General features: G+C 45.3%; 3 protein-coding genes across 8 annotated transcripts; 1 reads left to right on the forward strand and 2 right to left on the reverse strand.

Moving 5' to 3' along the window:
• The first annotated feature begins 9,895 nt into the window (after nucleotides 1-9,895).
• Nucleotides 9,896-41,390, forward strand: MTAP (methylthioadenosine phosphorylase). Of its 6 annotated transcripts, none has more exons than XM_082336065.1 (9): nucleotides 9,896-9,928; nucleotides 14,672-14,758; nucleotides 20,952-21,010; nucleotides 23,430-23,597; nucleotides 30,525-30,627; nucleotides 34,198-34,437; nucleotides 35,572-35,694; nucleotides 36,323-36,701; nucleotides 41,093-41,390. In XM_082336065.1, the coding sequence occupies exons 1-8, from the start codon at nucleotides 9,908-9,910 to the stop codon at nucleotides 36,467-36,469; spliced, it is 948 nt and encodes a 315-aa protein (XP_082192191.1). In that variant the 5' UTR covers nucleotides 9,896-9,907; the 3' UTR covers nucleotides 36,470-36,701; nucleotides 41,093-41,390. The 6 variants fall into 6 exon arrangements, with proteins under 6 accessions (XP_082192191.1, XP_082192192.1, XP_082192196.1 ...); XM_082336068.1 differs by lacking the exon at nucleotides 9,896-9,928 and adding an exon at nucleotides 13,918-14,081; XM_082336066.1 differs by lacking the exon at nucleotides 36,323-36,701.
• Nucleotides 41,391-52,947: 11,557 nt separating this feature from the next.
• On the reverse strand, nucleotides 52,948-55,939 carry LOC309602561 (cyclin-dependent kinase 4 inhibitor B-like; the record flags this gene model as incomplete). Its single annotated transcript, XM_082336222.1, has 2 exons — nucleotides 52,948-53,256; nucleotides 55,796-55,939. The coding sequence occupies 2 exons, from the start codon at nucleotides 55,937-55,939 to the stop codon at nucleotides 52,948-52,950; spliced, it is 453 nt and encodes a 150-aa protein (XP_082192348.1).
• Nucleotides 55,940-66,409: 10,470 nt separating this feature from the next.
• LOC309602562 (cyclin-dependent kinase 4 inhibitor B-like) lies at nucleotides 66,410-68,319 on the reverse strand (the record flags this gene model as incomplete). The annotated part of the gene is made up of 2 exons (XM_082336223.1): nucleotides 66,410-66,673; nucleotides 68,179-68,319. The coding sequence occupies 2 exons, from the start codon at nucleotides 68,317-68,319 to the stop codon at nucleotides 66,410-66,412; spliced, it is 405 nt and encodes a 134-aa protein (XP_082192349.1).
• Nucleotides 68,320-71,177: the final 2,858 nt, after the last annotated feature.

Here is a 71,177-nt window from a genome sequence, read left to right on the forward strand (position 1 = left end):
GCTCTGTTTCCATTGTCCTTGTCATCTTCTGTTGTGGTCCAGGACATCAGAGCACATACAATTCAGAGCATCAACTCATGGGAAGAATACTTTGTTTGCTTTCTTTTCAGTTCCCTATTGACTTAGAGAGAGAAATAAATAGCAATTTCCCCTAACAAGAATATCAGCTGAAAAATAGATTAGATGATAGGTTAGATGAGGCCAAAGTAGCTAGACATATTAGCTGTGTATTCCAGTTTGTTGCTTGGTTTTTTTCGTTCCATAGCCATTATCTTCTGTGTCTTATATAAAAAGCTATTCTCATGAGGCTAACTTCATTCAAAAGTATATGACACAGCTGTTCATGATACCGAAGATACAGGAGCACTTACTGCTGGCTTTCAGATGGGTTTAAAGTTATTTTGTTCCCACTGAGTCAGTAGCTCTTTGCCAAGAGCCTATGAAATCCCCCACTTCCCTCCTGCCATTTTTTAAACTAGCACGTTGTTCACAACAATAGTAAGCAGCACATTCAGACCATCAGTATGTACACCCACACAGGATAGCACTGTGTCCTGCCTGCTCACATATCAATTTATATTTATTTTGTTATTCTGCCAGTCTTTCTTATTCTCCCAGTCAACCTTCCTTTCCATAATTCAAATGAGTCATGAGATAATGCAATATCTGTTGTGGTGTAAGCCGTTTTCCTACATACTTGTTGAAAATCGTTTCCTTAGAGCCCACCAAAGGCAGTGACTTTAAGTAATTTCTAAACAGGGCATTGAGAATTACTTCTTTAGATGTCTCTTCATTTAGCAGCTGAAGTACCCTAGCCTCATAATGCATCCTCCAGCAATATTTTTGTCTTTTAGCTCCTACCTAAATCCATAAAATGTGGTATATCCTGTTTCAGGACTGCCAAGAAATGCTATTCAACCATGGGTATCTCAGACTGTACAGCTCTTAATTTTGCACAAATCCCAATCACAGGCCCACTGCGAACATCCCTACAGGGGCCCACAGTATGTCTATGCAGTGCATTGTTTCCTCTAGCCCTCTGCTTTTTCTTCATGGCAGGACTATCAACACACAAAGCTTCTTTACGGCTGCAGGGTTTTACACTGCTAACAGCTTTTGACAGATTGCTAAAGCTTGTTAAACTCAAATGATTTTGATAATGCATTATAGTAACAAGGCAAATCAGTTACCCCAGCATAACCCTTCCCCTTTCTTCATCCAAAGATTCATATTAATTGCTTAGAAAAAGAAGATGATCTTGTTAAATAAATCCACTCTTGTTAAATCAGAAAACAGGAAAAAAGACATTTTTAGGAGCACAATGGTGATTCCACAGGGCTCACAAATCTATTAAACAGTTCATTCTATCCATGTGTTTTTTTAAGCTCCTAAAACTATTCTCATTTCATTTAATTCAGGCTGATTAACTCTAGAGACAGCCATCGTCTTCTGCTGCTTTCCTTCTGCTTTCCACAGTTGTTTGAGAATTCTCTGAAGTCATTAAAATTTAAATCTGTTCTTATGCAGTGTCCCAGGGAAAGTCGGGGAGGCTTTGGCAAAGTCCTTTTCTTAATCAGGGAGGGGTGCAGATGGATGCAACTTGTCATTGCTTGAGGAAGCTCGGTGGCTGTAACTTAGTCTGGCTCAGTGGAAGAAGTATGGGATTGGGAGTCAGGAGACCCGGCTTCTGTTTCTGTATTTTCATTTTCTAAGTAGCTTCAGTTGCTTCTGTTTCTGTCTCGTGTCCTCTCTGCCTGTTTGGATCTGTGTAGACAGTAAACTCTTTGAAGTAGAGACCATCTCAATACACGTTGTGCAGTTGCAAAGCACTGCCCTCAGAATTAATAGCAGTTTTCCTTGTCTACACTAAAGATTTTTCCTTGCAAACGTACACCAGTGGCTACAGCAAGGCATAATTTCAGAAGAGAGACCCCCTGTACGATAATACTCCGTTCAAACATGTTCTACTTATTACAGCAGCTAAAAGACAGCAGCAAAGGATGTTAATCCCAAGAACGGTGATTTTTACCTTATAGCTATCACTCAAATTTTGCTCAAAGGCAAATATTGGAAATTAGATAGACTTTTCTTGATTTCTTCAAAATTTCAGTTTCTGAAAACTCCTTCCATAACACGAGCATCTGATGGAGATCCCCTGTCACAGTCAAGGAGTTGTTTTCCTTGTGCCTCAGTCCAGGTGAGAGTCAGATGCCTGGGCAGTGACATCTCAGGATGCACCTCTGTGTTTGCTCGAGACCCAGAGAATTTTCCTGGAAAAGGTTTTTTGGGAAATTCTTTCCCTTCTCTTTGCAGATTTGACCATGGCAGAACTACTCGCTGTGATTGCACTGCCTTCTTGCTCAGGTTTGCCGAAAGACTCAACCTGTAGCAGAGACAACACGGAAGTTACTTCTCAAGCTCTGGGTGATGTCTCTCTTGACATTTGGGATACTTTGATCTCATTACAAGGTGTGCAGCTCTCCCCACGAACTGATCACCTAGATAGAGAGCTGAGCACCAGATGAGGTCTTCAGTATTTCAACTCCCTGACTTCTTTATTTACCAAGCCTTTAGCCTATCATCTGTAAGTAGTTTTCCCATCTCATTTGGGTGTTCTTAGGAGTAATACTTTTAAAATATTGCATGTTTCTCAACTACAATAAGATTAATGCCATACACATAATGGATACCAGCAGACATGAACTCTTTGTTCAAAGCACTGTCCCTTTACTAAGCTGGAAAGTAATATGTCCTTTGATTTAGGGGTTTTATTTTACTCCTCTTACTACATTGTATTAGTCACCCTGTAATGGGACCAATTGAAATATTAGGTATAAACTTTTAAATACCTCTTTAGCTTCACTCCAAATATTTTACAATAGTAATTGAATTAAACTCTTTTTTAAGTTGTCACCTTCTTAGCTCAAGCCTCTTTTATTATTTTGCAAGGTGGCAATATAAAGAAGACATATGAAACTCCTCTTTTTCAGGTAACATGCATGGACCTAATTTTTAATTGCTGTTTAAAAGCTGGATGATGAGCTAGAAGATGACATATACATCAGGGCTTAACCAGTGTTGCCACACAGGCTACATTAGCAAAGGAGCTGCTCATACAAGGAAAAGGAGCTATTCCGCTGTTAAGAGTTAAATCACATTGCTGAGGGACATAAGCTGTACCTGCAATGGACTCACATGAAAGAGTGATGTGGGTTTTACTTGGCACAGCATAGCCAGACGTTGGCTAGAAGCACCAGCAAATCTCAGAACGAAGCGTTAAATGCCTACGTACCTATTCACCTCCACAGAGGACCTGCCAGACCAGGGGTCTAACCATAGAGAAACAGGACTGCGAGGCCACTTAATGGGAGCAGGCAGAGGCACGAACCATGTGAAGATCTGGCCGCACTCCCGCCACTCACCATCCACAGCAAGGCTGTGTGGGATGGGCATGTAATAACTGAAGGATGCATTAGGCCAGCGGTGAGTACCTGCACGCCCGCGGCCGGGAGGAAGGGGGAGGCAGCCTGCGTCAGACGCCTCTGAGTCACCATACCTCCCGGGCCAGTCCCCTGGGGTGCAGTTTACAATCACCAGGACCTAACTTTTAGTCATCAAAGTCATGCAGAAGCGATGCCTGAGCAGAGCCAAGGACCCGAAGTCAAGACGCAGTCAAAGTGGAGTTCTGGGTAAACAAAATCCAGCTGGGTTAGAACAACTACACCTCAACATAAACCAGTGGAAAATTTATGCCAGTCTTTTTCATTCTTCCCCTTTTAATATTTGTGTGATGGATGTAGATCTAAGCTGATGCGTATGTTAAAAAAATGCTGAAAGTAGAAGTATTTGGTGGATGAGCAGTTCCAGCAGAGCCACATGGGGAGGCAGCTCATACTATAGCTACCTAGATTAATTTTATAAGCACTTAGAGCACTTTATAGCACACAGGTGATATGGATGCACTCATGTACTTCATGCACAAAAACTAATTTACTGGTATGGGGGCGATATCAGGGAGAAGCACACACCTCTAATTCTAGCAGACCTGTGCAGCTATTAATTGAAATAATGCTCATCTTCTGTAATCATTTCCTAAATGATCTGGGGTTCCCTTTTCTGTGTGGCATCGTTGAAGATAATGGGGACTTTGAGGCCATACGCTACAATTGGGAAGAAAAGTATGACTGCTTAATTGCAGCGTGGATTTTATTTTCTGAAGTAACTTGTGTCAGTAATGTCAAATGTCAAGGTTCTGGACCTGACTATCTTATCTTGTAGTAGATTTTATATACCTGATCTCATACACTGTGCATTTCTTCACATGGAAGCTTTCCAAAATACTACATTAGTAAATTACCTGTAAGCTGAAAAGTTCTCCTCCTTTCACCTGCAACTGGCAGAGTTGCTCTGTCTGTGGACTGTGCAACCTTCACCTCATTAAGGTTATTTAGTGCTCAAGGAGCACATGACAGCTTTGAAGATGATGAGGTCAGCTTCTTGATGGCTCCTCCTTGAGAAAAAATCATGCTAGGGAAGGGATTTTCTGGTGCTTCTGTGTTGCTAAAACGGTCCCTTGAAGATACTTCCACTTGTTGCAAATTAGGGAAAAGCCAACTGTTCATTTTGCAAACGGATGGACAAATGTGAAGTGTTACAGTCCCATAGCAGAGTGAATGTAAAGACAGGCATCTTCAGCTATTGATAAAAGTTGCTTGAACTTCCTCAGTTAGCCTTTTGCTGGCATGCTTTTGAGAGGTGACAGACCTTTCTGCTCCACAAGAGAGATGTAGAAACAATAAACCCTAGGTATTGGATCGTAATAAAGAGCTGAAAACTTAGGTTTTCCAATATTCCTGAACATGATGCTTGGATACTTCCATACAGTAGCCTCGAAGTTTATTTATGCTTAAAAATTATTTGTCCTGACACCAAACACAGACATTAATTTTTCTTTGAAGTCAGTTGAAATCTTAAATTATTACTTTGGGGACAGGGTCCCAACAAATCTTTCCTAGTATACAAGAGAAAACATAAAATTTACATGGAATGTGCAAGAGAAAGGTAGTTTCATAGTAAGAGCCTATGGTAAATATGGGCTTCCTCTTTGGGTCAAGTCTTGGCTGATATGGAAGGACACAGAGGGTGTTCTTTTAACATGTGTGCAATACTGAAACAAAATTTTGTGAATTTGTAGGACAGAAACAACAAAGCATACAAGCAGTACAGCATAATGGGAACTCTTGACACGGAGATATGCATGAATGAATGCAGAAGGTAAACTTGACTTGACTGAGCCTTTATTTTCCCCTCTCTTCAATGCAAATGTTTTTTTCTTTGAAGTAACATTAGCAAAAGCAATTCAAAGCTCAGCTATGTGTACACAGCACTGTTATTTCTTTACAGCAACTTTTGTTGTAATAAAAAAGTAGTAAGACCTTTTACCTTGATACAGTGCTTTTCATCTTCAAAGCATTTTCACAAATACACTCTACCTAATCTGAACACCCCTTTAATGTAGTTAAGGTTGATTATCATCATGATTATGACTTTACAGGAGGGACAGAGTTTAAATTACTTAAATGCACAAAAGTATTTGATGTCAGAAGAGGAATTAAAACTCAAGGGTCACTATGTCCCAATTATCTGCCCACAACATTAGATCCTCTCCTCCCCACCTTGGTTTGCACTGTGAAGAATTATCTTCTTATACATAGACCGTTTTCTATATTTAACTAAATAATATACTATTTGTGTAATTAAAGTGCTTCTTACACAAAGAAGGATGTTTCAGTTCATTTGGCCAAGATTTCACAACCCTGCCCAGCATACAGCCAAAACTGTTACATAGTTGTGGGGACCTTAAATTGTCAGACCTTCCCACCAGTACTTCTAAGGAGGACAGTGTTTTCAGGTATTGACTACATGTGGACTTTCACCATGATTCTCTCCCGGCATGAAAAATGACACTTTACATTTAAGTTTGAAGGGCCTTAATCTGGTGCATAAATTACCTATTTTCATCTAAAGGTCTTTTGCATTTTGGGGGCAGTGTAAGGTATAAGTGAGACTTCATTCTTACGCATTATTTTAAGTTAAGACAAGGAAACACTGCCCATGAGACAGAACCACCTGAAATACTGAGAAATCAAAGCAAAGAGACTCCATTGTCATTGTGCATTTATTTTTGAAAAAGTGACATGAAACTCCACTAAATGACTCATTTTCATTCAGATAAATGGATTTACATTCCATCATTTAGAATATAAAGTACAAAGTGCACCCTCGGGGAAAATACAAAGCTATCATTTTATGTCAGGGTTTTCTGTAATGTCATGAACGGAATTGTGAACTGAAATTGCAACCTCTCTAGTAATCCTGTAACAGATGTCTTTTTAATAGCGTATGTTCATCCTGAACATCCATGTTCACGATGTTTTCCTGAATATTATGGTGGTGTTTTCAGTGCAGTGGTGTTTGATTACCTGCTTCCAATTTCAAATGGCTGCTGTAAAAGCTGACTACTCAGGATGATAAATGGTGCGTTAAGAATTTCTGGATTACAGTTTACTGATGAGCAGTCACGGAACTGGATTCCATCTCTCAGTCCTGTAACAGGCTTTTAATTTTAAGCTATTCAAAACCGAGTTACCAAAAGCATATTGTCTATAGAAATGAAAGCATCTAAAAACATGTATTTCGCCAAGCACTATTTCTTACCTGTTATTGAACAGTTAAATCATTTTGAAGGCTTAAATGCATGTATGGCTCAACCTAGGTTATAAGCCAGTGTAAGTAATGGGGATTCACCAGCTGTTGATATATAGCGAGCTCACTTGAAGAAGTGCAAAATTTTATGTTGATACAGGTTTTCCTTATTAGTTAACTGCTAAATTGAAATTAGCATGGTATTAAATTTGAAAAGGTACTTAGCTTGTCTGCAAGAACACAGTTTTTCAGCTCCTTTTTCTGATTCTGCCTATAAGCTGTCCACCCACTGTCTGGAACGTGCCAAAACAGTGGCTCAGACTAGACATCTTCAAAAACCCCATCTAATGAAGCTTCTTTTGAGCTTCCAGCTCAACATTTCTTTAAGTATGTCATTAACAATTCACCATGAGCAGGCTCTTCTGCTTGCTGTTCTGTGTTCAGATTTACCCTGGCTATATATAGAGCTCTATATAGGGTAATACTCCTACAAAATACATATAGTACAGAGAGTCCATAAGCATGGAGCTGGAAAGCTGGTACCTCTCTGGACAGCTACAGTATCAAAGTCCCCTGGGAACAGCCTGTGCAGAAACAGCTAGCACAAGTTGTACACAGGAGTAAGAAAGGACTCTTTTAACTTAGGTTCCCTGAGAGTTCAAACAGTGAATATTTTCACATTATTTAAATAAAGTGAGCTCTCAGATTCAAAAAGAGGAAAAAAAAAAAAAAAAACAAACAAACCAGAAAAGCAAACGGATTGCACATAGCTGTAGTTAAAGATGAATACTGCAACACAACTGACAGCTTTTCATAAGCAATTCGATGGAGGAAAATTGTAGTAGAATTAAACAGAAGGAATTGCCAAAAATTATTCACTAAAAGATTCTGTGCACTGAAAGCAGAACATATACCTTCAACAGAAAGGGCAACCTAGAATGAGAAAAACAGGGTGAATTTCATTCTTAGTATGGTATTATGGCTATACTGCAGCGCAGACAAAGTTAACATGTAACTTCACCTGTGTCCTTCTTTCTCCCTTTATTAAACTATGATTTTCCCAAGTCCATTTCTCATCAGTATAGTCTCACATTTTGAACTGCAGTAAGAAGTCTTCAGCCTCTGTGACAAACATCCCAGCTATGTATGAAGATCTCTAACATACACTGAAGACAAGACAATGAAGTGTTTAAAGCTGCACAGAGAGCAAATTCCAGCTGAAACCCAAGTTCAGCACTAGCTGCTACTGCCTTAAGTTATCAGGAATATACTTTTTCTGGCATACAACGAACTGCCTCACAGATCACAGCAGATTTCTCAGCTGCAATAAAATGTAGGACCTATGTTCAGTGATGAATCTGAGCCTGCATTTACTAGCAGATATGTGACATTTTTTAACAGACAGGTAGCAGTAAGTGGCACGCGAGAATGGCATGTCTGGATGGCTGAGGTCTCTCCGATAGATAAAGTTGCTTTAAAGAAAATCTATGACACTTTTAAAAATAAGTATTTCCAATTAACAAGATACTGGCTATTTTTGAAAGCTCTGCATTTGATATTTATATCTATTGATAGTAATAAAATACAAAAATATATCAAAACTATTGATGTTTCTCAAAATGTAAGATCATGTTATGGTAAAACAAATGTTCTGCTTAAATGTGTGCACTTGTGGCAACAAGAAAAATACCACAAATAGGAAAATGGTAATTATTAATATATAATGATACAGCACTTATCTTTTCATATCAGTTAAAGCTATATTTAGCTTGGTGAGCTAAATATATGTACTTTCTATAGATGTGTATTTCAGAAAGAAAATACAACTCCTTTTTTTTGCCAAAACATGCCCCAGTTTGTTCTCAGAATTGTTTTTCGATGTTGAAAAGACCACCCTTAATTAAAACCATATGAAACCTCTAAATGAATTGTTTTTTAACTGAAAACAAAACTCTTCCACTTAGTTACAAATACCATAAACTAGGAATTTTCACCTAGGTTAGAGCTGGAATTTTGGTCTCGTTTGTCATTTCTGGCAATCCAGGACAAATCAGAACTTCTCGCTTCACGTCACTGTTTTATAGGATGCTCCAGGGATTTTGTGGCACTGTTTAGTTCCACCATCTGTTGACAAATTGAGGAATTTGGGGGGGAAGTCAAATAAATCACAGTGTCTCCAGGAATATCGTATGTGGTCCGGCTGAAATATGAACCATCTGAAGGTTAATTTTCAGAGAGACTGACCCAATGCTTAGCATTTTTAGCACATCCTTATGCATTTAAGTAGGTAAATTATTTCTATTATACAACAACATTTGTGGAATACTGTTTTCTGGAACTGCAGCGTAACTTAGAAAAGTATTTACATACCACCACCTGCAGCACTACTCTCTTTACAAGCAGTCAGTGAAGACTCCCGGAGAGTCGCATGTAAACATGCAGATGAGAAGTATCAAAAAGAAAGCAGGCCGGGTACCCTGGCTGCAACTTCGAGAGGTATGTAGCAGCATTCCCATTGACTTTATAAAAGTATTTCCAGGATGAAAGCTTTTAAAAAAGTATTAAAGCCTTCACTGAGGACACGTTTCAAGGACGTAACAACATTTCGGGGCTTACAGACCAGATGATAGCGATGTTTCACAAGCACAGCGGAGACGTTCTGATGAGGCCACTGGTGAAGTGTAGGAACGGCATTATTAATAGAAATACTCGGAAATAATGGGATGGCAATATCCACTTCTGGAAAGGAGGCATCCTGGGGAAAAAGGGGAAAAAACAAAGCAGTTATGTCGTATACCGTGACACAAAATCACGAGAAACCCCATCTTACTCCGAGGAGCTGGTCCGCATCGGCTGTTCCCCATCGTTTCCTGAGGAATTCCAGCCGTGCGACTAGCTAGCACCGAGCTCACACCCGCAGACCGCTCCCTCGGGCCCGGGGCACCGGAGGCCTCGGGCGCCCCCGGCCTCTCCCACTCGGGCCGCAGGCACCAACCTGCCGCGCCGCGGGGCGCGGGGCCTCCCCCGCCTCTCCTCGGGCCGGGGGTGCCCGCCCGGCGCCCGGCCCCCGGCGGCCTCCCCTCAGCGCGGGCGGCCGCTGCCCCCTAGCGAGCGGCGAGGGCGGGCGGCCCGGTGGGCGGGGCCGGGCCACACGCCGCGCGCGCTCCCCCCCGCCCCCCCCCCCCCCGCCCTTCTCGCTAACATGGCCGCCGCGGCCGTGAAGGTAAGCGCGGATCCACGCCGCCACGGGTTGGCAAGGAGGAAGGCGGCGCCCACCGCCCGTCCCCGCCCGTCGCCTCCCCCTTTCCCGGGCTGGCGTGATGAGTGGGAGTGGGAGTGGGAGCGGGAGCGGGCGGGCCAGGCCGCTGTCCTCCTGGCGCTGCCGAGCACATGGCCCTCCTCCTCTGGCTCCCTGCCTGCCCGCCCGCCCGGAACGTGGCGGCCCTCGGCTGTGCCAGGCGGGAGGGGGACCGCGTGTCCGTCCGTCCGTCCGTCCCCGCCACCGCCGCCCAGGCCGCTGCCTCCCCCGCCTGGGGTCTCTCCGCCGGGGGCCGCCAGCCCCCTCACGGCGCTGCCCCAGGCGGCGGCCCTGCCCGCGTCTGCCGGCCGTGCCCCGGCGGGGGCCCCGGCCCTCCCCGCTGGCTCTCCCGCGGCCGTCCCGGAAGAGGCGATTTTTTTGTTTGTTTTGGGTTTTTTTCAAAGAAAGCGGGAGGCCTCCGGTGCTGAGGGTTTCTGACCCGGCTGCGGTGTGTCGGGGTTTGCCATATGGCAGGGGGAAGCCGCGGCAGAAGCGAGCCAGGACAGGACGTTCGCCTCCGGCTTGTCCGGCCCCTGAGTTTCAAAAATGGCTCCCAAGGGTGGCGGCGCGCGTCAGGGGTGAGCAGGCCAGTTAGGCTGAAACTCTGGGTTTCTGTTTTGACCAAAACATGAGTTAGTTTTCTGAGGTGAAGTAGCTCTCCCAGTTGTTTTGGTGTGTAGAAATTGGTTATAAGCTGCCTTTATTTTACAGAGACAGGTTTATTCTCTTAACTGTAAATTGTATACAGCTTGCTGTTCATCTTTTAAGTGAAAAGTCTTTTTAATGCCATTCTCTTCTCATTATCCCCAAGACAGACGAGAGGAACGCAGATATGTATTTGTTGGTTGTTAGTTGTCACAAAGACTCATAGCTGATCGTGCCAACGCTTAACATGTGCTAGTGCTTAAGACCCTCAGATGGACAAGTGTAGGCTGTTACTGCACTGATACTTCTGTGTCTTGTGCTTGAACCTCTTCGAGGAATTTCACCCAGCAGCAGGTTAAGAAAGGCATATGCTTAAGTGTGATCATTATTTGGACTCAGAGAAATGCTTTTGATTGTGTAGTTTCTTAGGTTTCACTTTTGTTGCTCTTCATCCCAATGTTTGAGATGGACTATACCATAGTAAAATACTTCACATTTCATTCCATTGCAATGCCATTTTATTTTAGATTTAAATCTAGATAATCTTAGTTGCAGCCTCCATTCATTTTTATGGGTTATCTGCTTCATGTCCCTTTGTACGATGCAAAGTCTGGAATTGAGGATACGGTTGCATCTTTCCATTCTTGAGGCTCACTCCTAGAGGTGACTGTCTCTGCCTTTTGAGGAAAGGTGAGACTTTTCTCCCTGAGTCAACTCCTCTGAGCCATTCTTTGCCTTCAGTGCCTGGGCTGCTAGGTGAAAATAGACCTCAACTCCCTTGGCAGGGTGTCTGCCTACTGGGCCTAGAGCAGCTGCATTCCTGTTGATAGTTCACTAGAAGGTCTGTAAAGCAGAATTTAATACAGAATCACATTTTGGGGTCTCTAGCCCCCAGACACAGCTAATTTTCCTGCAGATTATGTAAAGTGGAGGAAAAATAATTCTCTTGCAGGAGGTAAAATTAATTTTAGGATTGGAGCTGCCAGCTCCAAGTTGGCATTACATGGTTGGAGAAGCAGCTGCTTCAACAAATCTCTGCTGGCTTAACTTTCCTTCCACTGTAGTAGCTCTCCTGTGAATTACAGTAAGCCCAGCATTTCTCTAGCCAGTGTTGCCTAGGGTGGCTTGAAAGATGACCAAACTGCTGCTGAGATGTTCTGCAGGGAGGAAGAAGGCAAAAGCAAATTCAAGGTAGTCCACCTCTTCTTCTTGCTGTGGGTTCTCAACCCTGGGAGCTGTGAATGTTTTGCCAGCTTGTTGCACTGCTGCCATTTCTGACAGCATGGCCGTTGGTATAAAAGCCTGCTCTGGGACTGAACTGTGCAGCAAATCTGAAAGCAACCTCACCAGGCCTATGCTGCCGTGAATAGACCAAGTTCTGTGCTGCCACAGATCAGGTGCAGTGCTTTCTGGTACAGGCATGGTCTGTTACAGTGCTGGATCTGTGTGTTCATGAGGACCTTAAACCATCACAGTTCCAAAATAACTTTTATATCATGTAGCTGTAGCTAGCTGTCTCCAGCATTGCACTGTTTTCCTCAACAACTTTGACTTTGCCAGACAAAAATTCAGGCAGATAAGCATTCCCATTTGAATATTCTCAATCTTAGGTTATAGGGCACTAATAAAACAAGCATTATAGCAAACTGAAACTAGTTAAGTTACTGAAGGAAGCATTTTTTTTTTTCTAGATTTAAGAAAAGAAAAAAGTCACCATTTTGATCCTGGCTTCTGCTAATGTAGTAATCTTTCATGTTTACTGAACGCATGCATGAACAATGCTAAAGGTGGTCTTGTGTTGATTTTGAGTTTTATGATTGCTCCTGTTGCATACTTCTTACATGATTCTTAAGACAAAAATTGTTCATCCTAAAATTTATATAGTTTTCAGGATCTTCATGAGCAGTCTAACAATCTGAATGTTTGTGATAAATAAGGAACATGAGTAACATGGGGAACAGACCCATCAATACCACTGCAAACAGTGATCTAAGTCTTCCCTAATGCTTGAGTATATTCAGGGTTGGAGTTTGTGGGGTTTTACAGGTATTTTCCTTTGCACTACTCTTCGTGCTCCACAGGGGGGTAGCAAAAGGAAATAGGAGAGCTGTTAAAACTACTTCAGCGTATCAGCATTTACACCATCTGGCGTGAAGACCTTTCTCAGAGAAGTATTTGATGTGTCACGAAGGCCACAGCGCCTCTGCTTGTTAAAACAAAATGCTTGATGAGCCAGCTAAAATAGTGGTTTAACAAATGAGGTCTCTATGAATGTGGAAGTTAAGAAAAAGGTATAGTAAGAGACAGTTGGGTGTGTGTTTTGGAAGGGGGGTGTTGTACATTGAAGTCTGGAGGTTTTACTTGAGAAATGTAATTATTTTTAAATGTCTTTAAAAATGATAAAAAATGGTGGGAGTAATAAGTCATGCCAGAATGGTTCCAAATTTTTTTTTCCGCGATAAGCATGATGCGACTTCTTCAACTTAAAAGTGAGACAGACTTTGCAACGACTGGTTACATTGGAGAAAAAAGAAAAGCAGTAGCATTTTCTCTGTGTGTGATAAATGGTGACATTATTTTTAAAAAACATTACTAAGCTTGAGGTTGTGAAGGCCCTGACAGTACTCATTCCATCCAAAGAGCTAGAAGTGTTCTGAACTCAAGAGAAAACTTGACTTGATTGAAAATGGAATTATCCCTAGAAAGACCAAAACAAGATATTTTCCAATGATGAACTAGAAACAAGAAAATTCAGATGTGTTTTTCTTTAGCTGGAGTATGAAATCACAGGTGAGTTTAGTCTCAGTGAGAATATATGTTTCAAATTACCTTTTTTTTGTTTCCCCTTTTTTACAAAAGAACTAGAGCAGATGAGCAATGAGCAAGAACAAGAAATCGGTGATTACTGAAGTATGACAGATAGGTAGTAATTGTGAGTCACTTCATGCTTCTTCACTATAACTTGTATCAAAACACAGCACAGGACTTCTAGCCTGATTTCCTGAGGAAATACAATTTATTTTATTTAAGTGGCCCTTTGCTTTCCCCTCTCTTTTCCCTTTCCATTATGCTTTGAAACTGTTAGTCAATTTCACAAAATTTGGAAAGACTTCATAAAAAAAGTAGGAGGAGGAAGAGTCTGTTAAGTTTCTACTTAGGGAAAGGTGGTGAGTTGAATAAAACCCGACACCAGCGCATCTACACAGGAGAGAATTTGTGACCCAGCTACAGGCAAAGTTTGAATGAGAACTTACACCTTCTTAGGTACCAGACAACCTAATGTAAATGTGTGAAGAAACCCAGCAGTGCTCACAGCAGGTGAAATTGTCAGCAGATTCTTTTTATTTCACTTGTGAAGATGGTATTGAGCTGTCCCCCTTTTCAGAAGCTGTACAGAGACTATTTACAGAAACAAGGAAGTTCTTAGATCTTGGTAAGTCAACACAAAGACTTTCTAATTTTAGGGACATGGTTTAGTGGTGGACTTGGCAGTGCTAGGTTAATGGTTGGACTTGATGATCCTAAAGGTCTTTTCCAACCTAAACGATTCTATGATTCTGTAATTTTTGAATAAAGGTTTTCATTATTTTGTATGTATAATACTATATAGTAATGCCTGGTATTAGGTATGGCAGTTATGTATAGGACCGTTTTTCCCCATGTAAACAAGCCTTTGTTATAATATGCATTATACAGGTATCTCTCACTCATTAGAGGCATTCCCAAATACCACCCTTCATTGTTGTGTTGGGAATAAATGGTGAATTGGCACATCTTTGTGCATTTTCCATAGATTTTTAAATTTGGTATCTTTAAAAAGGAGAATCATAGTGTAAGAAATTGGCAAGATAAGTACAATTGTTTAAAATCAGCCATTTGAAATTTCCTGTTTGGGAAACTGTGCTGTAGTCTAGCCCCATCTCAAGCAGAAAATACATTTTGTAGCTGCCTAGTTAGTTTTTCAGACATGCTGTTAAATGGAGTGTAATCTCAAGAAGACTAATATGTACTTTTCTTTGTAAGATCGGAATTATTGGTGGAACTGGCCTAGATGATCCCGATATCTTAGAAGGAAGAACAGAAAAATATGTTGATACTCCTTATGGCAAGGTCTGTATAAATAATTATTATTATTATTATTATTATTATTATTATTATTATTATTATTATTATTACTACTACTACTACTATTATTACTACTACTACTACTACTGAGGCTTTTTGCTGTTTTTAAAGATGTTTGGATGCTTTAAGAATTTTCAGACTGTTAAATGAATGCATAAAATGAAGGCATAAATGTCAGATTGCTCCAGGAACCTTTCTGAATTGCAGAAAACTGCCCTTTGAGGTATGTGGGCCACCATTTTCCCTGTAACCACTGAATTATGCTTTACATACCAATTCTCTCCTTACAGTCATGCTTATAACCACGTAATTTGAAACTGATTTGAAAATGAAGCTCTGAGACTGTTTTGTGGCGCAGGTATTCTTGACTATCTGTCCTTCACATTGCTTCAGCCCCCTTCCTCAGCAGAGGGGAGTGGAGGCTAGGAGTGTTGCTCTATACACAGTGCCAAGTGTGTTATAAAGGTCAGTTCCTGCCCCAAAGCATTTATAGTAGGAACAGGCAAGACGAATGATGAGAGAGAGTTTTATAGGCAGGAAATCAAGGGGGAGAGAGGTTCTAGTTGACACAGGAAGTTCACAGCAGAACTGGATCTCAGATATTCTGTGATGTCATAAGTCCGGGTGCTTTATAATTGCCATCGGAATTACACCTTATGAAATCTACCAGTGTAAGCTGGTATACATACAACAAAGCATCTGGCATGTTTTTCATGGTGAGGGTGGTAGAACACTGGAATGGGTTGCCCAGAGAGGTGGTAGATGCCCCGTCCTTGGAAATATTCAAGGCTAGGCTGGATGGGGCTCTCAGCAACCTGAGCTAGTTGAAGATGTCCCTGGCCATTGTGGGGGGGGGGGGGGGGGGTGACTAGATGACCTTTAAAGGTCCCTTCCATCCCAAACCATTCTGTGATTCTATGTGGTAGCAGGAGCCATTTTACGGGTAGAAGCTTGCCAGAAAGCTCAGCGTTGTGGTGTGTGATTGAAAATCTGAATCCATGCCTCCATTCAGAGTAGCTTAAGGGGGATGTAAGCGTGTAAAGAGCAAGCGGAGTTTGTGTGCGCACCATTCAAGAAGGGGAAGGAGATAAAGATTAAGGGGGGGAGAAAGATAATGAGAAAAATACATTTTACTTTCCCATCATCCTTCAAAATCTGTTAACAAACTGCAAGAGAATGAAGGGAACTTGCCTCCTTCATTTTGTGTATTCTGCTTTCCAGACAGTAGCCAGCATTGGTCTGAAGTAGAATTCACTGGCTAAACCAAACCAGTTGCCATTGCATTCCCTGTTTTTTGAGTTACCCCTGCTGGCCTGTATCTCTTCTTTCTGCCTGTAGATCTGAACTCCTAAGAACTCGGGCCATCGGTCTGATGGTTGTTTCATGTAGATTCACTCCTGCATAGAATCACATTAACTTCAGTGTTTGAATGCAGTTTTCATCCTCATGGAGCAACTGGTGGATCAGCTTTAGTGTAAGATGTGCAGGGCTTAGACTGCAAGTTACAATGGCATAAAGTGCATTGAGTGGGTCAAGTTGATGGACTTCAGTCTGAAGCAGAAACAAACCTCATAAATTTAATTGGTATCATTAGGTGGATCAATGTTTGCTTATGTTGCTGCTGAGAGTATTTAGCGTTCAGGAAGGAGGTGTTACACAGCCTGCCTTGCTCATTTTAGAACAACAGAGATGAGAGAAGCATCTATTGCTGAATGTGAAAGGGCAATTGAGAACTTCCTTTTAAGTGTGCTTGGAAAAGTTTAGAAGTTTGTGGTTTATGTTAGTATTTTTTTCTGAAGTCAGTCTTGTTCTTGATTGTTGCTGAAATAAAACCAAATTGGGATTTTTCTGCCGTAAACATGCTTTTTCGTAGAGCTATGACATCAGTGGAGAGAGAATCTGCCTGCAATTTTAAGAACTAAGGACTTAATCTAAGTAAACTGTTCAGAACTTTGTGGTCTTTTAATTGCTGAGAAAATTAGAGATACAACATCAAGCCTATTTAGTTCAAGCAAAACTAGGAAGAATGAAAATTAATATCTGAATGCCAAAAGAAAAATGCAAGGTATAGTGAAAAAAAAGTATGCCCATTTCATTCTATCCTGTACAAATGCAAAATGTACAATTCTATTTTTCTTAAATTTTGATTTTTAACTCTTAAGTTTCTTGGCAAGGGCATAGCCAAAAGGCTTTTAACTGAAAACCTTTCTGGCGATGACATTCCTTGGCACCTTTGACATTTGACAACAGCAAAATAGACGTTTCTTTAATGGTGTTTCTTTACTTTTAGAAGCAGAATAATAGCTTACGTTTTGTTCATATAGAGTCCTTGAATCGTCTTCTGCTTTGGCCTTCTCAAATTGTAAGAATCATTCAGTAACAAAATTCACATCATTAGGGAATGTGGGGATATTCTTTTCAGGTGAAATATGGAAAAGTTTAAAGGAAACTAATATGAGAATTTTTACAGTTCTCTATATGGGCATTGGTCCTCCCATGATCTTTCAAGTTACATTAGTAATACTAGTGAAAACGCAGTACATTAGTTTTTTAAAAAATAAATATGCTTAAAGCTGTTAATACTCTAGCCGCCTTTTCTCCCTTGTCTGCTTCCACCATTTTCATTGCATCAAGAATTTGGTATTCTATGGAAAATACCCTAAAACCTTTTGGCATTCTGTCTCCAGATATGGAAAATATTGTTCTCTTGTAGGATAAGAAAATTGCTCACAATAGCATTTATCTTCATCATTGAGTTTTGAAACTACTAATAAAGCTTTGTTCAGAATATACTTTCAGTTAGATTGTTTTACTTTCTGGATGACAGAACTTGATTCTGAATCACCTTTCCCCAAATCAGCAAAATATCTTCCTGTTCTAGAAAATTATTTTAGGTGCTTCCCTCTTTTTTGGTTCTAGGTGTATCTGGCAAGCAAAGCGGGGAGGTGGGGGTGGGGGGTTCCACCCTGCAAATGAGCTTTGTATGCTTGCATCAGGAAAATCAGACCATGTGACATAACTCTTAAGCTTTTTTTCTGCCTCCCCAAAGCAATGTACATCATTTGGTTCCTAAACTAGATCACAGGTTAAATGAAGCCGTGGGGAACCTATGAGATACTTCTCCATCTCAAGTTTTCCTTAGATTTTTATTTGGCTTGTTCATTCTATTTTCTGTTCCAGCTTGCTTCTGAGGTGAGACCAAGGAAAAAATGAATTCTGCAAGCACCACATGAACAATACTTTATGCATATTTATGTTGCAGACAAAGGGGATTTATTTCAATTGTTTGTTACTGTCATAATTTAGGGTTAACTGCCCAGGGTTCCTTGCTTCCTTTTCTGTTTTGCAACACTGAGTAATATATATCTGACTTGGATTTTGTCGAAGGGGGAAGTAGTTAAATATGTATATGAGTTATTAATGTTTGAGAACTTTTTATTGGGACTTTTATTAAATCCTGCTTCAAAAATACTGTATTACAGCTTTAAATTCAGATTGTTCTATTGGAAGTTTTTGTTATTTTATCAGCATTTCAAAGCTCCTGACTACAACCGAGATAATAGTAGAGAGGTACAGCACTGGGAAGAACTTGTGGGAGAAAGAGAGTGGAACGGAAGCATACACTAGCTCTGTTACATGGTTAACACATAGTTTGAAATTTGTGTATCTTTCACTTCCTTGTAACTTTACACATGCTGATTTATCCTTATTTCCTCTCTTTTAATGACCCATGATGCAGTATCTGCAAATTCTTTTCTTAAACTGTCAGTTCATCATTTAGCAGGGCATTCTTTGTTCCAAATCTTTCTTTTCCTCTGCCTTGTTTCTAGCAGTCGTGCAAGAAGGGTTTTCAGGCAGTCACCTGGAAGATGCCCTGAATGTGTTCTGTGGAAATCTGTATAAAGATGATAACCAGTCCTGTTACACGGCCACCCTGAAGCCTTTTGAAGTGACTAGGGTGGCAGCAGATAGGGAAGGAAGCCCTGGCTGCTGCAACTAGATTTTGAAGCCTGTTGGATTTCAAAGCTGTTGCATTCTTGCTGCGTCAGCAGTGTATGCCAGAATGCAGTGAAGGTCTGTGGTGGGGATTAATATCAAATAGCAGTTAAATTGCACCTTTCTACCCCAAATCTTCTGGAAATTGATATGAACTTGAATCTATCTCTTGCAATAAACTTGAATCAGTCACTTGTAAAGCAAAGGATCCAGTCTTCAACTTACTGATCTTTGCTTTTCATTTTGGTAGGAGGCAAGGAATTTTGGCTAAAGTCCTCTTTAGTTTTTAAGAGTATTGTATCCTGCTGTAAGCTAAGTTGCATGTGTGCTCTCTAAACAAAACAAACACAAAAAACAAAACTCCAAATGCGTACTATTGTGAACTGTCGCTGTTATGGAATGTTGCAACATCAAAATGCCTTGGCAGCTAGACAGCAAGGTTTTCACCCTGTGTGAAGTTTCACTTTTTAAGCCATGTCTGGTTCAGAAGAGTATGTGTAAAGTAAGGTAAATAGATTAAGCATTTAAATGTCAATAGGTTAGTATTAAATGGGGACTTCTAAAAAGAAGGCAGAATACACTACAGTTCTAAAAATAATTATTCTGGACCATTCCCTTTATTAAAAAAAAAGTGGTAAATCTGTCTGGCAGAATTTGAATCTAGGTGATTCACTAAATTATGGTGCTTTGAAGAGATTTCACATTCAAAATGACAAAAAGAGCTGTGCAATAGGGAATAGAAAGTGTTGTTTTTATTAGAAATTAGTATCTCTAAAATGCAGCTATGTGGGACTCACCTATTACTTTATTCTAGATCTCTGCAAATTTTCATGTGTGTAGTAGAATTAACAGCTAAATGATAATTGAAATAGTGCAGCTAGCATTAAAATACAAATAAAATTATATCAGGTAGCAGGCAGCAGAACACTTATAAATGCAAATGTATGAGTCCTTCCAGACACTTGCAAACTTGTGATTAGTAAGTAAATTGTAATTTTGTTAATAGCTATTTCAGCTTTAAATCCCAGGGCATGGAAGGAGAGATTGCCAGAGTGGCTACCAGCTTATTTACAGTTTCTACTACACTGCAATAAAAAGAGTGAAATGCATGCAGTTCTGAATTGGGCAGGAGAAGTAGCACATCCAGCTGCACCACTGTTCCGTACAAGTGCAGTTTAGTATCTAATTAAACAGAGGCATTACATTTTTTAACGAAAAGATAAGCTAGAAGCATTGTGTGTTTCAGATACCTGATGCATATAGCCCGCGAGCAGAACACAGCCCCCAGAGCAGTTAATTTGTTGTGGTGGTTGATGACTTGGTAGCTGCCCCGCATGGGGGGCAGTGTGACCAAGGCAGGGCATGTGTCCCAGCTGTGCAGCTAAAACCAAAATGCTTCAGCTACCTGGCTGGTTGGTTAGTCGGGAGGAATTCTCATGATATAGCTGTGAGAGGAGAGCGCATGCTGTCTCCCGGTGCCTGGGCTGACCAAATACAGCACTGCTTCTGCTGCTAATGTACCAAAAGTTCTCTGTCATACCGCAATTCGCTTCCCAAAAGCAGGACTCCCAGCAGCAGGAAAGAGGGAGTTTATCAGGAAGCTGGAGAGGGAGTGAAGGGTGAGTTAGTGGAGTCTAGAACATGAGTGTGAGCTGGGGGCAATGGTAGAAAGGGGACAGAGAAGAGAATAGGGAGTGGTACGGAAAGGGACAGATTAAATGTGATTTCTGTTGGGAGGGGGCTTTTAGTAGGGAATAGCACCTGTTTAGCAAAAAAGCGGCCAAAGCTTACAGGAGAGAGTGAGACATGCTAACCAATTTAAAGGCAACATGTACATGCTTCTTTTTTTCATGTTTGTGTAGCACTGTTTGAAGTACTGTTTCAAAGTATTTGAAAGTATTACTCTTCCAAACCCTAAAGTAAGGAGTTGCAATATTAATGTTAGTATGAATACAGAAAAATTGTGATCATCCTTCTGGTGTCAAGTTTGATCTTCCTGTTCCAGACTGTTTTACTTATCTGTCATATCAAATTACAAGCTTATTGTGAGCTGAAGAAAATGTGAGACTGCAGTGATAACCAGTATTTCCTTTCATAACTATCCTGCTTATTTCTAAGTAGCAGTTAAGGCTTCTAATGCGATTGTCAGGCTGTAACTCATTCTTATTTGCTTGTTTTGCAGCCATCGGATGCTTTGATATTGGGAAAGATAAAAAATGTGGACTGTGTGCTGTTGGCAAGGTAAATGAGCATTTTAAGGGGTTTTATATTACATGCCTTAAAGTTTTCGCAAAAGTTTTTTCTGTTTACATTAGGTGAACTGAATTTTTACTCTGACTTCATCTTGCTCTGTGTCGTTGCCAGCAAAGTCCAGCAGAAGTCTGTGTTTTTTCCTGAACAAATTTGATGCTGCAGGGACTGAGAGTATTAAAGATACCATCTAGATTAGGAAAGAGAAATACAGTGGGGGGTGCTGCCCTAGGAAGATCGGCAGCCTGCAGGGTTGCCTGCTCTGGTGGTAGGTAGGTTGTGCGTGATAACCTCAGTAATCTGTCTGCTCCCTGTGTTTGCAAATTTCCTTTGTGAAACTGAGAAATTGTTCATTTCCAGATGAACTGTATCTCTGGTACCACTGCAGACTTTCCCAAATCGTTCCCTTTGATTAGTGAGTCCTCTGGCTGTTACCGTTATTGCTTAGGAGGCTGCATTCCATGTAGTTCTTCCTCCTGGGGCTGTTTTTATTCAGACAGCTCTTAGCATACTTGGAAGAGACTCTGGAAGCAGGATCTACAGGTGAGTGCATGGAAATTTCACACTAACGTAACTGGATATTTAGGACCAATGTGCTACTAGATTAAACATAAGAATACTAATGCTTCTCAGCATCCGAACACCATGGGCAGAGCCAGGTGCTGATCAGAGGGCCCATCAGCAGGTCCAGACAACTCAAGGTGATGAATCAAGTCCAGTAATCATCTGGGGAGTACAGGCAGGAGCAGTAGGAGAGGGGGCCAGAGATGAGGCTGGAGACAAGGCTGCAGCGCGTGTCCAAAGTCTCTCCAGAAGACAGGTCTGGTGGCAAACTACAGCATAGGTCTGAAAGCCATCCAGGAGACAGGGCTGGGGACAGGCACACCTGTGACATAGCTCAGGCCAGGAGTGAAGGCTGGGGCTGGAGCTTGGAGGCGGGAGCACCTAGGCTCACAGGCACTGGGTGTTTGGGTGGAAGTCCAGGGTGAGGCTGGCCAGGGCAATTACCAGCCAGTGGTGCACTCAGGGCCCCGATTCTTTTCATGCCAGTATTTTTCCATTAAGCTGCTGACTGCTGCCATCTTTGCAACTACACTTCTGTCTGTGGTTTTACTTTTCTTATCTTGCATGGACTTCGCTCATGTATCTTATTACACCTGGACAACATTTTTCTCATTTTCTCAAATGAAATGCTAAGCCAAGGTCTCATAGCTGTGTGGTATTGAAGTAGGCCTTGGGCTACGGATGGCTGAACAACTCTGCTGTGGTTTACATCCTCACTGGGATTTATGACCGTTGACATACGACCCCCGTGAGTTTACTTTTGGGGCTAAGGTACCTGCAACTTCACTTTGTGTTTTGGGAAAAATAACAGAGTTGCTCGTGATTGCCAGATTAAAAAAAGAAAGGCATGTATATTCTAGAAGAGGATTATGACAAAACTGCAACATGAAACAATAAATCTACATGCCTAGTAGCTTGTCAGAAATGCTAATGACAACATGGGAATCCTGCCTGACAGTGCTTGGTCATGTTGTATGCAACTCCCAGTTCCCAGTTGATCAAGTTCTTAAGACCTTTTGGTCTCTGTGAAAGAATCAATTGGGAAATTAAGTTCCTCCTTGCCTCTTACATGGCTGAAAATAATTTTCCGATGTGTTTAATCATTATGTGAGTGATATACCTCTGTAGCAATGACAGAGATAACGTGAAAGCTTGTGCTCCTAAGACTAAATATTTCCTCTCTTGGTGAAAAAACGTACTGCAACAGTGTGAAGTCACTCTTCTAATTCATGAAAGCTGTCAGATTATTTTAAGAGCAAAGAGAAAAATGCGATGATTCTACTGTTTTCTTTGGGAAGGTGACAGATGTAAAAAGTGTGTTCTTTTTGTTTTTAATTTCCTGTGATGTGCTGCTCTTTTCTGGCTGGGAAAATACAAACCACTTCTAAGCAGAAAATTTATAGGGGTGTATATACATCTTACATCAAATATATATATATATACATATACACACATCAAATTTGTTGTAGTGTATGGAAGATTTAATTTGCTACACCTGGGTTTTCAGAGTCTATGGAACCGAATTAAATTCAGAGAAAACTGCTTTTTGTGTTCTTGAAGCTGCTAGAGTATATTTCGATTGTATTTTCAAGATTCTTTTCATCGCAGTCTTGAACTTAAAAATTTTGCATTTAAAAAGAGAACTACAGCACTACTTCTTAAATCAAATACTGAGACAACCTTAATACAATTAGGAAAACAAGCTACACTGGAAGTAGCTGAAATGATCAGTTCCACTTCCAATGTTGCTAGGGAAATTACATTTCTTGGAATTCTCTTTATCTGGGAGAAGGAAGGCAATTTCTGTCTGATTTATTTTACTCTCTTGCAACATGTATCTTTGCAGACATGGAAGGCATCATACAATTATGCCGTCAAATGTCAATTACCGTGCCAATATCTGGGCATTAAAAGAAGAAAATTGTTCGCATGTATTGGTGACTACTGCCTGTGGTTCATTACGAGAGGAAATACAGCCTGGTGATCTTGTGATAATGGACCAGTTCATTGACAGGTGAGTAACATTTGTTCTTGATTGTGTTCTTAGTTTTGAGGGAGAAAAAAGGAGACGAGTGGAGTTAAACCATATAATAGTATGTTAATGTTAAATTAGGTTTTTGTGGAATGAGGTGATAACCTCAGTTCTTATGGGAAAAAGTGAGATGCATTCAAGCGGTTGTGATAGGAAAGAGGAATGACATTACAAGAAGTTCAGTTCTAACAGCCATAGAAGAAATACCAGGCTTTGAACTGGGGCCCCAAATGAACTGAAGTATAGCTCCTTGGGAGGAGTCTTCTGAAGAGAAGAGATCTCTTATTCTCAGATGTGGGGGAGGAACATGGATAAGAGCACAGGCTGTTCCAAATTTTAAGAAGAATCTGAAATGAGATGGAGAGGTGCAAGAAAGCTTAGTAGGAGCCAGGTAGGAAAATATATGCAGTAATCATGAGACTCTACAGAAGAGAGATCAAATGCAACCCAGTGGGAAAAGAGAGGAGGTTGTTTTAAAACAAGGAGAGATGCTAACATTTTTGATTTGCTAAAATGATGAGGAAGTAAAATTTTTCCAAAGTGTGTGTACTCCAGTCAGTCCTCCCTTCCTTGATTATCTGATGTTTAAAAAAATTCAAGCAAAGAGGGGGGGGGGGGGGGAAGCTAAAGATCACCAACTACACCAAATATTTCAAAAATATAGTTGCACATTTTAAGAGGTAATTTTATTAGTATTATGTATATGTGTACTATATCTGGAAGTCTTACTGATATTCCACACAATTTCAGGTGTTTGGAATGGTTTATGCAGCTTCTTTGTGCTTTTCTGAAGCTGCTGGCAATATTTCATTGCCAACTGAACATATATATACCTAGGTTTGTTCTCTGCAGTGCGGTGCTATTCAAGTTTTGACTTACTGACATTCTTTTGTGTGTGTAACTGAAATGCTTTTTCTTGTAAGAGGGTATGTTTTAAGTACAGTGTATCTAAATGACTAAGTACCCTGCAGGAGCAAGCCCCACATAAACTGCTTCCTATTATACTGGAGTTGATTTATGGGTGGAGAGCATCTGTATTGCTGACAATGGTCTTTTTTTTTTTTTTTTCCCTTTTTTTTTTTTTTTGATTTTAATACCTAAAGGTATTTAGGCTGATCACTTTGTTTATACAGATTAGATCATAATCATCCTTATTCTGCCAGTAGTACTTGGAAATGAGTAATTTTAGTATTGATATTGATTTATGTAGGAAAGATACTAAATATACGTGGGTACATGGTTTGGATGACTCCGAGTGAAGCACCAGTTATTTTGACAGCATTATCTTCTAGCAGTGAGGCGAGCCTAACCGTGCTAAGCTGTGAGTTGCGTGAATGGTAAGAAGTAACCTCTGGCTACCCAGAGAGCCTGCAGTTTTAAACAAGAAACAGAATGATCGCAGAGTTATTATCTGCTACGGATGAGGGGTGGAAGTATGGAGAATCTAACTCTTGCAGAAGGGCATTAACAGAGCCAGGAAATGAACCCAGATATGAAATCTGAGACCATCCTTCATCCAAAATGTCATTATTAAAATTAACAATTCATTTTGAAGCTACTTAATCTCCTCCCACAGCTTTAAATTTCCCAGCACTTGCCAGTCTGCATCATAACTTCTGAGCTGGAAAGGAAATAATCAGCATGGTTAAGTTTGGGTTTTAAGAACATGTCCCTTGCAAGAAGGAAAAAAAAAAAGGTTATAGAACAAATCAGTATATTTATCTGATGTGAAGATGAGCGAAAGGACAGGAATCATTTACATTGCAGCAAAGAAGGCAAATAGTATCTTGGGCTGCATGAGCAGGGATGTTGCCAGCAGGTCGAGGGAGGTGATCCTTCTTCCCCTCTACTCGGCACTGGTGAGGCCACACCTGGAATACCGTGTCCAGTGCTGGGCTCCCCAGTGCAAGAGGGACATGGACATACTGGAGAGAGTCCAGCAAAGGGCCATGAAGATGCTGAAGGGGCTGGAGACATCTGGGGCTGTTCAGCCTGGACAATTGAAGACTCAAGGGGGATCTCATCAATGTATATAAATATCTGAAGGGAGGGTGCAAGGAAGATGGTGCCAGGCTCTTTCCAGTGGTGCCCAGTGACAGGACCAAAGGCAATGGGCACAAACTGAAACACAGGAGGTTCCCTCTGAACATTAGGGAATGCGTTTTCACTGTGAGGGTGACCGAGCACTGGCACAGGTTGCCCAGAGAGGTGATGGAGTCTCCCTGCTTGGAGATACTCAAAAGCTGCCTGGACAGGATCCTGGGAAACCGGTTCTAGGTGGCCCTGCTTGAGCAGGGGGTTGGACCAGATGACCTCCAGGGGTCTCTTCTAACCTCAGCCATTCTGTGGTTCTGCGATCTGTGTCTTCACTTAGAGTTTATTCAGATGGTCACCAGTAGTAATGGCATAGCCCATTTATGAGCAGTGTTTCATTTGGGCAGGTAAGTTTTCATTTCAATGTAGAAGAATGGGAACTTGTGGGGACTTCTTTCATGGCTTCAGAAGCTTCTCAGAAAAGCCCATGAGAATGTTTCAGTGTGGAAAACAATATGTAATATGGATTTTTAAATCATGACTAGCTTGCCGTTTAATTCAGAAAACTGACAAGTCATAATAGTCTGTTTCATTTGACAATTTGATTTCTGTGATGAGTCTTTTCCCTGATGGTCTTTGCCAGTGGGTGTTAGACTGCTGGTTCTTTGGAGGTCGGGTCTGCATTTTTGCCTTTCACAGGGGTGTATCATCTGTAAGAGTGATCACATTATGCATCATAAATCATTATGAAAACAATGCTGCTGATGGGAAGATACTTCTATGGGACAAAATAGATTAATTGTCCACCAAAGTCTGAAAAGATGCAATTTTTCTGAAATACTTTCTAATGAAGGATCAGGGTCCTGCAAACAAACTACGTCAGCCATCTTGGAAAGAAGGCACTGGTTAAAGCTGCAAAAACAGTTGGTTATTTTCGTTGAAAGGTACCCTGGCTTCTATATAGTGATTGACCCATGCCAGGCAGTGCATAGGAGGGAGGCTTGGGTCTGGATGGGAAGGATTTACACAAGCTGCCATTAAAATCAGTGCCTTCTAGGTGTCCAGGGGCCTTTTGGTATCTGGGCTGTAGGGAGCACATCATGATTCTCCTTTCAGGTATGAAGCAAGAAGAAGAAACAGTGAATGGGAATGGAAGAAGAGCTAGAATTGAGCAGAAAGCTGTAGGCAGCAGCTGTAATTTGCTCCCCTTGGGCATTCATGCTGTGGCATTAATGACAGGGTCTCAATATATGGAGTTGTGTAGGACTTCTGCCTAGTTTAGGGCATAGGTTTGACTTATAGTTTGACTTATACACTGAATAGGTGTAATTAGAACTGTATAGCATTTCCAAACTTTTGAGAGCTTAATTCTACAGACCATTAGCACTCCTGGTGTTTGTTTTCATATATAGAGTCTCCGCTTTCTTCATGCTTATCTATTAGTGTGTGTGTTAACAATAAAAGATATGTTTTGTTAAATAAGTACCAAAATATTTACATGGTGTTCTCCCTACTTCCAAATCCAAAAGTAACCACAGGTACTATTATCGGCTACAACAGTTGTTCTCTTCTTTGAAATCAGGAAGAATTTTTTTTATGCCTTTGGCTCCTGTTAGTTTATTACAGCGCTGTTAGTCCCTTGGCTGGATCAGACTGATGAGGGGCTTTTTAATACTTTCTGTTTGGTTTGCTGCTGATGTTTGCTAGGAAAGAAGAGTAAGAAGGTGACTGCTTACTGAGATGACTCAGTCGGGAAGATGCAGAAAATAGCTTCATAAAAGAAATCCTGTAACAGCTGCCAACGTTATTGTTTGAATTCTTTGTGTCACATGCACCACTACAATTACTACAGTATTGTTACGCTGTAAAATTTTTCACGGGAGAATTTTCTTTCAGTGTCCCTAAAGAGGCAGAGCATGTGGAGATGCTTTTTATACAGCAGATGCCAGTGTGAATTTTCATTTTGTTCTTTAATTACTAACAGCTTGCTGATAATTCAACACTACTGGAAGAAAGGGGAAGGTGATGATGAAAGTGGTAGAGGACTGTTCATCACAGATATAAATGATTGATTTGTTCACTTATTTGAGTTGGATTTTGCTTCCTAGCATCGGTCATAGCCAGCATTGCCAGAAAATCTTGTGTTACTGTGATAAAATCAAAATGAAGGAGCAAAAGCCACCTTACTGTCTGATTAAAAGTGTGGCTATTGCTGCAGGGTGGGGAGCACAAACTCTGCACACACCTTCAAAATTACAGTACATGCAGCTTTGAATTTGAAAAAGCGGTAAGGGCAAGGCAAGCACGGCAAAACTATGCAACAGTGCAAGGGTTTGCTTGCGCTATGAGTACCACTGTTGTCTTGAGCTTGATACGCAAGTGTTTATGCATAAAAACATACATGCCTCTTTCCCAGGGAGCGAATTCCCTTTTCTCCTGTACCACTGTCCACTGTTTGGCACAGAGGCAGCATGAGGGTCCCGTGGGGGTTCTCTGTAGAGAGCTCTCCTCTACAGAGGTCAGATGGCCAGCAGGAGCTATGCAGCCGCAGCTCTTAGCTGCTTGCTTGTAGTTACCAGTCCAATGCTTTCAGGTGCTGCTTCTGATCTGTCTCACGGGTGGCATCTTGGTACTTTCCCTTTATGCTGTCCTTGATATGCCTGGATTGTGCGCTTCTACTACAAATAGTGTGGCTAGTTTCTGGGCAGGCACTTGGTGACTTCTTCCTGTTTTAATGTAAACAATCAGGCAATTGTATAACATTCAGTCGTGCTCTGTTGTTAAGCAGGCTCTCCTGATGGAGGATATGTGGACTTCTCCACATTTAAAACTGTGAGATCCAAGGAGCAGATTGTATCTTTGAAGAGTGGCTGTTGAGTTCCTTATTTCTTGTTTCCTCCTGGCTCCTTAAGGACTCATCAGGGTATGTGGGGAAGATCTTGAAACTCTTTAGTGAGGAGCCTTAGGCAATCCTGTCATTTGCTCTCTGGCTCTTGGTCTCTGTGAGAGTAAGACAAGGAAAGTATCTGTGATTCTCTAACCTTCATTCTGTCTGCAAGGGATACAGAGGAATTGTATTGCAGCAGTGAAAACTACGTGCTGCTGCCATGTACCTTGCAGGCAGGTGAGTGGGACAGATCAGGATGGCCAACTCCTGACTTGAGTAGCAGGGCTACAGACAGGAGGAGAGGCTGAAAGGCATTCCTCTGTGCCAGCCATTCATAGATAGCAAGAATCAGAGACTGGTTCAAATCTGCCTTTATTCTCACCCTAAGCCTGGCAACCTACAGACACATCAGCTGGCCCTGTAACAAATAGCCATGGCTGTTGCAGAGTTGCAGCCTTCCATGCAGAAGAGAAACTGTTGCACTCTGAGTGCAAACACATGTGGTCCATTGCTCAGAGCAGCCATAGGTCTTACCGTTGTTACTTGTTCCCATGCAGTTTGTATGTACGGTGCTAAACATAGTGGGATTTCTTTATTAGACCATGTAGCGATGTGGCCGTTCACTCCAAAGAAGATAGGGCATCCGAAAGTCAGAGATTAAGATTTGTACATAATGTGATCTTTCCTCAGGGCATTTCTAAGTGAAAGGGCCTGACTAACAACATCTGAAATACTATAATGCAGGAAATAGGTTATGACTTTTCCCATTTCCTCCAATTCTAAATAATTCATTAGCAGACACTGAAAAAAAGTGTGTAAAATCAGATACATGCTATTTGTAGTTCTTCAGTATCCCATAAAGGAAAAATTAATATTAGTGTTTCAACCAATTTTAACAGCTGTGTCCCATTTTGCATATGTTCTTAATTTGCTGATCTCTTTTCCTATTTTATAATCTCATCCTTAAGGCTACCCTATTGGTTCTTTTGTTTTTTCAAATCTACTCTAACATGTGACTTGTATTTAAAACCTTCTTTTAAATATTTGCTGGTGACTTGGGTGGGGAACTGTTGTAAACAGTATTACCAGCAGAAATTTTGTATTTTAACTGTGGGTTGAATTTGGCTGTTGCCTTACTTTTCCCCTATAAAGGGGAATATGTCACACAATATGTGACACACTGTGGGGAAGAAGGGCATGTCTCAAAGGTTTTTGTTCCAGAGGGTTTTCGCCATCCAGTTGGCTGAATTAGCTTGAGGCAGTGCATTTGAAGGTAAAGTGATAGTGGGCAACAGTTCCAGTAGTTGTCAAAATGGCATGCTGGATGGTAATTTCTGCAGCATGTTTGACCATTTCCATGCAAGGAAACAGTTTCTCAATTGAAAGAAGGGAGAAAAAGGATTCTTCTACTTGGAAGCTGTCAATGCATGTGTGTAATCTTTCTGAGAATATGAAGACATCCTGTTCCAGCATTTTTCTGGATCAATTCACACCTCTTTTGTTCAGGAAGCTGTTCCTATAAATTCCCATCCTTTCACTGTAGGAATGCAATGATATGAACAATCTCTATTTTGACTAGCTTTGTGGTAATTACGACTTGATTTCTTTCCTTCCTGAAAGCTTACTGTGCTCTTTTTTTCAGACATTACTTGCCTGATTATTAAATTTAGCTGATTTCTTCTGGGTAGAATTGCAGCATAATGTGGCTGTTTGTGTCAGGAACAAATCAGCATTTCAGTATCTTGTTAACAATAGATTTTCTCTGATTAATTGACAATGCATTACTGGAGTACGAGTTTTATACTCTTGACCTCAATTCTGAAAGGTTTGTACAGAGGCAAAACAAGATTACAGGTGGTCATTAATACCATACTGATACTTTTGTTCCCTCCCAGGAACGCTATGTTTTTGGATTTGTGTAAATTTCTTGCTTTCTTTTCTGTTTTCTTCCTGTTCTTCTCTCTGAGCATGTTTTCTGTTTTTTCTAGGACAACTAAAAGACATTGTACTTTCTATGATGGGCAGCATTCCACTCTTTCAGGAGTATGTCATATCCCAATGGCAGAGCCATTCTGCACCAAAACCAGAGAGGTTAGTGAATTCTGTAAAAGTGTTTAGAAATTTTATTTTTATGGCACTTTTTCATGATACAGTAATCTAATTCCCCAACACAGGACACTTTTAAAATTCAGCTGGACAGGGTGCTGGGGCATCTTGTCTAGTCCGTGCTTTTGCCAAGAAAGGTTGGAGCAGATGATCCTTGAGGTCCCTTCTAACTTGCACCTCTTTATTCCTGTTTCTCAGGTATGTCATGGTATTAAAGAAAAATGTTAACATTTGGAAGGCATGGGAGGTAAAAGATCTTGTGTCTTCCTAAGGGAGGTATGCAGAAGATGTCAGTTGGCAACCTAGATTTCCCCAGGGTCTTAATAACAGGACAGAAGATCTTTATTTATCAGGTAACAAGGCAAGAGAGCAACAAAGTGGACAAAGCAGGAAGATGGAATTAAGAATTAGTTCCTTTTTGTTCTGAATAAAGCTGCACCTATGGTAGCAGCACACTACATGCTTAATAGAAAAAATTAAATAAATAGTACTTCAGCATTCACAGAAATTACAATATTGCATTTGTGCTTTTGTGCATTGTAGCAGTGGCTGGTGGTGGAGAGTCAAGGCTTAGTTTAAAGGATGTTAAACATAGAAACAAGCCAGATTGCAGTAGCCTTTTATTCTTAACTGTTGCTCTTAGTTTTGTCACTTCAAGATTTTTGGGCTTCCAAACCACTTAGACTAAGCAGTGTGAAACACTGCTCTGTTTTTCAGCACCTTTATAAGCTTCTGCGAGGAGTGTATCTGTGATTAAATGTGCCACCTAAGCATATTCTTAGACCTGAGGAAAAGGGAAGGTGAAGATTGAACTGCGCATTTGGGGGTGTTGTGGAGTGCTCTGATCAGAAGCTGCAAGGAGGTGCATTCTCCGGAGGTGCAGGAATGCTTACAGAATCAGTCATATCCATCTCGGAGACCTGCTCTCTGTGCAGTCAGTTACTGCACTGAGCAGGACAAAGCTGAATTGTGAAGCAGGTGGCCCAATCTGTACCCAGAGCATTTACAAATATTTGTACTACTGAGCTATTCTGCTCTTGTCACCCATTCATTTCAGTGTTATTAAAGGCTATTTTTATTAATTGGCCAGAGTGTGGTTTTGAGATATCCATCAGCAGGTCCACAGCACTATTAGTAGAACATTGCTTCAGTGCACTGGGAATCAAGGTGTTTTGGAATGAAGTAAAGACATTTTAAATCTCATGAGGAAAGAAACCACTACATATTATACATGTGCATGCTTTTGCCCTTCTTCCGTTGAGCAGCAAACTGTGCAAAATACTTTGCATTTTTCATGCAACAAGAGCCTAGCCACACGCTCTTACCAAAGATCAGTTGGCATATAGTTGCTTACTGACTTTGAGCACAATGTCATGTCACAACAGCTACAAGGAGTGATTGGCAGTACTTCACACTGTCTCTCTCATTTTTTAAAAAAGGTAAGTAGATACACACAAACCATTTCCTGAGGTTGCAGGAAACATACACCCAGGCTAGCTTTCATTTGATTGTTAAGTAGCTGGAGAAAATGTTATTTGTGTGCTACATTTTTTGAAAAGCCAACAGAGAAATGCTCCTTTTAAAACAGAGAAAAAAACATTTAGGTACTTCCCAGTCTCACATGTGATCATTATCTCATTAGCCTATGTGTTCTAATCAGCCTAACAGATGTTTTAAAGAACATGTGGTTTTGAGCTCTTAGCAAGGCTGAAAAGGGATACTTTCACTTCATTTGAAAATACCAGATAAAAGTGACTTAAACTTTTTTCCTGGAACTATCCCTCAAAATTGTTTGGATCATTTCAGCCCAGTTTATCCTAATTCAGGGGAATTTCATAGATAAATGCAATAATAATAAAGCCAAAACTGTTAATGTAATAGACTAATTAAGGAACTTTGCATCTGAAAACTCTATATTAAAACTTTATATTAAATTGCGTTTGTGCAAATAAGTGAAAATACTCCGTTTTATTTGGTTTATGCTCTGTAAATTAAATGAGAATATTAAAGGAGTTTATCTTTTCTCCAGCTGCAAACTTTTGAATAATGTAGGGTGCCTTGGTTATTACTGCTTTCAAAAACTTGGGCTCACTGCAGTGAGTTGGAGTTTTGTAAAGAGTTTCGGGGAAATACTGCTGAACTGTGGTTTAAGTCAAATCACAACCGAAGTTGTCTATTTATTTATTAATGATGTGTAATTAACTGGCAATCAGTGAATCATATATTCAGAATTAATATCAGCAATAAATCACAATATTAGGTGTGATTAATATTAGGTTAGCTTACAGCATGCTAATAAACACCTACAAATGTCTAAGTGTCCTTCTGTGGCTAATCCCCAGAAGCTCTGCTTTACCCCTACATGCATATTCACGTGGTTGCATGCACAAATACCCTTCCCCAGCACACGTGAGTTACGTGCACACCCACCCTCTTCTAGGAGTGCAGGTTTACCTGTTCACACGCATCTGCAGTGGGAGATGTGGGTACTCCAGCTTTATGTGTGCTTGTGCTGCTCCACACCATCCACTGATCCACGTGCCAGCGAGGAGGCACCCCACAAGGTCACGCAGCACACTCGAGGTGTCACTGCTTGTTGCACCCATGTGTGGTGGGTCAGCCAACCAACTGGAGTGCAGGCTTCTCGCAGCGTTTTGCAGGGAGGCTGCTCCACCTGGCCTGTGTGAAGGTCATGATCCTGACACAGCAGCTTCTAGTGGTCTCAGACTAGGTTTTCACTGCCGCTGTGTTATGAAGGTGTCTCCTGTCCTGTCACAATTTTTCATGCTGCTTTTATACTTCTTTTCAAACTTTTATTTTCTGTTGATGGTCATTTGAAACAGATGTCATCATAGTTACTTTCCCCTTCCTACTCAGGACCATTATGGGTGTCCTAGTCCCATTTACACATGCTGGTACAGTCTTACTCCTACTGTATCAACTGGTGTTACCCAGGCCATTTACCAAGAGAGAAAGTCATGATGATTCTGCCATATACAAGGTCCTAGTTGGAACCGTAAAGACTAATGTGAAGTACATGGTATATGTAAAGTGTACAGCTCAGTTACTGGCATGGGAAAATGTGGTAATAATTTCTCTACAGATTCCCAGGGTACTCTTTGAACTATATGCTTGTAAAGTTTTACTTTCAAAAAGTAAATTTCCTATTTCTGTTCTCACCAGCTCAACTCCACCACGTGGTCACGTAATGTGAGTGGAGCATTTTCACCATTCTGTTCTCAATGTAAGCACAGCCTGAATATCATGCAAAAATTTTCTGTTTTCCAGTCTTCTTGGTCTGCATTGGAAACAGTAATCCAACTGATACTAACAAAATCAGATGAGTTCAACATTGTTCCTGTTAGTAGGACTATTAATTTCTCTTGCTGGATGAGGAAACTGAAACTGATTCTTGGTTTTGGACAGCTGTAGCCATGTGAAGCTTGACTGCTTTGTATGAAGCTAATTTCTTCTGTATGTAAGTTTTCTGATGGGATGCAAAAGCAGTGCACCAGGGGAATTATTTCCTTTTCCTGATATTGGCATGTTTTGCAGGTTCTTATTGAGACTGCCAAGAAACTTGGGCTCCAGTGTCATTCCAAGGGGACAATGATCACAATCGAAGGCCCACGTTTCAGTTCTCGAGCAGAAAGCTTGATGTTTCGCAGCTGGGGAGCTGATGTTATCAACATGACCACAGTGCCTGAAGTGATTCTTGCGAAAGAAGCTGGAATGAGTTATGCTAGTATTGCCATGGCAACAGATTATGACTCCTGGAAGGAACATGAAGAAGCAGTGAGTGAAACTTTTCTTCCTCTGGGTCTTGTCCTGAGGGATCTGGATGAGAACCTGTAGGTTTTGATAAGAGATAACATACTGAATGTTCTGGTTTTGGCTGGGGTAGAGTTAATTTTCTTCACGGTAGGTGGCATGGGGCTATGTTTTGGATTTGTGCTGGAAACAGTGTTAATAACACAGGGATGTTTTAGTTACTGCTGAGGGGTGCTTAGGCAGACTCAAGGCCTTTTCTCCTTCCCACCCCACCAGCGAGCAGGCTGGGGGTGCACAAGAAGTTGGAGGGGACACAGCCAGGACAGCTGACCCCAACTGACCAAAGGGCTATTCCATACCATATGATGTCATGCTCAGCATATAAAGCTGGGGGAAGAGGAAGGAAGGGGGGGATGTTCGGAGTGATGGCATTTGTCTTCCCAAGTAACGGTTACACGTGATGGAGCCCTGCTTTCCTGGAGATGGCAAAACATCTGCCTGCCAATGGGAAGCAGTGAATGAATTCCTTATTTTGTTTTACTTGCATGTACAGATTTTGCTTTACCTATTAAACTGTCAATATCTCAAGCCATGAGTTTTCTCACTTTTACCCTTCCGATTCTCTCCCCCTTCCCACCAGGGGGGAGTGAGCGAGTGGCTGTGTGGTGCTTAGTTAAGCTGGGGTTAAACCACAACACTGAACTGAATCTGTTCTTACTTAACATCAGTATCCCTGAGTTATTCTGGATGCATGATTGTGAAAGTAAGCGCAGAATAAATTGTTGCTACGTCATTCATTTTCATAAACTTGCCTCACTACTGGCAAACCTTTTGTCTCCTCTTGTCTGAATCAGGGGATCAGTGTGTATGAAGCTCATGAGCTCTGCGTATGAGCTTGTCGTCCCGTAACTGGTCTAGTGTTTTTTCTTTTGCAGCTCTGTGAAAAATTATGTATCTGCTTTAGTTCTCCTATTTGTGTAAAATACAATCAAACATACAGCCCCAGAGGAAAGAAGATTTTACTGGCTAAAAGGATTGTGGAATTTTAAGGCTTCACCTTTTCACTTAGAGATGTATGAGTTAAATGAACTTATTTGGGTATTCAAAATGTGTGCCATCAAAATTGAGAGACAGTACTCAGTTTTATTGTATTTCTAGGTTTCAGTGGATAAAGTGTTAAAGACACTGAAAGGGAATGCAAATAAGGCTACTAGCATACTCCTTACTGCTATACCTCAGATAGGTTCCATGGAATGGACCGACACCCTGCACACCCTGAAAGTAAGTATGCGCATGAGGCTGATGAGTATTGGGGAGGGACAGTGTATGCATATGTATACATAATATAGGTGTATGTTCCAAGATGTTTCTGCTTAAATCATAACTTCTTAGAGTAGATGCTTCAACAAACCAAATCTATTCAAGATGGGCAAACAAATTCATTAAGACTCTCACAAGCTTTATTGCAAAGATCTAGCTTCAGTTTTACAGGAAGTATTGCAAAAGGTAAAAAAAATAAGGACATCTATGTATGGTTGATGAAGCGTTATCCTTCATAGCACAGGTAAGATACAAATCTATGTGAGTATCCAAATGAAAAACCTGTACCTCTACTCAGCTTTAGCTTAGATCTTAGAACAATGAAAAGCCAAGCAGAGAAGACTGAACCAAACCAAAACTGTTGTGCTCTCTTTAATATGTAGAAGGAGAGGAGTCTGTTACAAGATATGGGTAATAACCAGTTTGAAATTATTAGAACCATGTAGTCCCACAGGTTTCAGATCCATAGTGCACTAAAAAAAAATGGAAAAGAAAAACATTTCAAAATATATTGGTGAGGGAATTTTTAGGCAGAATTTTTCTCTGACAAGAGTTTACTTACATGTTTTATGTCACCTCTGTTTCACAGGCATGCTTGAGATTCATTTCTAGCTATAGCGTAGAGGGAAAGAACAATGTTAAAATAGTTTGGATGTCTGTCCAACTTCTCAACAAGCTTTTTGTGACGACTAGTCAATTCCAAGAGTACAAGACCATGAAGCACAAGAGCAACTGAGGATTACATTGAGATGATGTGGGAGACAGGGAAAGAGAACTGGAATGTGAAAGACAGACAGCAGACAGAAGTGGGCCACAAGGATCTCTGTTAGTGGAAGCAGTAGCAGTCTGAAAAGAAGAAAGCCTGTTGAGGAAACTTTTTGAGACAGTCCAGTCTCCAAGGACTCTCTCCTCTTAGATTCGTTCTTTCTCTTTTCTGAAAATTGCTGTCTTCACTGAAATTTGAATGGGTAAGAAAGATGAACACAGACATAACTCATGTCTTCATATACCTGAAAGTGTGTCCCTGAAATTCAGCTATCAACAGAACTGTATGTGCTGTAAAAATCTTCCATGTCTTCTAATTGTGATCAAGTTTTCAGTGTTGTTTCCAATATGGTTTTCTTGTCAGTGACTCTCATGTCTAGTTCAGTCAGTGTCCTAAAAGAAAGACATATTAAGCAAAATTCACCCCAGACACTGACAAGCATACTTGACCAGGTCAGGTTCATCGAGGTCCAACCCAAATCCTTGAAATGAGTCTTTTGCTGATTCTTCACTAGAAAACCTACTTTTTATTAGGAGGTCTTGGATTATGTTTATGACTCTTCCTCGCCCAGTTATCTGAAACAGCTCTTTTAATGTCACCTCTACACATGTATGAGAGGTAACTGACTTTTCCCTTTCCCTTTTGCAGCCTTTAGGAAGTTGTATCATGGATGGATAAGGGATAGAACAGAATCAGTATTCCTTCTTCCTCTCTGATCCACAGGAAACATTTTTAGAGGACTAGGCCACACTTTTTGTTTAATACAGATGCCTAGCTACACAAAAAAACTCAAGAGTTTGAACAAATAATGTAAAAAACATGCTAGATATTCCTCAGCTACTTTGGTCACGCTGGCATGCAAGGAAATTTCCCAATTATAAAACACTGCTTGGGTACTGAGGGATCTGCCTCCAATTCTGGCAGGTGTGCTTCAGTAAGCAGTGTCCTGTTGCTTTCCCTTGCATGATTGTGCTGATTCTTCATCAGGAGTGAAAGGGCAGGTGATTGGAAAGAGCTGGCACTGAGTTTGCAAGGTTCCCCTTTAATGAATGCTAACCCTTCTTTCAGTTCACGGTCAGCTGTTTAAAACACTGATTCAAGTGCTTCCTCCAGCTCAGTCCCTGAACTACTATTTGCTGAAAGAAGAAAATATGGTGCACCAGAGAAAGGGTCACTCCATTCTAATGCAGCTTCTTACACTCTTTCTCTTAAGTATCTGCTACTGCCTCATAACAGTGATGAATATTGAGATAGTTTCAGTCAGACTTGGCAATTCTTATGTGTTTATGCTCTTTGCTGATAGTGGTTTGGTTTGAGTGATAGTATACTGAGAAAGGGAGTTGGTCTGAAGGCATTAGAACAACTAGAAACAGGAACTAGGTATTGGCAGTAGGGCTTGAGATTTTATGTCAGGAGAGTAGGAGTCAAAATTGTTTCTGATTTAACAACCAAGTACTCTGGAAAAGTGGCAGGGAAGTCTGAGGCTTTGGAGGCTTCCTCTGATTTTACTTAGGAAGGGCAGGAAAGGCTAAAAATCTTTCTGTTTGAGGTCTTAAATGGTGGTAGAGTAGATGAAGGATTGGTCCTGGGCTTCTGTGTTAGTGAATAAGGAGAGAGGCAACTATGCAATACAGCAAAGAGAGGTATGTATGTATGTATGTAGATGTGTTCTTCTCTATATTTTACTTTGGGAATTTTGAAGGTCAGATGATGGGTTTTTTTGAAATTATCTTTTTTGGAGGCACCTTTTCTAGAGCTTGAAGGCAACACCTCTTGCATGCCCCATGGTAATGTGGTAAGGAATGCAGATAAGGGAGGAGCTGAGCAAGACTGCAGCTGGTACTCTGCAATCAGTAACGATGTAAAGCCATGCCAGCCTATATCCAGGCCTCAGCTGGGCATCTCAAATGGGCATTTGCTGGTGTCTGTTTCTAGTGTTTGGGGAAGCATGTGAAACCATAAAGCTCTACATGGACACAACTTTTCCTTTCTGAGCTCTCTAATCTGGCTGCTATGACTGGAGGAGCTTCACCAGGCAGGAGAAAATATGCTGCCCATCTCTTTGCCCAGCTGCATTTATTTGTCTTTTCCCATGGAGGTACGCATCACACACGCGTGCGCGGTGGTGTCACCTCTGAATCTCACAGTAGTCTTTAGGAAACCCTGGAGTGTTGAAGCAAAAATGTCCAAGGGCGGATTTTCTGCTAAGGGTTAAGCTGCCTGCCATACGTTCCTTTTCATGTGTCATTTCATCTGTGATATGCCAGTGAGTTTAAGTGTAGTTTGAAAGTTACTATTTTTTAACTGCCTAAGATGTCTTTAGGCCAGTATTTCCTGGCTCTGTTGCTGTAAGAAGAGATCATTCTTCAGGCTCAGGTTACATGAACTTGGAAAAAAAGGTTTGGAACAAACTTTTCTGCAGGCACAGCATCTTCCTACAGCCTGTCATTTTGAGGCATGGCCAGGGTACAAAGCCCTTACTTGTTCTGAACAGGGTATGACAACATTTATGTCATGGATCAGGAAGCACAGATGATGCTATTGATCACAGTGGTACAAGTGATTTCTGACTGGTGTCAGGGAAATTTCTGGATAGGTTGGGTCAACCATGGATGTTGTACAGCTGGATCTGCTGTTCACTGGGAAGAGTTGTTTAGTGAGGTGATAATCACTGGCAGATGTTGCTGTAATGCTCATGAAATAGTGGCGTTCAGGATCCTGTGGGGAGCAAGGAAGGCAAGTAGCAGAGTAGAGGTGCTGGAGTTCAGGTGAGCATACTTTGGTTTAACCAGTGAACTAGTAGGTATCATCTCATGGGAGGAAGCTCTGAAGGGGCAAGGAGCTCCAGAAAGCTGGCAGGTCTTTAAGCATTCTCCAAGCACAGGAGTGATCCACAGAAAGACCAATCAGGAGACTGACTTGGCTAAAGAGGAAGCAGAGCTCCAGTGCGAAAATGCAGCGTTCAAGGGTTGGAAGCAGGGACAAGCTACAAAGGAATCCAGAAACAAGAGCAGGCGTGTAGGGATGGTTTCAGGAAAACCAAAGGTTGCCTGTAGTTGACTCTTGGAAGGAATGTCAAAGGCAACAAGAACTTGAGCCACTGCACTGATATCAAAAGCTGATTGCGTAAAGCATGGGCTCATTGCTGAATGAAGTAAATGAACGAAGTGACAGCAGACAATTTCAAAAGGGAGCCAATATAGTAGATTCTTTTTTATCTTTGTTAGGAAAAGTGTTGGTGAGAGAGGAAAAACTGTCTTGTTGAAAAGAATTTTAACTTGTAACAACTGGGAATTGAGCTCTGTACCTTTATTACAGTAAGGTTTGACCATGTGAGGATCAGGAGAGAATGTGTACTGGGATGGTAAAAGGAATGTCATGTTGGAACTGATTTTTCTTACGGCATGGGTGTCAGAAAATCAGCTTGTGGTAAGGTGTCAGGGCTTCTGTGAATGCTCCTCAGATAAACAACTTGACTCTCTGAGGAGACCTGATATTACCTGCCTTCTTTTAACTTGCATACTAGCCTATGTGAAATGATATTTGTCAGATCTCTGATACAAGGAATAATGTTGTACTTTGATAAGAGAGCTGTAGTAAGTGAATACTATGGGATAGCTTAGATTGGATAAGGTATCTATAGATGTGTTTCAGCACACTTCATCATTGACATACTTGGGACTTTAAAGCTAACAAGTTGAAGGGCATAAAGGTTGACATTTTTTGGTCATTTTTTCTAGTCTATCACAAACTGAAACTGACATTCGTAATTCCTGTATGTAGAGCTCTGATCTTGTAAATCTGCTTGAGTAATGTTCTTCTTCAAAAAATACCTCAATGAAATCAGTGAACATATGTGACTAGAGTGAATTGGCTCAGGTGAATAAGGTGGAGGGGCAAAATTCGTCAAGGCTTCACTTAAACTGTAGTTGCAGTGGTCTACGTACTGTGGTCCTTGCAGGCTAAGGACCTCTGAAGAAAGCTGAGACTGAAGTGTTTCTCAGGTCCTACCCTTGAATATCACTAATGTCAAAGTTGGCTGTCCCTGCGTAACACGAGCATTTCATTCACTCCCAATCAGTGCACCTTTAGGGAAAGGTTTCTGTTCTTGATAGCTGTACTTCAAAATGATGAAGAAACATGTAGAAATCACTTTTTTTTTTTTTAAGGAATTTCATTTTCATAGCATTCTGATTATATTTGTAAAGAGCTTTCTATGAATGTGATGCATGTGAGCAAGTATGCTAGCCTTAAAAACGAAAAGCAAGCTGCACCATTTTTCATTTGTATCCTGTGAGCCTAAAGTCCTTAATTTAGTGTGTCTGCAATATGATTGTTGTTTTCAATACCAATAAGCCTGTTATATAGGTTTAAAAAGTTGTAATGACAAGTCCTTGAACTGTTGCAGGGTATGCCCTCCCTGTAATTCTTCTAACTTCTGTGGTGTTGCAGGAAGTTGGAGATCTATGCACATGGGAAGAGTTACACGTTTGTAATCCAAATGGAAGCTATGTAGTCTGCCTTTACATTGAAGAGTAATTCTGCTCTGCATTGGCAGAGGAAGCATTTATCTACTTTGACTTTGTATTTCAGACAACAGTGCAGTGTTCGGTCATCCTGCCAAAGCAGTAACAACCTGCATGGACCTTGAAGTTTGGGTGTTCACGAGGAAGAGTGCATCACTTACAGACCTGTGCAGAAAAGCCCTTTGCTGACAGCATCCTGAACGCTCCGCTGGCCTTTTGCTGCTTCATTGATCTGAGCAACTCTGGTTTTAGTTTGTGTTTTAAGTGATGAATATACTTGAGTGCTTTGAATGTATGCATTTCATTTTTTAATACAATTTGACTTCAATAAAATAATTGCTGCTTCGTGTCTAGGAAAAGAAACAAATGAAACCTATGCTTCTCCAAACTGTGTGGAAATTCTTTTTTTTTTTTTTTTTTTTTTTTTTTTATTCTAGTCATTAGTGAGTGACTTTTGTTTTCCTGACAATGACTTTTGCCATTCATGGAGCAGGTTGGTGGTAATACCTTATAAGCACCACTTTTAGAAACCCCACGGAAAATGAAAAAGCAGGTACATAAGCTTTTTAGCATGCTAGTCTTGTTCTGTTAGACACCCAGTCTCCTGCTGTGAAAGCCTTTACATTACACATATACTCCGAAGCAGAAACAGTACAGGTGCTTTTCAGGTACTGGGGAAAATAGCTTAACCAACTTCCCATATTTCCTGGTATTTTTTTGAAAAACCTGGATTGCAGGAGCCAGAGCTTGAAGCTTGACAGTAAGAAGGTTACAAATGTAACATGCCTCCTACTACCTTTACTACCAAATCAGATGGCTGGCCTTAAAAATGGTTTTCATTGTTGTCTTTGCCCCCTAAGACAGTTTTAGTGAAATGGATTGGAGCCATAAAGTTCATATTTGGATGTTCTAAGAGAAAGTTGGGTTTCCGTTTTCAATCCTCCTTGGGTTTTTTTACATTCCGTAGTGACATATGAAGGTGATTGTGTTAATTTTCTTGTTTTATATACTGAGTACTTACAGTGTCACAGGACAGTATGGCACAGAGCAGGTCCATAACTTTGTGGGTTTTGTTAGACATTTCTGTCTTCGTACGATAACGCTAGGTAAGGATAAGGAATTCACTGGATGGCTGTGTCCAAAGAGTTACAGTCAATAGCTCAATGTCCAAGTGGAAACCAGTAACAAGCAGTGTCCCTCAAGGGTCTGTACTTGGGCCAATACTATGTAATATCTTCATCAGTGACATAAAACAGAGGGATTGAGTTTGTGGATGACACCAAGCTGAGCGGTGCAGTTGACACACCTGAGGGACGGGATGCCATCCAGAGGGACCTGGATAAGCTCCAGCGGTGGGCCCATGTGAACCTTAGGGGGTTCAACAAGGCCAAGTGCAAGGTCTTGTACCTGGGTCAGGGCAACCCCTGGTATCAATACAGGCTGGGGGATGAAGGGATTGAGAGCAGCCCTGTGGAGAAGGACTTGGGGGTACTGGTGGGTGAAAAGCTGGACATGAGCTGGCAATGTGCTCTCGGACACCAGAAAGCCAACTGTATCCTGGGCTGCATCAAAAGAAGCGTGGCCAGCAGGTTGAGGGAGGTGATTGTCCCTCTCCTCTGCTCTGGTGAGACCCTACCTGCAGTGCTGCATCCAGCTCTGGGGTCCTCAGCACAGGAAAGACATGGACCTGCGGGAGCGGGTCCACAGCAGGGCCACAAAAATGATGACAGGGATGGAACACCTCTGCTATGAGGAAAGGCTGAGAGAGTTCGGGTTGTTCAGCCTGGAGAAGAGAAGGCTCCAGGGAGGCCTTATTGCAGCCTTTCAGTACTTAAAGCCATTCTCAGTAAGAAAGATGGAGGGAGACTTTTCCCCAGGGCATGCAGCAATAGGACAAGGGGCAACAGTTTTAAACTGAAAGGTGGTAGACTTAGGTTGGACATAGCAATTTTTTTATGGTGAGGGTGGTGAGACACTGGAACAGGTTGCCCAGTGAGGCTGTGGATGCCCCATCATTAGGAGTGTTCAAGGCCAGGTTGGACAAGGCTCTGAGCAACCTGATCTAGTGAAAGATGTCCCTGCCCATGGCAGGTGGATTGGGCTAGATGAGCTTCGAAGGTCCCTTCCAACCCAAACCATTCTATGATTCTATGATACCTACTTGCTCTGTCAACATAAGCTTTGTATCTGAAGGTGTCTCATGCGGAATTAATATAAAGTCAGTAACACAGTGGTAGTGTGTAGTGTGGTTTTGCAAAGTTTAGCATACGTTTTATATTCTTTGAAATGTATTGGGAGATATTTGTCCAGCAGACTACACGACAGAGGTGCTAACTGGCAAGAAAAGCATAGATAATGTTTAATTATATAAAGACAGGCCAAATAACTGGTTTTAATTGTCTTTCTAAACAGTCCCAAGAAAGGTATCAAATTTATTGTAGGAAGTACTGCAGGTATGATAGAGAACAAGAAGATACAAATTTAATGTACTGCATTACTAAAACCAAATAAAACCAAATAAAACCAAATAAAACACTCTAGCAGAGAACAGCGGCCATTCTTAGACTCAAAATGTCTCTGATTTGACAAGAGTGAGACAATGACACGCAGAGGACTTCGTTGATGGAAACCACCTCTCTTCTGTTTGACTGTCTCTCCATGACAATTTTATTTTTTACAACCATTATTCAGTCCATTGGCTGTGATGGAGTGCCTTCTGTTGCATAGTATTTACACTGCTCCTATACTGTAACATCATAAACAGTGTTAACAAATACTAACTTGAGGTTCTTGATAAATACATATTGGCTTGGTAAGTGGCTTACCAGGATATAGGATGCTAAATTGTTGCTGTTGCCTAGGTTTCAAACATCTCAGACTCCAAAATGAATGCCTCTCAAGGTCAACTGCTGTCATTGCTCCTCTTACAGAAACCTTGTGTCTTCTGTCTGTTAAACATAACCTGTGATACACTTACCACTACAGTTTTACACTGACATCTCTTATGCCAAAATGGTCTCTTAAAAAATTAACAAAGCTTTCAGCAGGACCTTTCAGGACCTGGCTGGTTTCTCTGTATGTTTTCCAAACCCTTATATTTTAAAGCCTCATTTAAACAGTGGCTACTTCAACACAGGTGCTTAAATAGTGAGCACTGAAGCAAATGAGGCAAAGTAAATTGCATGTCTCATGCAAGATGGATTAGAACTGTGGAAAGCCTAGCAAAGTATTAGCTGATGAAATTAAACCTTACAATTTTCAACCCTACCTCTCATTCTCCACTGGAACTGTCCTAAACTGACTCATTGATTTGTATGGACTGAATACTTTCAAGGCTTTTGGGGAAAAGAGATCACCCCTAGAGGCAGCAGGAGCTGCTGAAGAACAGGTCAGTCTCTCAGGCTCCTGTGTGGCATTTACCTTGGGGGAATAGAGAAATGCAGCTGGGAAACAGTGGGTATATTAGAAACAAATGCTAAATGCCTTATTTTCTTCCTCACGTGTATGGAGGGGAGACTGAATCCAAGTGAGTGATTGTAAATAGCACACGTACACAAAGCAGGAGGCATGCCAGTATTACTCAAGGACTGGGAAACACAGAACCGGTAGAGAACTGGTCCCTTGTAAAATTTTCCACTGGGCTCCAAAGGAAATGCCAGAGCTTGGAACTACATGAAAGGCCTAGATCCACACAGGCCACAAGCAGAAGCGTCACTGCAGAGTAGGTTCAACACGCAAATCATGAATGCAACAGGAAGACATACACCCAGTCGCCAGAGCTTTTGTCCAACTGTCCCTCCAGTGGCATTCGTTAGGAGTTCTGCTTCATCTTGGCGCACGTGTCACAGGCAACAGATCTCCTTCTGCTTTGACTGAAGATCCTTCTAGATCTGGACTCGGCAGCATTCAGACCCAAACAGCCCTTGTCCATATTCCAAGCCAGCACCCCACACTTACCTGTATCATGAGCATTTGCTCTCACTGACTGTGGAGTTGCTATTGTGTCCTACCCTGCTTCTCACTGATTGTTTGGATGTTGTATTTTGCTTACCCCAGCTATCCAAGGCTTTTAAAGTCATACAATCATAGAATCGTAGAATCATAGAATACCAGGTTGGAAGGGACCTCGAGGATCATCTGGTCCAACCTTTCTAGCACAATCTAGATGAGATGACCCAGCACCATGTCCAGCTGAGTCTTAAACGTGTTCAGTGTAGCGGAGCCAACCACTTCCCTGGGGAGATTATTCCAATGATTGACTGTTCTCATTGTGAAAAATTTACCTCTCGTGTCCAGTCAGAATCTCCCTGGGAGTAACTTGTATCCGTTACCCCTTGTCCTCACCATGTGACTCCTTGTAAAAAGGGAGTCTCCATCTTCTTTGTAACTACCCTTTAAGTACTGGTACGAGGTGATGAGATCACCTCTAAGCCTCCTTTTCTCAAGACTGAACAAACCCAGCTCTCTCAGCCTATCCTCATGCAGCAGGCTTGCCAGACCCTTGATCATCTTGGTGGCCCTTCTCTGGACCCCCTCCAGCCTGTCCACATCTTTTTTGCATAGCGGGGACCAGAACTGTACACAGTATTCCAGGTGTCCTTTTCTCTTGGAGGAGATCTCCATTTATTTTGCTTGGCGCAGCCTCCAGAGTGTGCGTGTGTTAACAGTGTAATGCACTGATGCCAATGTAATATTGCAGGTTCAAATATGGTACAAACTAGACCGTGAGGCAGGCCATGAGATTTACCCTTTTTCTCCCTTTTCTGTTTCCTCTAAATCATTCTGTGCAGCCTAACATTGATCTATCTTGCTAAAGTAAGATTGCCCACTCATATCTCAATTTCACTTAGCTAACACTTCACCCTATTTCATACTAACAACATCCAAAGCATCTGTCAGCATCAGCACAGGTGGCATGTGACATCAGAATTCAGTTTTTATATTAGTATTCAAAACAGACCTCAGAGCAGTTGGGGTTCCCAGAACTGTAACCAGTAAGAGAGTACTTTGTTTATTGAAACCAGCTGAGTATCAGTAAGGAGAGAAATTAATTCAGGAGGTGCTCAGCACTGGGCGGGATCAGCCCTCTAAGACGGAAACTCTGGCTTAACTGTTTTAACGACTGCTTCCTCTCCCCACTGTCATTGCAGTACTGACTGAAGCAGGACAGTGCAAGAGAATTGAAATTAACGTTTAATCACTCTTTTGCAAAAGTTTGCAATTTTTTATTTATATAATTGTCAAATTCTCCACCACCTTTGCTATGAATTGGCTCAGGCAATTTGTGGTGCAAAGCCATGTGTGACTAGGCATACTTGGAAATACATTTTCTGTTTGAACATCTGGGTGTCATAGACGAGGCCTGGCTGCACAAATTTAGGAGATTACGAAGATTCCCATCTAGAATTATTCACACGTATTGGTGGGATTTTTCAACTCCCTACAGTGCATCTGCTGTTCCCCATCATTCCTACCCCTCCCTGGTGCTTATTTTTGTTCGGCTCCTATGCACATGGAACTCCTCTTTAGGCTTCCTCATTTCACAGAACCAGAAGGAAAAAAAAACATGCAGTCCCTTCCCCAAACAGAACAGCTTCCACCATATTAACGAGTTAAAGCAGGCCATGAAAGGGTGCAATGTGGCATCAGCACCATGGGGCTGCATGGCCAAGTGACAGGAGAAAAAGGCTTTTCCTTACCACACCTGTGAAAAACTAAGTCTGCCAGCTGCCCAGGAACTGCACTCCAAAAGAAAAGCAATTTAGTTTTCAGCAGTCTTGAATTGATTCTGGAATTGACCCTATTTCTGTGGGCAAAACTTTAGGCTGACAAAATCAAACTTTGGATTGTCTGTTTTCTGCTAATTCTTGTAAATGAACAATAAAGTCATTGTTCAACAGCCTAATTCCTAACATACAACTGGCCATCTGGATGTCTTGATCTTTGTTGAACTGTATGGCAGAAAATAACACTAGTTCGGTGTTTTTACTGAAAGACGGTAAAAAGATTCTCTGTAGGTAAGAAAGCCCACACTTAACTCTGTATCACTATTTTCTGTTGCCTTTCAATTTTATTCTCATGATACCAGGCAGTAAGGTTGCTCTTGTGATTGCTCTTGTGATTACCACTGAATACATAACCTGCTTCCAGAAGCCTTAGGCAGGTATGAATGACACTACGAATCCTCTGACTCAGTCTTCTACTCAGGGCAGGGCAAGAGAAATGCTTTATGGTCTCATTAGCAACATCAGAAAACAGAGTGTTTTAAATTCATGTGGAATAAATCTGAGTTCCTCCATCTTTTAATTAACATAATCTATTTTTTCCATGGCTATGTAGACTGGGATTTTCTAGAAAGTGTTGTTGACTGGCATGAAATGCAGAAGTAACTTCCGCATATATTTTCTGTGAACCAGCTTGCTGGACTAGTCTGTTTGCAGAATGTTCTTTTTGGAGAACATACACCTCTAAGTATTTTCAAATGTCCTGCCTTAGGGTGGGGCATTCCTCATGGAATCAGGTTTCTTCTGCACATTATTTAGCGTGACATTTGGTGAAACAATTTGCCTTGCTAACAGTGAACAGAACTGCATGAACATTTACTGAAAACAACCACAGAAGGAGCATATATGCAAATGAAGTACATTCATAAATTGTAACACCTTGTGTGCTTCTGTACAGCTGTAGAAAAGGAATGGAGGATGCAGATCTGTAGAATATCTTGATGTCCACAGTGTTGAATAGCATTGCTTAGGGGAACAACATGAGTTAAAAAAAACAGTGGTTTCTGTGTACATCTGAAAAAGAGAGAAAACAATTAAGTTTGGGCACAATGTTTGATCCCCAGATTTAGCAACATATGGAACCAAGAATAATGCCTGTAGCAAGTGAAACATATTTTACAGGACAGATGAAGTCTGTCCAGTTGTTTGGTTTCCTACAGTATGGTTCCTCTAGCACAAGGAAGAAGACATTTGATCTCATGGAAGTCTTTTAACTTGACCTTAGAATCTGTGTTTTATTCATTAGGGCTTTATAGGAAGCAGCTTTTGTATGGGCTTTTATTCACTGTGTAAGAAGGTTCTGAAATACCTTTTATTTGTTTTCATACCGCAGACAAACATTTTAAAACCTTCTTTTGCATCTGCCTGAAGATAAGCCAGCAAGATAAGCCAGTGGGAGGAAGGTGATGGTAGGAGTTGCTTTCCCCTTAAAGTGCATGTGAGGACGACAGTGGAATTAGCTCTGTCCTTGGACCTGATCCATATTTCATACAAATTCTCCACTCCATGGTGTTATTAGTACCTTGGCTTGACTCTTATTTCCTTCTCTTGCCCTTAGGCTGCGCAGGGCCTAAGGGGAAAACATGTACAGAACAACGTAAAGCTAGCAGTGTTCAAATGCTTGATCTCCGGAGGCAAGGAATGCTCTCTATCCCATGATTTCCACCAAACAGGGTGCACTGTCTAATCGTAACTGCCACTGATCATCAGCCCCATGCATTGGATGTCTGCAGGGATGGGCTTTGTTTTAGAAACCACACAAAACCATTGACCTGGGTTGGGATGGGATGGGGTAGAGGTAAATGTCTGTTGTGCATCCTTGCAGACTTAGGCAGACTCTGCCATGTTTGTCTGCCCTTTCTCCAGGCACCTCTTCCCTGAGCTGGACCTGCCTCTCTTCCCCCTGTTCTGGACACCCTGTGCCTCTGCCCCATCCTCCCACCTCTCAATATACCTGTTTTCTTACCTTTTTACCCAGTCCGTGCTGTCAACGACCAGCAACATGAGGAGAAAAAGATGCTTATCTTGGGACTTTCCCCACCTGGGAGATCAAACAGTTATGTTCTAGATTACCACTCTCACCTCCTCAAGTAGCAATGTCTTTGTTCCGAAATGACGTGTAGGAGGCTGTTTCCTGAGAAGAGTGACTACGTCACTGGCAGCGTGAGCTACCTAGTTCGGTGGTAGGAAGTAGGGTATTTCTAATACCGTGACCTCTCCTGATGGTGTGAGCTGAACTCTGAATGTCTTGTCCCCTTGGTCCCTTGTGGAAACCCTCTCCCTGGTTGCACAGCCCCTGGCTGGAGCAGTAGGTGCAAACAGGGCTTCTCACAGCCCACCTTCAGTCCTGAGGTCACACTCGCTACCAGGAGTGATGCTGGGTCTAGTGGCAAACATTGGTGTACCTTTCTGTAAGGCAACCTGGAGCCTCTAGTTGCAAGGTTCTTGGTTTTCAACACCTGAGGACCACCTCTCATTTCATTTCCCCTTCCTGGGCTTTCTTCAGCACAGAAACACTTTCTTAGCAAGTGTTTCTACCAAAAGCGTGCAGGTATTTATGAGCACATGGTAACAAAGAGAGAGAAATGTGGAGAAATTTGTCCTCTGGTCTGTTTTCCACAGAGAGAAAGAGTATTCTGTCTTAACTTCTGTTTGTACAGTATATTAAAGTATTCCTACCTCTTTTTCCTGTAAGTTTGGGAAAGGAAACAAAAACCAAAAAAAAAAAAAAAAGAAAGAAAGAAAGAAATGGTGATTTACTTCAGTGAGTGTCAGATTAGGATTGATTGAGACTGGATTTAAAAAAAAAAATCTAGAGCCACTAGGCAGATCATCCCTCATCTCTACTGCTGGGAGTGATTGCCCCACCAGAGCTCTTGTAAGATATGAATGTCGTCAGAGGTCCTCTCTCTAGCACCAGGTCCTGTGGCTTACCTGTCCCATCTTCAAATTCCTCACTTTCTTCTATGAGGGCTCTGAGCATTTCCATTTTCCTCCTGAGACTCACAGTGCTTGAGGCCTATTTTCTATGTAAGTAGGCAGTGAGGTTAATGTATTTCCACACCTTTGGCCCAGGCAAGGTCAGGTGATCACTTTCTTTCCTAAAATGCTTTTTGTTTTTCACTTCTGTGAAGCTTTCAAAGACTGTGAGCACAATATGCAAAGCTCTTAGACCAAAGATGCAAAGACCTTAGATGCAAAGACCTTTAGACATAATAAACTTTGATAAATGTAGGTGTATTTAAAGGGGATGATGCTTGTTGTAAAGCTTGGGAGTCATGTTCTCAGAGAGTAAATTTCTGGAATGTGTAGTAGAAAACACTTTGTTTTTCTAAATGCCACTACACCTGAAGATATTTTTATTAAAAAAATAAAAGCTTGACACAGGACACCACAATGGAAAATATCTAGTTGAATTATTCAGATGCTGGGGTTCACACGCAATTGAAGCGTGCTTTGTAACACATAGTGCTGCTGGCTCCGTGTCCCAAGAGTGAACATTTACAACAGAAAGGAAAACAGTATAAAGCTGCTACCTCAATGTGATGAATCTATCTTTTTAAAGACTTTTTACAGAGGCAAAAAAGTTGTGAATGTTTTTTCACAGAGATTGGGCTGGACACTTGGAGGGAAAAGCTTTTTCTATACTTTCCTAAGCAGTGCAAATTCTTCCTTTGCTTCCCTATTCGTGGTGGCAGCAGTAAAAGGAGAGGTGCTCCGGCCGATGAATGCCTTGCCCGTTCAGTCGCGTACCGCAGGTACACCGGCTCCAAAATCACCGTGCATCACTCCGTCCCAAAAACTCTTCATCCTCTTCAGATGACTTCTCAAGGAAGTTTGGGGCTTGGCCAAAGCGCCTGTGAAAGTCACGCTCTTTCGGTGCGGCTTTCCCGGGTGGGGAGAGGCTGTGTGGAACCCCCGTGGGCACCCCGGTGTGAACGCCTCTCCCCTGCCATGTTTCTGAAGGGACGCCCCGGGGCTCTGCCCCTCCTTCCCGCGGGGAAGGGGGCTCCTTCGGTGGGCAGCCTGCGGGCAGGGCGGCGGGCAGCGGGGGCCGGGGCGCCGCGGGGAGCCGGGAAGGGAGGGATGCTCCGCGCCGCGCCGCAGCGGCCGGGGTCGGACGGCAGCTCGGACGGGTCGGGCCACCACCTGCCCCCAGGCCCCAGCATCGCAAGGCTGAGCGGGGCTCCCGCCTGCAAGCAAGCCGCGGGGGGGGAGAAGAAAAACCCATTCATCCCACCCGCCTTGCCCCCGCCCCAGACCGATTTGCTGACCCCTCCTCCGCCGACCGCCAAACGCCCCCTGGGGCGGGGATCGCTCTCGATGTGTCCCCCAAAGAGATAGGAAATAACCTTTTTTTTTTTTGAGGAGTGATTTTTTTTTTTTTTTTCCATCCCGCTCCCCCTTCAATTTAAAGAAATGAGGGGCAAAAAGCCCTTCGTTGGTAAACTAGAGGCGAACCGACGGGGCGTTGGAGCGCTTCTGCCGCCCTCGTCGTCTGTGCAAAGTGCAGGCTCCTCAGCACGGGCAACAAAAACACCAGCGTATCTGCGGGAATCGGAAAGAAATAGCCTTCAGGCACAGTATGCGCCCGTGGTGCCTTATTCTGCACTGGGTGATTGCCGCCGTTTTTTTAGCAGTAAAAAGGAAAAAAAAATCTTCTGCTTTTAAAAAGATCGTAAAGTCATGCGAAGGTACGAAGTGCAAGTGAACTTTCCTGTTGCTCTGTAAGCGTTGTTTAAAATACGGAAATTAACAAGTTTCATGGATGTTTTTAACTCGAGTATGTACTTCCGTGAATAATACACATCAGCGTATAAGCCCCGTGTATCCGACCTGCGTGAATGCGTTGTGTGTATGTGTACGTATTTATGCACGGACACAAAAAATGTAAGCGACGAACAAAGTTGAAATAAATAACACCGCCCAACACTGAGTAATGCTGCGTATAGGACCGTTTAATAGTCGAACACAAGGATTGTGGGTTTTTTAAGCCAACCTCTTTGATATTTTGCTGTTGAATAAGAACAGCTATTTCATCACACATGAGTGGTATGAACACTGGGCAGACGACGGCAATCGCGTAGGAAAACCAGAGGCAATGCCTGTGAAGAGATTCAGATTTGCAACCAAGCTCGGCCAAGTGGTTTTGTTTCCAAGTGCCTGGTTTAGAGACCCGGAAAGCTGTCTTAAAAATACCGAGCTCGTTGCCCAGATCTTCTGAACGAAGGAGGTATCTCCAGATGTTAACACTACGCAGTAGCCAAACGATTACCAATTGGTTTCTCACATGAATAGCCTTCCTTGAGCACACCTATACAAAATACTTGTAGTAGTTCCCAAATTGTAATCTCGATCAGTATTAAATATTTTAAGACTTTCTAAGTTGAGCGGAGTGATGAGGGGAGAAGATTTGAAGGTGAAACAAATTTGTAAATGGGATGGCTAATGTGTTCACTATTTCTGTATAAAAGAATCTCAAGGTATCACTAAAATGCAAAGCTCTCCAGGGTTGGGCGATAATTAATAGAATCAGTACTGTCGTGAATAAGACAAGTATCTGATGGAGATCAAGGCAGTGGCTTGCAGGGCAGTGAGCAAGCCGCTAAGGGAAACGGAGCGTTCTCACTTCTTTAAACCGCATCATTTTAACAATAAGCGGAGAAGGGAAACGACGAATTTTCTTTTTTCCCCCTGGAGCACCGGAGAACCGCTTGCTGCTTCTCCTCCGCCCGCCGGGGAGCCTGCGGGGCCGGCGGGGAGGACCAGGAGCGCTCCCCGCGGCCGTGTTTTGCTTCTTTCCCCTTTTTCTCAGAAAATTCAGCAGCATGCGTCGCCTGGCAGAAGCAGGACACGGAGTGCCGGGGGTGGGCGGGAGGAGCTCTGGGGCAGAGGGGCAGGGGGAGACCCTCCCCCATCAGCCGGGACCCCGGCAGCGCCGCCAGCCGTCAGCACTTGCGGGGTGCCTCGACGGCGGGGGCGGGGGGACCCGCCCGGTGGTACCTGCCGCGGCGATGGGCGCGGGGGACGAGGGGAGAGGGTCTCGGCGCGGGGGGGGAAGCGGAGGGCGGCTGCCGCCGGGGCTTCGGGCGCTGCGGCGAGGGGGGGGGGCGCGGCGGGCAGCGGGCGGCGGGGGGTGTCATCCCGCAGCCCCCTCGGCGGCCGGCCCGGCTCCCCGGGCGGCGGCGGGGAGGGGCGGCGGCTGGCGCAGGTAGCGGCCCACCGGTCCGTGCGGGCCCCCCGCCGCCACGTCGAGGGGGAGGCGGCCGCGGCCGTCGGGCAGGTCGAGGCGGGCCCCGGCGCGGTGCAGGACCGCCAGCGTCTCCAGGAAGCCGGCGCGGGCCGCGTCGTGCGCCGGGAGGCAGCCGGTCCGCGGGTCGGGGCGGTTGGGGTCGGCTCCGCGCTGCAGCAGCAGCTCGGCCACCCGCGGGCTGCCCAGCATCATCACCTGCGGGGAGAGACAGCGTCAGCCCCGCGCCCGCGGAGCACCGCCGAGGTCCGCGGCTGCGGAGAGCCGGGGGGGGGGGGGGGGGGGGGGCGGCGACGGCGGCGGCTGGGAGGCTGCGGGGCTGGGGCATCGTTTCCTGGGCACAGTGTGCCTTGGGGCACCATTTCCCCGTGTCAGCTGGTGGCAGCTGTGACCCGCATAAAGGCCCACGGCTGCACTCGACGGTCCTTACGGGTCCTTTCCAACCTGAGACAGTCTATGATAAATTAAAATATTATCTACGACGCCTGTGGTTTCCAAACTAGGGACTAGATATGCTTATATTCTGTTCCACGTCTTACACCATTTATATATACCACCGTATATATGGTACCTGTGCTGCGTGTACATATATATGTGCGCACATATATATACACCTGTGTACATATATATACACAATATAAATGTCATCTATATACACCATTTATATGTACCATTTATTATACCATAAATAGCGTGTGTGATTAAATTAGGTTTAGATTAGATACCAGGAAAAAATTCATCACGGAGAGAGCAGTTAACAGGCTGCCCAGGGAAGCGGTGCAATCACAGTCTCTGGAAGCGTTCAAAAAAACGTGTGGATGTGGTGCTTAGGGACATGGTTTAGGGGTGGACCTGGCAGTGACACGTTAACGGTCGGACTCGATGATCTCGGAGGTCCTTTCCAACCTTAATGATTCTATATATATGTACGCACACCGCAAGTACCACATATACCATGGTATATATAAATGGTATAAAATATATACGCATTATAGAATATAGAATACAGAATATAGAATATAGAATCATAATAATATGATAGTATAATGTACATAATAGCAATATAACAATACACACACACAGTACGCGTTCTGTGACAGCCCTGGGGAGCCTTGCATTAAGCCCCCTGCCACCTCGGGTGCGTCTCCGGTTGCCCGATGCCCAGCGCAGCGGCAGCCCCCCAGCCGCGGCCGGGCCGGGCGTTTGGGTGGGACGGCCCCGGCAGCCGCGCAGCTCTTCTCGGTGCCCGGCGGGGGTTTACCCCCTCCTGAGTCCTGGGTCAGCCGTTTCGCTCTCCCTCAGCTCTGGCTACACCTGCGCTGCTCCCCGCAGGAGCGAGGAAAGCTGTTCAGCGCCCGTGGCTGATGCACGAAGCTTTGCTGCTGAACCCTAATGCCACTCCACAGCTGAACCAAAAGCAGAAACTTCTGGCAAGGTCTGACCATGCACGACCGAACAGGAGCACCCCACAAACAAACAAATAAAACCAACCAACCAAGAAACAAAAGAAAATGGCACTTGGGGTTTTACCTCTCGCATTCTCCTGGCCATTTTCAGTGGAATTTTAACGCCCATAAATTGAATCTTAACACTGTAGAAAATACCTTGAGACAATAGGTTTTCTCATTATTTTCTTTCTCGGGAGAATTCGGTTATGGGCTACAAATATTTTGTTTTATTTCTGATACAAAAGCGAAAATGTTTATAAATTTAATAATTTATAAATTCCTATAGAGGTTAAGTTTTTCAGAAAGATAAAGGGACTCCACATGTCAGAGTGGCAGCCATTTTGCAAAGTGCTGGTAAGGAAAACAGAACTTAGTCTCACTCTGAAATGAGGGGAGGAAAGAGAAAATTTACAACGATTTGGAGACCCTTTTCATCTGGAATTTGAACCTACAACAGAAACAAAACGAATAATTTTCTAGGTGCCTTTCTCAGTAACTTACTTTAGAAAAATATTTCCGTTTCCCTGTAAAGTGCAAGGACTAAAATGGCTGTTCAGCTTAGCTGCTGAATCATTAAATATGTTGCTTCAAATGACAGGTCGAGAAAACCTTTTCATGAAATACACAACTCCATTTTAAATCACAGTACATTAATCGTTCAACGAGCATTTAAAAACTTTCAGCTTAAATATGTCGATTAATATAACACACTTCTAGCTCTCAAAATGGCTGGAAAGCAACTCCACTACACACTGGTACTTGCAATATCTATCGATGAATACTACCACTATTGATGAATAGTGAATATTAAAAAGACTAATAATAATAGTGACGACTGCTAATAAATACCTAGTTTCAAGTAACAATTTCTACTGAGTGACTACACCGTTTTCTGCGCCATTCTTTCACATTAAAATACTAGTAAAGGACCCCACTTCAATTTCCTTGGGGAAAAAGACCGATTAAGGTTATATTTAAAACTAACAAACAAACAAACAAGAAAAGTTAATCGAAGCGCAGTCAACTCCCTGAACCCAGCTAGAAGCGGATTTTGCAAGCCTACTTCTCTTTTTAAGTACCCTCTAGCATAATTCGTTTGCTGCCAGCGGTGCCCCTCTAAACGCCATTTGCAGGAGGGAGAGGGTCCAGAAAAGCGCCCGCTGGTATTCGGGCAGCTGCGGCTGGAGCCCGGGTCCGATAATAGCTGTAACAATTCATTCAAAACCCCGGATCCCGCCCCCCGCCAGCGTGGCGGAGGACAGCTCCCCCCAGCCCCCGGTGCTCCGTACCTGGAGCGGGGTCCTCCCGAAGCGGTTGGTCCCGTTGGGATCCGCGCCCGCGTCCAGAAGCTTCTGCACCTCCCCGCAGTCCCCGCGGGCGGCGGCGCTGCACAACCGGTCGCCGGAGCCGTCGCCCCGGGGGGACCCCTCCATCGCCCCCGCCGGCACGACCCGCCCGGCCGCCCCTGCCTTTCCCTCTCCCCCGGCCGGTACCTCGCCCGCGGCCACTCCGCCCCAGCTCCTCCCCGCCGAAGGCAGCGGCCTCCCCCGAGCCCCCCAGCGGGGCAGGCGGCCCTCGGGCACGGCCCCCCGTACCCCCCCGGCGCCCAGCCCGGGCGGGGCAGGGCCGCTGCAGCAGCCCCCCGAGCGCGGAGGGGAGGGCGGTGCTGGAGGCTGCGGTGAAATCCGCGGGCCCTCCTGGGGGGACGCGGGGCAGGCACGGCGGGGTGCGGGCAGGCTGCTCCGCGAGCTGAGAGGCGGCGGCAGCCCCGCACCCCCCGGGGAAGGCGATTTAACTCCCCCCCCCCCCCCCCCCCGGGAGCGCGGTGCGGGGGCTGCCTCCCTCCGGGGGTGCCGTCGGTGCGGGAGAAGGAAGGGGATGGGGGCTGCGGCCCTGCGCCCCCCACCCCTCCCCGCATCGGGGTGGGGTGAAGGCTTCTGCGGGCCGCCCGGGCTGGCCGCAGCTGCCCCGGCCCGGGCAGGTGGGACGCGCCCCGCGGTTATCTTGCGCGGGGCGGACGGGGCAACCAGAGCCTTCCCGGGGCAGAGAGGGACTCTGGTGCGAGGGGTGGGTTTGGCTCCTGCCTCCGGAGCGGGGGGCCCTGCCCTGCCCCGAGCCCCTCCGAGCGGTGGGTCTGGGGTCCGTCCCTCCGCCCCGCCGCCGGCCGGGAGCGGGCGGCCCGGATGAGGAAGAGCGCCGTGCCCGCAGGAAGTCTGCCATCCACCCGCGGGGCCGGCGGCGGGGGACCGCTGCGCCCCGGCCCTGCGGCGGCCCTTCGCGGGCAGGAAAACGGCGGCGAGACCGAGCCGGGATAAGGTACGGCCCCGGCCCGGCAGCCGGAGGCTGGGCAGGGCCTCGCCTCGCTGCCGCTGTCAAGGTCTCCAAAAAACAAGCACCTGACTCCTCCCCCCGCTTTCCGCCCTCCCCCTCATCCCTCCTGGACAAAGCGGGTCCCCGCTGCGGGCCCCGTGACACCCCCACCCCCCGCCCCGGCGACCGAGGGGAGCGGGGGATCGGCCCCAGCGCCCGCGGGGCTGCGCGGCGCCGGCGGCCGGGAGGTTTAGTTCCGCCCGCTCGGAGCTACGGGCGGGTCTGGGAAAGAGGCGAGGCGAAGGGGGGGTTCAGAGCTCCTGCATTCCCTCGGAGCCGCCGCCGCCGAGGTCGGACAGTGAAGAGAGCAAATACAGAAAACAGAGTAAGGAAGTTTTTTAAGGTGGTGGTGGGATTTTTTGTGTGGTGTTTTGTTGTTTTGGTTCCCCCCGCCCCCCCCCCCCCATGTCAGTTCCCTAATCTCCTCTTTTTAATTGCAGAAAAGCGGTGCGATTGCCGCAGGAGCAATATCTGCCGTGCAGATGCACCTTCGTCCCCTTCGGCGTTAACCTCCTCCCCGCCGCTCGGGCACACGAACAGCCCTGCGTGGCGAAAAGGGGAAAACGGCGATTTTACGCCTACATGTACCGACGGCCGAAAGGCAGAGGCATCCTTGGATGAGGGGAAACGAACACAAATCTATCCCTGCGCAGACAAGTCAGAGGTTCACCGAAATTTCCTCATTTGGGGGCTTCCTGGACCTCCCTCCCGAAGTTTCTAGGGGGAGCGGCGTTGCGAGAGCCGGGTGCCACATTTGAAGGGGGCTTGGGTGGGGTGAGACACCCGCTCAGCAGGGATGAAAAAAAAGTTTTAAAAAAATCAACAAATAAAGTTTAAAAATGGATTTTTAAAAAAGTCCGTAAAGTCTCAAAAATGGGAAGAAAAGCATCCCCCACGCAAAAGGCAAAGTGCCCTCCAGTCCTTCGTGCGCTCTCTGCCATTAACGATAGCCATGCAGAGATAAATCCAAGGAGAAAACCTCCTCGGTTACGTGTGTCTTAAAATTTCAAATCAATAGTGAGGTGCGGCAGCGTTGCTTATTATCGCTGACTAATCTCGCTTTCTGTGAAACAGTATTGATAGTGGATTTTATGCATCTCTGTGTGTGTATAAATACATGCATACGTGTCTTTTTGTGAATGTATAAGTACAAAAAAATTGATACACTCACACTTCAACATACTTGCAAGTGAAGACGTTGCTAGAGGAGTCAGAGGGCCTGCTACAAATCTGCTAAAAGCTACGAAATCGTAGAATGGTGTAAAACAATAAATAAGGTCCCATGCTACGGATTAGTGAACCTCCAAATCACTTATCAAGCTAGTGGACCATTAAAGCGACACAATTTTAAGTTACGTTATTGAAGTTATACGAATTCTCCCCCCGCTCCCCCTCCAAATGCAAATCCTATTTTGCACAATTCTGGTACCAACAAACGGCCTCAAATTAATCGAAACAAAACAACACACGGTCATATCTGAAGCTACGGAAACAATAGACGAGCCTGTGCTAATGTGTTTTGAAAACGACCCTTGTATTACACTTGTATCTTGGGAGAACGGAGGAGAAATCACCTTCTCTCCCCAATAAACCTTACTGCAAAGATATTTTCCCGAAGGAAAAAAAAAATTTCATCCACATTAAGTAGCCTCCCTACCCTACGTTTCTTCTCTTATTTCTTTTTAAAGTCACTGTTAAACAATACAGATCTTTGACACTGAAAACAGATCCATTTTAATACTACAGTACAGCAATACTGCGAATTGTTCTGAGATGTTTTGATAATACCGGACTAAAAAGGTAATTTTCAGTTACCAAAAGCAGCCATCTTACACCCTGTTTAAGGTTTAGCAAGTACTACCCTTTTCACGAAAAAGATAAAAAACAAAAAAATCGAAACGTTTACACCAGTTGTTTTATCATTTAACGCGTATTTCTGTAATAGTTTTAAAGGTTAATTAAATACTGCACAGAGACAAACTATAGAGAACATAATATTGGGATTTCCTCGCCTGTAAATAGGCAAAAGAGGCGCACAAGGGGCAGGGGTGGGGGTGGAATGGAGAGGTTGCATGGGAGTAACCCGATTTACAGCTTGGGGGGGGACACCAGTTGTTCGGACTTATGCTAAAAATGAAGTAAAAATGATAAATAGAAATAGTTGAACAGCATCCTTCTACTCTTCAGCTTAAAATGTAAGCATATTTGCAAAGATAATTATCCTCATTAAACATATTGGGTAAGAACAGGAAAATTTAGCACCTTAATTTTAGACCTTTAGAAGTTGTGCCATAGAGGTTTCTTTTGAACACAACAATTAAAAAAAAAAAAATCCAAAACCAAACAAACAAAAAAACAAAACCAAAAAAACACCGCCCCAAACCAAATCAATAAGCTTCATTAATAAAGAATAAATACTTCAGTTTCTGTTTTCCGAGTCGGGTGATACAAACTTGCACAGAGCGCATTTGTGAATGTAATGTGCTGCCCTAAATAGCTTTTCTTAGAAACCCTGCAGAAAATTTCAGATGCATATTATTTCGGTCCCTCGTTTTGGGCTGTGGAGTCATTGGAAAGTAAAACAACCTGATGGTTCTGGACAATCACCTAACAGTTTACAAAAAATAATTAAGCATTCGTCAGGCAAAATATTCCCTTCCTTAAAATAACAAATAGCAAAGCAAAAACAAATAACAAACACACACAAAAGGCAAAACAAATAAACCCTCTCCCATCATCCTAATAAATAAATAGATTTAGATGTTGCAAGAAAAAGGTGTCACGGTGTGGCTGGTTTTTCTGCCGGGGTGGGTTGCCTCTAACAGCCAGTTTGTGAGGGTCGGTCCCCGTCTCGGACCCACTCGGGGTTCAGAAGCAGCTTCGTGGGCGCTCTTTCATCGAAAGACTCCTTTAACAGTGCTCGAGGAGTGTGAAAATTTTCTTTGTTCCATCTATTTAACTACACAATGTAATTTTCAACAAAGCTTGAGAATAGGACCCGTCTCTCTAAATAGGAAATAAGAGCAAAAGCAGCTGTTTTCTCTTTATTTCCAAACTTATTTTTTCCCCCAAAATAGATTCCTACCTAATCCGAATACACAGCCACCCTCTTCCTGCAAACTGTGTCCCCAAATACTATGGGTTCGGGGTTCGCAGTCTCCGAGTTGCCAAAATATTTATGCTTTACTTTTGTGACTGTAATGTTGTTACCTCGTGTTATGGAAGGAGCACGGTTAGGCAAAAGGGAAAATCTCATCTTTTTTTAGATCAAGCACACACCCTTGTCTTACCCCTCCCCAGCCCCCTCAGAGTCAGATTTTCAGCACATTTCAGTGACTATTTTAGATCTAACTGGCATTTCAGAACTCGACCTACCCGATGAAAAGCTCGGGGGAACGGGGGGGGGGGGGGGGGGGGGGGGGGAGCAGCAGTATTTACAGCAAGTGTGGAAACAGAGAGAGAAAAAAATTGCTACACCGCCTGATCCATGAGAGGGTTTTGTCCTTGCTACAGCGAATTTACTTCGAAATAATCAGCATCTTCATATTTTTGTTTTATATTCGAGATTCGTGCTTTTCAGGTCAGCCAGAGTTTATAGTTTCTTTTTTCCCCACTTAGTGTAAGATGAAGAAATTAGGCCTACTACAAATGCGAGAAACGAGGAATTTGAAGGTAACAAGGAAAACTGGATATTGTTTCTGATTTTTGTATATATAAAAATATATGCACACATATAAAAATACATATACACACATATATAAAAATATATATATGTGCGTGTCTGTGTGTGTGTGTGTCTCCCCACACTTGATACTCAAAAAGCACTGAAAGTGATCTAACCAGAGACTGGAGCAGGCAAACTGTGAATTGCTTTATCTCTAAACCTCTAGTCCTATAGCTTGAAGGGTTTAATTTTTTTTAACATATTTAGGTATATACAAAATATATAATCTCTATTTTTGTAGATGTTTTCAGGTAAATATTTCTACTTTCCTTCTCTTCTACGTCTGTTCTTCTCCAGTCTGTGCTCTGGATTAGAGGAGGTTGTGCATTCTTCTAATGACCCCCTACGAGGATTTCGCAGAACAGTCCTTAAATACTCATCCAAATTAATATTTGCTTTATTTTTCATGGTGCGTCTAATCATGTGTAACGATCGAGGCCTAGGCTGCGCCACGCAGATCCACAACAATCCGATTTTGCATTCTGCAATCAGGAAAAAGTCTCTAAAAACTCCGGAACCTCGTGTGTCTCTCAAGGTCTTTTATACGTGTGTATTTTGATTACCCTTTCTGACGCTGCTGGGCCGCTCTGACCCTTCTTGCACATATTTATATAACAGCAAGGGAAGGCAAAGTAGGCCACTGTATTTCACTGTCATTTACAACAGTGGAAAGTAATACACTCTCGGAAAACAGTAGCCATTTTCTCTCTTCAGAGCAATAGTTATGTTCCTTGTTCGAAAGGAACCGTCGGCAAATGTTGGTAAGGGGCGGTGGGTTTATTTTTTCTAAATAAGCCATAGAGAAAATGAAAAGAAAAACTTATCGGGGCAGGGAGGAGGGGAGGGGAAGGCAGAAATAAGTTACAGTAACTTTTCAAGAACCTGTCGTTTTCTACTGCGTTTAAAAAAAAAAAAAAAAAAAAAAAGAAAAGAAAAGAATAACCCCCACGCCTGTGCAAACCTCACGTGTTCCCGCTGCAACCGGGGCGTGAGGCGCGGAGAGGGCTCCGCCGCGCTGCCCGACCGGGGCCGGGGGAGCCGGCACCCCCCGCTCGCCCCGCGGCGGCCGCCACCGCCTCCTCCCGCTCCCGCCGCCCCGTCGGGCCGTCCGCCAGGGCGGGGGCCGCCCCCCGCCGCCCCCCGAGCAGCCCCGCTCCCCGGGGGGCCCTACCTGGGCCGGGGGCTCCCGCGGCGCCTCCGCCGCAGGACCAGCAGCAGAGCCAGGCGCGGCGGCCGGCGCCGCCCCAGCGCCCCGACGACGCGGCGGAGGATGCGCCAGCCCAGGGCCCGGGCCCGGCGCAGGCTGCGGGCGCGTCCGAAGCGGACGGTGCACCTTATCCGGGGGGGCATGGGTGCGGGGGAGCGCCCGGCGGGCCGCGCTAGAAATACCTCCCCGGCGGGGCCCCACCGGTGAATCGGCCCTCTCACCCTCCATTCATTGGAGAGGATTTTCTGTCTTTTTTTTTTTTTTTTTTCTTCTTCTTCTTCTTTTTTTTTTCTTTTCCGTTTGACTAATTTCGACTCCCCATTTTGCCTTACCTCCCTCCCTCTCTCCCCCCCCTCCCCTCTGCCCTTAAACGCCTCCCATGATGGTGGCTCCCGCCTCGAAAGCGGGCGAAGGAGGACCGGCGGCGGGGGAGGCCGCCGGTTCCTCTCCCCTCCCACCGGCTCGCCCCGAGGAACACCACCGCCAAACGGGCGTGGAGGCCGGCCAATCGCAGGGCGCTCCCCGGCTTTCAAATAAAGCCTTGACGACATGTCCTTGCCCTCCCCCCCCGTCTGTCCCCTCCAAACACGCCGCCTCCCGCTCCGTTTGGGGGGGGGGTGGTGGTGGTGTGGGTGTTATTTTGTTTTGGTTTTTTTCCTCCTCGTTTGGTTGGTTTTGGACCCCGCTGCCCTCGGCAGCCCCTCGGCGGGGCGAGGGCTGCGGCGGCCCGGCGCACCGCGACCCCCGCCCGTTCCCCCGGGGGCCGCGTTAGTGCCCCGGGAAGGCGGCTAGCGGATCCCTGCCGCTTTAAAAGCGCAGGCCAGTATTGGCCCGGGCGAGCAGCTATTTCCTTGTCACATGGTCATTTGAACGCGACGCGGGGCCGTTGCGTAGCGGAGCGAGAAAAAAAAAAAAAAGAGAAAAAAAAGCGGATCTCGTCTCCCCCGCCGGTAACCGAAACGGGTCATTAACTGTTTCCTCGCCCCCGATCTTCTCCCCGGCCGCGCTCGGCGGCGCTGGACCGCTTTGTTTTCGGTTTGAAGGGTGAGATTTTGGAGCGGGGCGGCGGGGGTGTGGGAAGCAGCGGAGGAACGCTGAAGAGCCCGGAGCAACCTGCCGGCGCTCCCCACCGCCCCGGGCCGGCGCCGGGCGCTGCCGCGGGCACCGCCGGAGGGGCGCTGAGCCCCACAGCAGCCGGTGCTGAGCGAGGCCCGCCGCCCGTCGGAGGGTCTCTGGGCGGCGGGGGGGTCTCGCTACCCCCCCCCCCCCCATCTCGCCCCTCTCCCCGGGAGCCCCTCTGCCCGCGCATCCCCACCCCAGGGTGCGGGGTACCTCCGTGCCAGGCGCGGGGAAGGGTGACGGGCAGGGAGGGTGTCGGTCCTGCCGGCGCATCTTCGCCCTCCCTGGGCGCGGCGGGGCCCGGCCAGGCTCGGCCCGGAGCTGGGGGTGCGCAGGGATCGCAGGGAGCCGGCGGGAAGGCTCCGGGGAGGGGAAGCAGGGCGGCAGCCCCTGGGAGGGCTGGTGAACATACGCGTGTGCAACACCCCCCCATAACAAACACCTCCTTCTTTCAGCTGGACAAACAGTAACAACACCGATGTCAATAGAGGTTTCCTTCTTCTGCCTGGGCACGGGGTGACCCTAGCAGCAATGCTAATAAAGAAGAGCCTGTAATGGTTTCTCCCGGACCGAGGGCGATTTCAAGCCTGGGAAATGGGTGCGTGAAAACAGCCGTTTCGAAATGAAAAGCAGCTCTTCCAGAGATGCGCCTTTTTTTTTTTTTTTTTTTTTTTCCCCCCCTTTTTCTTTTCCCCTTCCGTGGCGACTCTTCCCCAACAGGCAAGGCAAAATTAAGAGAAATTAATGCCTGCTTGGGTGCATGATGCAGGTGCCGGAGCGGCGGTGGGAGGATGAACCGACAGTTTTGGCAATAGAAACCAAATACCCACCAACGCTGAATGCATGGCCGAGCCGGGCCCGAGGAGCATCTCACCGTGCACAGGGCGCAAACCCTGCTGCAGAGGAGAGTGTGTGTGTGTGTGCCCATGTACTCAGCTACAGCTGCGATATTAAAAACAAAAAGCGCGAGTTATCCGCCACGTTACATGTAATGCTTTTAGGGTTTTCTCAAAACGTGTGTTGCTGCTGCTGCTTGCTGCTAACAATTACCATTCTCCTTTTCAGGAAGGACTCCAAGCCCTGGCGCCGACGCTGCTGGCAGAGGAAAAGGTGCCTGTGGAAGCTCCCGCGGCCGAGCGGGATTGCACTGGGGACCCCCATCCTCCCACGGGGTGAGTAGCCCCCGCCGTGGGCATGGCTCGGGCAGGGGCTCCGGACCTGCGGAGCGAGGCACATTTATAGCAATTAGGCATTTAGCCCTGCTGGGTTTTGAGGGCATATTCTGCTCGTTCGGTGCAGTCAGCCTAGGAAAGTCTGTTATTTCGCTGCCGATTTTATGCATTATTATTATTATTATTGTTGTTGTTGTTGTTTCATAAGCCGTAATGGAAATACTCAACATTTTAAATCGAATTCTGGTTCTTGGGGGAAAAGCCATTTTAAAATAGGAATACTGGTCTAATTAAGGCTGGAAGTGCAGTTTATTAGACCCTTACTTTTCTGTAAAGAGGGTGGTCAGGCTCTAGCCTTGCCCTATCTCCTTGTCTGGTTCCGGCTTCGCCTCAGTTCCCTCGGGCATGGGATGCAGGCGCTCGAATGCTGTGTCCGCAGTGCTGTCCTTGGCTCGCTTATGGCTATGCCATGCGCTGAGACAGAATACGGTATGATTTTATAAGGTGTTATCATGGCATATTGCAATTTTATATATTTTCTATTTAGAGATATCTATAAAATATGTATTCTAGGCATTCTTACACTAAACAAGCATGAATATAGACTAAATGTCATGTGCATTTTTTTCACATATTTTATGTGCATATAATGTAGTTATAACTAAACATAAGCGTATTACATATAAAAATAATTGATAAGCAAATACTTAAGTTTGATACACAATCACAATATTTTTCATATATAAGCATGTTATGTATATTTTTATATAGGTATCACATAGCCGTATTACGTACATAAACGGCATAACGACATATGTATAGCGTGCCAACTTGTATGAAGTAATTATAAAGCACGCGTTGTATGAAATTATGTTGTAATAAATTACATATTCCAATACGTTATATAAAAGTATATATATTATTTTTCATGTTTATGTATGAAATATCTAGGAGTTGGACACTCGGTAGGAACGCAAAACGAAGAGAAGTCTTTTTCCCCTTTAATTCTCCACAGGTAGCTCTGGAAAGTGCCCAGGACTTGCGCTGGGGAAGGAGAGCAGAGCTCTCCCGCCGCCCCGCCTTGCTTCCCCCTCTCTGTCCCTAAGGCGCGGGATGTGTGAGCACGGCCCCGCCGGGGGTCCGGGGAGGGAGGCAGGGTCTCCCACCCCCGTCCTCGCCGCCTGCCTCACCGCCCTGCCCCTATCCCTGCCCCTGCCCGCAGCCCACCCGTGGAGGTCTGGGACCCGCCGCGGCGGGAGCCGGTCTCCCCGGTCGCCCCCGCTTCCCCTTGGCCGGGCGGCCACTGTGGCTTTACCGAGGGATGCTCACACCCGGCTCCCCCGCGCCGGGGCAGTCCGTGAAACAGGGATCAGCGCTCAGGTGATGAATCTGCCCCCCGTCCCCGCTGCTCCTCCAGCAGCACAGCCCTTCCAGCCCCTCGTGGCTGCTTCTTTACCAAACGTGCCACCGTCGAGCAGCTCGGGAAACCCTGGGGCTGAGCTCGGACGCACGATTTTTAATTTTTTTAGTTCCACGCCGCCTTCGTTTTGCAACCGTCATGATTTCTTCAAAATACTGTTAAACTTACAGTAACTCAGGGAAGGTCACCTGCAAGTTAGTAAAAACACCTATTACTTCAAGCGAGGGCGGTATCGGGCTTGCAGAGACACAAATCGCTCTTTATTTTCTCCTTCCAGGTCCCATGTTTACAGCCTTCATGAGAAGAGCCACGGATGTGCCACAGGCCCATGTACAGACATGCACAGCATCTTACGTGGTTTCAAGAAGGTATTTGCCAAAGCCGCAATCGCACCAGGAAGCCTCAATTCCCCGCTGTCCCGGGCGGTTTTGTTAGGGAGAGGCAGAGATCGGCTTCAGCGCCCCTTGAATCCGATGTAACTTGAGTCTGAAATCAAATGGGGAGCCTCTCCCGTCCCCTTCAGACGGAGGGCTGGGAAGTGCGAACGGGGAACCCCGGGGAGGAGGGTAAACAGAAAGCCCAGACAAAACACGAAGGATTTATTGTGCCGTCTCTGTGCTGGGGGGTTTCCTTCATATTTATTTCTCTTCACAGTGTTTGGACTCTCGCGTGAAAAAGGGGCGGGGCGCGTTGGGTTTCAAGTGCAGGATAACATACAGACACGTGCAAAGTATAGCGTGCAAAACAATACATATCCCCCTGTTCCTTCGTGCGTCCGAGCGGGGAGACGCGATCCGGGGCTTATTTACAACGCCCGAGTGCTGCTCGGCTTCGTCTCTCCCGAGGCGGGCGCGGGCAATAAATTAGGGGAGGGGATCGCCCGGGAGGAGGCTAGCTGCGGGGCGGCGGCTGGCGCAGGTAGCGGCCCACCGGTCCGTGCGGGCCCCCCGCCGCCACGTCGAGGGGGAGGCGGCCGCGGCCGTCGGGCAGGTCGAGGCGGGCCCCGGCGCGGTGCAGGACCGCCAGCGTCTCCAGGAAGCCGGCGCGGGCCGCGTCGTGCGCCGGGAGGCAGCCGGTCCGCGGGTCGGGGCGGTTGGGGTCGGCTCCGCGCTGCAGCAGCAGCTCGGCCACCCGCGGGCTGCCCAGCATCATCACCTGCGGGGAGAGACAGCGTCAGCCCCGCGCCCGCCCCCGCTCAGGCTCTCTCGTTCAGCCCCGCAGGAGCGGGGATCGCCCGCGGAGAAGAGCGGAAAATCCGCGGGTGAGGCCTACAGGTCAGCTCCGGCGGCGCCAGGAACGGCGGAGACCACGGGCCCGGCGGGAGCGTTGCGCAGCCGGCAGAAACCCTCCTTTTCCGCGCCGCGGGACCCGGCGGGGCGAGGTGGGGCAGAGCGGCGCGGGGGCCCCGTCGGGGCCGGGGCGTGCGGGCCCGCAGCGGGGCTGCTCGGCGGCAGCGGGGCGGCAGGCGCGGGGCGGAGGCACCGGGGGAAGAAGGGGCTGGCCCTCCTGCCGGCTCACCCCCGCAGGAACCGAGGGGCAAGTCCCGAGCCGCTTTGCAACGACCACGGCGGAACCGCGCCGGTGGGGCGGCTCCCGCTCTCACCCGGGACGCTTTTCCCGGAGGTCCTTGGCAAGGGGACACTGCTGTGCGGGGAACGTGCCCTCCCTGCCCCGCGGCGCCCGCGCTTCCCTCGCCCCCTGGAGAGGCTGAAAACGCACTTTTAGCCTGCCCCCGCCCCCTGCCCAACGCAACACCGAAATGCCCGGGAGCCCACCCCCTCGGGCTCGCCGTTCCCTAAGCCGCGTTTCCCCCAGCGCACCCGGTAGTGCGTTCAGCGCACGGGCTAAATCCCTGCTGCTCAAAGGTGCAGAAAAAAACATGTCGGAGGACGGCAACAGATACGTGTTTCGGATGAAGTGCTGCACCGACATTTTGTAGGAGAGAGTTTCGCAAGCACTGGCCGTAAAACTTAAATATAGCTTCTCAGATTTTTCCAGTTTCGTTTTATTTTGAAAATTTAAGAAGCAGCTGGCTAGAACTACCTCGGAAATGAACTCAGCTTTATAAATCTAACATCTGCTACTCCTTCGGGCGCTACATCAACCTATACGTTCACGCGACTGTAAAATGTGGGCCGACTGAGCCCCACAGGGACTGCCAGCTGTGTACCTGCAGGGTCTGCTGGGCAAGGCTATCGCACGCGGATGTTTCTGCTCGTAAGGGTCAGTGAATATGTCGCGAGAATCAAAGAATATACTTTTTTCATGGGAGAGAAGAGGAAAAATTCTAATAGACCTATAAAGCAGAAGACGAGGTATGATGGAAGGGTAATTCTTTCTGAAAAGGTGACTCGTTGCTTTTTATTGCACGTTTATTGCGAGATGAGCATTAAAGTTCTCGGTTTTGAGTCATCCTATCTCAGTTGGTTAACATGAAGTCAAGGGTTGCTAAGACTAAAACCTCTCTGTTGCGGCCGTCGTAGACTTTCGCCTTTCCAGAAAGCCGAGAGGACCGACAGCAGCCGAGCGCAGCCGCCGGGGGCGGCCGGCGGCGGGAGGCTGCCCCGGGGCTGCCGCCGCCGCTCCTCGAGCACGGAGGGGCCGCTGCCGCTGTCCCCGCCCCGCCGCCCGCCCGCCCGCCCCCCGCCCGGCCTCCCTACCTGGATGGGGGTCCGGCCGTAGGAGTTGACGGCGTTGGGGTCGGCCGCGCCGTCCAGCAGCTCCCTCAGGCGCTGCAGGTCGCCGCGGGCGGCGGCGTTGGCCAGCTCGTCCGCCGCCGTGCCGCCCGCCCGCCGCGCCATGCCCCGACCCGCCCCGGCCTCACGCCCGCCGGTGGCCGGGCGCCGCGGAGCGCTGCAGCCGCCGCTGCCCGGGGCTGGCGGCGATCCCGGCCCGCGGGGAGCGCCCTGCCCATGGGAGCGCCCGGCCCCGCCGTTCCGCGCAGCCCTCGGCACCCCGGGCGGCAGCGGCCCCGGCCCCGGCCCCGGCCCGGAGGTGCCTGCCCGGTGCTGTCGCCGGGGCCGCCTCCACCTGCGAGGACGCGGCGGAGCCTCCCGCCGCTTGTTTTCTCCGCAGAGCTGGCGCCGCTCCGCCCCGGCCCGCCCCGGCCCGGCCCCGCCTCGCCCGTCCGCCGCTGTCACCGTCACCGCGGCCCAGCGCAGCGGCCGCGGCCGGCCCCGGCCTTGCCCCGACGGGGCGGAGCGCCCTGCGCTGCCCTCTGAGGGCCGGGCTCCCGGGCGGGCGTCCGGCGGCGGGGCGGTCTCTCCACCTTTTTGTTCTTTTTTTTTTTTTTTCCCCGGTCCTCTCTTAAAGGCAGCAGCGCCTTAACCTGTGCCTGGCCGCCCCGAGAGGCGAAGAGGGCGGAGGGAAGGCTAGAGGCAAAGGGAGCGAAGGGCTTTGTTTAACGGGAGCGGGATTTAAGGACGAGAGCGGGCCCTGGCGCTGCCCCCCCGCCCTCTCCGGACACCCCCCGGTACCCGGGGCGCAGGGGGCGGCGGTGGCCGCCCTTCTTCCCCCTTCTCCTGGGGCGAACTGCCGGCTCTTCCGAGCTTTTTTAGTTGGCACGCTTGGTAATAGACAACGGGCGCGGGGGCGCGGAGAGCCTGCACGGAGGAGGTCGGAGCCGCGACTGCGGCGTCCGCACCCTCCGCCTGAACAGCCCGTTTTTTCTTCTTTTTTTTTTTTTTAATAAGAAAAAAGTGCACCACGTCGAGACTTTGAGCCCGTCCTCCCAGCACAGGCCGCGGAGGACGGGCAAGCTCTCCTTCGGCAGGGCAAGGCCTTTGCGCGGCTCCGCGCTCGCCGCCCGGCGGGGACCGGCGCCGGGGCGAGCGGCGGGAGGGGGCGGGCGCCCGCGGGGCGGAGGGCGGGGCGGTGGGCGGGGCGGCGGCAGCACCACGGACAGCTCCCCCCCGCCGCGCCGCCGCCCCGCCCCGCCCCGCCCCGCCCGGCCGGGACCCCCCCCCGCCGCCCCCGCCGTGCTGCCCTGCGGCCTGTGCCATCCCCTGCTCCCCGGGAAAACGCCCCGGCGCTGCACAAAACGGCCCCTCTGCTGACCCCACCGCACGGGGGACGTGCGGCGGCGGCGGCCCGCCCCGCCTCCGAAAGGCCCCTCCGTGCACCCGGCTGTAGCTAGCGGTAAAGGGAGCGCCTGCGTTACCGAGGGAGTTAAAGGTTTCTTGGGTCTCATTGCGCACGGTGTTGTGCAAAGACTCAGAGGAAGTAAGAGCTGCCCACCTTTTCACTCAGGTGCCTTTCACAGTGCTGCTTCTTGAGGTTTATAACTGCCCTTGCTCCTTTCACCGTCAAGCGTGACGAAAGTGGCCTGTTTCCCCACCCTAGCGCACGGACGCGACCTTTGTCAGCTACATGGGATCTCTAAGCTCGTTCTCTTGGGAAGTTTGTGATCATAATTCTACTCCATATCGTCATTCTCTGCTTTTTAATCCTTTGCCAATCGTGCTGCCCACTTGTTTACCTGCATTTTTACCTAAAACAATCAGCACATATTATCAAAACAATGAAATTACTTTCCCGGCCTAATACTTTAGAAACGTATAGCTATTCCACCAAGAAAGCTCTCTGTTTTCAGTACCAAATGGTGCAGGCAATTCCCACCAGCAGCAAACAGAAGGATGCTAACTGGCACAGCCAATGAAGACTGTCTGTGTAAAAGTTAAGTTTGTGGTTTTATTTGCAATGCTTGGCATGTTCCTATAATCAAATCAGCCTAGTGCCAAATTCTGCTTCTTCACTCACACTGGCAACCATTTCTATGCTCAGATATGTAGAGATGAGTAGAGTTCCACTCATGACAAGGAGCTTCTTGATAGAAAGAGTTGCTTCTGGTTAAATAATTGAACATTTTTACACAATCTGGTGATTTCCTAGTGGTGTTTTTTTTTTTTTTTTAATTTTCTTTATTAATGAATTTTCTATTCAAGCACTGGGTGCCATAAAAATGAGAAAATAAATATATTTCAGACCTCTATAGTAAAAAAAAGGAACCAAGAGGAAGACTTAAAGCTGTATACCCTGGTATGTAGATCACCATACAGTGGAAACATCCAAGTAGTGAAAGGTATACATAAGTCTTAAAAAGACTGTAAGTTAATTTTGACAGCAGCTGGAGTAAACACCAATATTGCAGAATCAGTTCAGTAGAGATAGTACACTGATCCTGATTCTCAGCTGCAGGACAGCCATGCACTCACCAGTGATAGAAAAAGGGTTCTGACAGGGCTTTGGTGCCAATGATATATCCATAAGGCAAACAAAACCAGTTCGTGTCTACTGGAATTGTGTGAAAGTTTTAAGCAGGGCATGTTATTTTAACAAACAACAAGCATGAAAATCATGTGTAAAGAAAGATAGGCTTTTGACTCATCTGTTTAACTCACTTGTCGCTCCAAGGCTATGTGGTAAATAAGATAACCAAACCCCAAAATATTCCTTCACACTGCTTTCAGAAGAGGCTGGCATTCCTTACAAACCTCAAGAAATAACACTGTCAAACATACATGAATGACAAAGTAAGGAGTCCTTCCTGATTTTTCCTGCAGTTCAGAAAAGCCCACACCACGCTATTAGGGAAAAGAAAGCTGCCCTCAAAAAGGCTGCCTTTGCAAATTCATAAATGCTTATTCTCCCAGCCAAAAAC

Source organism: Platalea leucorodia (assembly GCF_965183815.1).
Source record: "Platalea leucorodia genome assembly, chromosome: Z".
Taxonomy (NCBI): Eukaryota; Metazoa; Chordata; class Aves; order Pelecaniformes; family Threskiornithidae; genus Platalea; species Platalea leucorodia.

Coding starts and splice junctions, on each gene's coding strand:
- MTAP (XM_082336065.1), top strand. CDS start 9,908: ATGGCCGCCGCGGCCGTGAAG. Junction 23,598..30,524: donor ATGGACCAGTTCATTGACAG/GTGAGTAACATT, acceptor TGTTTTTTCTAG/GACAACTAAAAGACATTGTA. Junction 30,628..34,197: donor TCTGCACCAAAACCAGAGAG/GTTAGTGAATTC, acceptor CATGTTTTGCAG/GTTCTTATTGAGACTGCCAA.